The 72,089-nt window shown below is 44.1% G+C and overlaps 1 protein-coding gene across 1 annotated transcript; it reads left to right on the forward strand.

Annotated features, from left to right (window-relative positions):
- Positions 1-17,899: 17,899 nt before the first annotated feature.
- On the forward strand, positions 17,900-35,905 carry LOC126092699 (forkhead box protein E1-like). The gene is made up of 2 exons (XM_049908422.1): positions 17,900-17,989; positions 35,513-35,905. The coding sequence occupies exons 1-2, from the start codon at positions 17,900-17,902 to the stop codon at positions 35,903-35,905; spliced, it is 483 nt and encodes a 160-aa protein (XP_049764379.1).
- Positions 35,906-72,089: the final 36,184 nt, after the last annotated feature.

Below are 72,089 nucleotides of genomic sequence, written 5' to 3' on the forward strand. Positions count from 1 at the left end.
TTGGTATTACACGTGTTTGCAGCTGACATTCGCCAGGCATTCGCCACACCAAAACCTTCGTATCGGATTGTCACAGGGTATAGAGTAATTCATCACTCGAAATATCTCGTTTCCAGTCATCCACTGTCCAGTGGCGTCACCTTTCACACAACTTCAAACGTCGCTGAGACACTGACTACAGAAATGTGTGGCTTATGGGGGCTGCTCGACCGATGGACCTCATTCTTCTTAACTTCAAACGCACAGTCATTGTGCTAGTTGGACTGCTCGTAGCACCCTGGAACTCACTACTCATTCCTTTCGCTGGTTCCATGAAGTTTGTAAAAACTTCCCCCTCAGTGCTCGACAAATGCGGTATGACTGGTCATTGTTTGGCTGTGGTCATTCCTTCGCGTTACCACTTCACGATCGCATCACCAACATTTGTACTGGGCACCTTTAGAAGGGCTGAAATGCCCCCGATGGAATTGTCACTCATGTGACACCCAACACGTGAAGTCACTGAGCTTCCCAGCTGTTACTGCCTCTCTACTCACCACGCTCCCTGCCTCCTTTTATACTTTCGGGCCCGGCTCTTGTGACATCTATTGGTCAGTTCCGCGTTACATTGGGACGCGCGTATTTTTTTGATCAGATAGCATAAGTTCCCGCGTCTGCTTTGAATGTCCGCTCTCCGAATCCCGATAGTAACGATGCTCTCGCGACTACAAAACGTCCCCGTGACGAAACGTGTTCATTTTTGTTGGATATCCCGTATCTATTTTGTTAACGCTACTGCGTAAAAGTCGCAGACTGATGAACAATACACAAGAATAGTCGACACAAGTGTTTTAAAGGCAGTCTCTTTCGTGGATGACTTACATTTGCCTAAGATTCCTCCAGTAATTCAAGTCCGGCATCTGCTTTTCCTGCACTTAGTTTTGTGTGGTCTTTCGGCATTACGTCACCCTAGACAGTTACTCTTAGAAATTGTACGGTTTCCAGTGATCTTTTTCATTTACAGCTTAATCGGACAGTGACCGATCTCTTCGCCTATTTACTTGTCCTAAGTTTTATGTTTCCCCACAATATACTTGTGGCTGGACAACTTGGTGGCTTATGCTCATGTACCGCTTGAATATGACATAGATAGCACCCGAAATCGACCACTAGTGAAAATAAATAATAATTACAGTCGATTGGAAATGCTATCAGTTCAGAAATTTTGTTCCACTATAGTATCTGCCCCGAGAAAAGATTTCTTGCACTCGTAATACTTTCTTCCTAAGTTATTTGTTGTCACTTGCTGTTTCCTTACGTTTCTTCTCTCCCATCAAAGATCAATTTCTTTAATCTGTTACAGCCATATTGTACACCTCCATGCTAAAAAAAATCATTTGGCATTGTTGTGCGTGAGATCCCAAGGTTGGGCTGCATAGTCACACAGTCCCCCGTGAGGATATCTGAGAGTTGCCTTATGTGCATTTTTAACGGAAGCTGAGTGTAATTGATATCCTTATGTGTTTCAATTGTTTGGTATGACGATGATGGAAAGAAGAGAGTGAAACGCTGTGCCAGCACATAGCCTACTCCTCCCCAATAGCACCAAGCGGGCCGCCAAACTTGACGTCTACATCCAGTGTACGTATCACTATCAGCAGTGTCACATGCCCTCACTTGATGGAAGACTGCACAGATGTCTGCGGTTTAATACATGATATTGGCGCTAAGTTTGGTGATCAGGAGCTTTACGTAACCGTCTCTCCTCCCTTACTCACCAAATTCTTGCAGTGAAAATTTCATTCATCACCAGGATTCGAACGGGGGTACCTTCGAGAAGAGCACCACCACACAGGCGTGCCTTTTTTGAACATGAGCTAGAAACAACGAAACTTCGGTTGTGCCTTTCTTGCTTCGAGATGCCTTTTGCCCTGAAGTTGACATTAAACTGGTGTGATCGCTTCTTTTTAGAAACGTAGTCCTCTTAAGTATACATATTTATTGTTTATACCATGCAATATCTTGGATGAAAGCATCGTAGCTACAAACTCGAGTCTTAAATTCTGAGGCGACAGTGGATGGTCAATAATGCGCCGTTCTACATCTTGCACATTCCAAAGTTACGAAATTCACAGCACTTGATTAGATCCAGATGGTGTCTTTCATTTTGTGCTATGGTCTGAAATTTCCTAACTTCGTAAAACAAGCTCCAGATTAAGATTCAACCTTCACTGGGAAAATATCTCACTAGTAGAGCTGTTTAAGTACGATTCACCACGCCTTAAGCCTGCCAGTACTCCTTTCCTACTTAACAAATTCCAGAAAAGCTTATCTGTAATTCGAAAAAAAAAGACTGTTTTCAAGACGATGAAATCCTGACAATTTGTGATAGACTACGGGAGGGAAGGGACAAAAAATAAATAGTAAAATGAAAAGCTGTTTGTATCATGTTCCGAAGGGACATTATGATATCTCTTTATTCCACCAATATTTAAATGCTAATAGCAATTATGAGGTTATGTATGCCATAAAAGCTAGAAAAAGATGAACTACTGAAATTAATTGCAAAATACTTTTACAGAAGAAATTATCAAACATGGAGCACAAGGAAACAAATATAAGGTGGGCGACGTCGAATAAAAAAACAGTCCCGAATTTTAATGATGGTGATGGTGGTGATTATGACTACCATCGTATTTCCTGGCTAACGCACATGAAAAAATATGTAATGTACCGGAGGTTTGAACTCAGACCTGCATTGCTCCTTTTTAGGAATGCTCATTTCATTTAGTACAATAAAAACGTCTGGTGCAAGAAGCGTCAGTTAAACCTATAAATTTGTCACCTACGCAACATTCAGTGCATCAGGTCACGGCGCAATGAGCCGTCCATGCTCCGCCTTTACACCTGTCTTCTTCCCACAGCAGCCATATAAAGGATCGGCGCAAACTAAAGAATGGGCGGCAGACACGGCTGCGTGGTCGTTGTGTTTAGAGCTCGGCGCGGCCCGTTAGCTGAAGAATCATCAGCTCATTGCGGCGCGCGTGGTCGGGCCGCGGGCCGCCAGCAAAGCGACGCAGCCCACGCCGGACGGCACAACGCCAGATAACCAAAAGTGCCGTTAGCAGAGGCCGGAGACTTCAATAAGCGGGTAGACAACGAACTCTTCGCATCGGCGCAGCTGCACCCTATATTGCGGTAAACTGCTTTCCGAACGACTTTCACTCCCGGATTTCCTTCCTGATAGCTATCCTCTGTAAGGAGCATGCCTAAAAAGTCTATCAATAAGAAGACTCTCGCACACCAAAACTCTATACTGAGGACGGAATCACTGTAGTCTCCAGCAGTCAACTAGCCAAATCTTAACGTCACGCTTTAGTAGAAATAAGAATCGATATGGCTCATACTAGTTATCTCCATGGAATGTGGGATTTAAACACCGCTTGCAACCGAATTTAGACAACCTTGTTTCTAACCCTTAGTTATTCTTATAATTTTTGTTGTTACATACGTGCTACACTCAGCAGAATGCTCAGATGTAACACATGAGCGACCAACTAGAACATCGTAATATCCTAACAAAACAGCATATCTCGAAGAAATCATAGTTTTCCTCGGAGAAAACGTTCGAAGTGATCTCCTTTCACCTCCAAAGAGCAACTCGCTGGATCACACTGCCAAAAACATTTTATGACATACATAGATCCAAGCTACGAGAACAAGAAAAGTTAATACTCTCAGTTTCTTAAATGGATACGATGCAAGTGGGAGAGTCCGATATGTACGAGGACCGTTGAACAGGTAATCCAACACTTTTTTTATGAAACCAGGTGGGTTTTGTTCAGGATTCCAATAACTACATTATTCCCCACTCATTTGACAACTAAACCCCATTTTTCAATAAAATCTCCGTTCACTGCGACAGCCTTATGCCACCTTTCTAGAAGGACCTCTGTGCCCGCATGCTACGACACAATTGGTCGGCATCGGCCAACGTCTTGCGGCATCACTAACCTCTATCGTAACGCACGAACAATTCCGCACAGAAGGTCCTTCGTTGTTCTTTATAGCCTTCTGTTAGGCAGCCAGGAAGCTAGCGGGCACACGCCGAATTGGTGGACAGTGTATCGGCACTAACAACAAAGACGTCCATTTCTTTAGCGAGGTGTTTGATTGTGATCCGTAGATTACCTCGAAAGAGAGTGTCCGCGCGCTCTACCACAACACGAGTCACAGCTGTGTGCGGCATGCTGGAGATGGGAAAGGTTTGCGCGACCTTGTTGCAATGATAACTCACTGTGCTGCCGTTCACTGCCAGGTCTGCGTAGACATTCTACAAACGCCTATGAATATCTGTGGCGCTCTTGTTTCCCGTCAAAAGAAATTCAATGGCTCAAATGGCTCTGAGTACTATGGGACTCAACTGCTGAGGTCATTAGTCCCCTAGAACTTAGAACTAGTTAAACCTAACTAACCTAAGGACATCACAAACATCCATGCCCGAGGCAGGATTCGAACCTGCGACCGTAGCGGTCTTGCGGTTCCAGACTGCAGCGCCTTTAACCGCACGGGAAATTCAATGACAGTTCTCTGTTTGGAATGTACCTCCATTACAGATGTAATTTTGAAGGCTACTTATAGCGCCGCCACCTATCGAAATTTGAAGAAACTATAGGAACTGAAGCGGAAATATACCACGATGTCCCACAATAAATTCCGCATTTTTTCAACCGAAATTGGCCGGAAAAGAAAAGTGTTAAACAGCTTATTGAATTCAACTCGTAATTCCGATTAGTTTATTTCAGGCAGCCGGCCGCTGGACCGAGCGGTTCTAGAAAGTTCGGTCCGGAACCGCGCGACTGCTACGGTCGCAGGTTCGAATCCTGCCTCGGGCATGGATGTGTGTGATGTCCTTAGGTTAGTTAGGTTTAAGTAGTTCTAAGTCTAGGGGATTGATGACCTCAGATGTGAAGTCCCATAGTGCTTAGAGCCATTTGAATCTTTTTTTTTTCTTTCATGCAATGAGATGCTGCCAAAACGACTATTTCTCAGGACATGAATGAAAGTATGAACTGACTTAGCGGCAGTCGTGTGTACGGAAATTATTCTAGTTCATAGTTTGCGGCAGTAGGACACGTTACCGCTACAGCAACGATAGGAGAGCTGATAAGTCCAATGCCCATCGAGAGAGTGGTGAGCGATCACAGTGTGTCGACTTTCTCTCGCCTTTTCTCACACACGACGCGCACTCGGGCATGTGGCAGGCGGTGCGCGTCTGTTTTGTGTTGGCCCCCAGCAGCACGGTGCGGCGCGGCCGGCACTGGGCTTTCTACCAGGGAGGCCGTGGGACCGTCTTTCCGGGGGCCCGGACTATTTATGACCCGAGACAAAATTAACGACCAGGGGTCGAGCGAGTCGTGAGTCCCACATCATGGTCACCGGGAGGACGCAGGGAACCAGGGAATCTCGGCGTACCGCACTCACTCACACACACACACACACACACGCACACACACACACACCAGGGCCGCCTCCAGTGGCATTAACCTGCGGTAGGGCGCCAACTTCACTCACTCACGTTTAAAATCGAAAACCAGCCAGTGGTGCATAATGTTTTCTTCCCCAGTCTGTTCTGCACAAGGCCGAAAGTGTCAGATGGAACTGCTTTTGTGTTCGATGTAATCGACACCTCAGCTATCTTCACAAATCTTTCTTTGTCATCAGTCTTCTGACTGCTTTCATGAGAACCGCCACTATTTGCTAACGTGTGCCAAAACCCTTCATCTCGAAGTAGATAATTCGTGGAGAGGTCTTTAAGTATTAGTGGGATATATTCGAATCTCCGTCTTTTTCTGCAAGTTTTACTGCCAATTGTCTCCTCAAATACTATGAACCACTGCCTGATGTTAGCATGAATTTTCACTCTGCTGCAGACTGTCTTGGTTTGAAACTTACTAGCAGATTAAAATTGACGGCCATAGCGGGACTCGAAGCTAGGAGCGGGGGCAAGTGCTCTGCCAGCTGGGCCGTCCAAGCAAGATCCATAACCCGCCTTCAAAGCTCTAAGTACTTCTCCTATCTTTCAAATTTACAGACGTGGAGTTTTGAAGGCAGCTCTTGAATCGTGCTCGGATAGCTCAAGACGTTAGTCTCTCTGGTGTCTTAACAAGCGCCTGTGCTCATTTCCAGTCCTCTAGTTACCTATCACACATTCTTTTCGTTGCCGATTCTACGGAGAACCAAATCATTTCTTATCAGTGCACATCATTTTCAGTATCATTTCGTATTACCACATCTCAAATCCTTTGAGATTTTCTGTCAGTTTCGTAGTTTATTATTAGCTCTTTATTCTGACTCATTCTTCGAAAGTAACTTTTACGAAAATAAGGAAAAGGGAGACTGGAAGGTTGGGGTTTAACGTCTCGTAAAGGAAGACACAGCACAAGCCTGAGTTACGAAGCGTGGGACAGGCAGTAAGCCGTGTCCTTTCTAAAGGAACTGCGCTGGCATTCGCCTTAAGCGATTTAGGAAAACGGCTGGAAATATGTGTCTGGGTTGTGGGAGGGAAATGTGAACCACCTCACAAGTCGACTAATTTAATAGCTGTGTTATACCGTTCTGTCGAAGGCAAGTAAAATCGAAAGTTGATATGTAGAACTTTTGTTTCGGTATGCGGGTAAATGCTGCCCCGTAGGGCAATCAAGTGTCAACTTGATGTGCGTTGAATTTTGTTTATGCTGATTTTTAAAAATAATAGTACAGTCTAAGGAAAAAATACACATCACATTATCCGAATGGGGTATAAATCGGTAGACGTTATGTACATGAAAAGACAAACAAATTATAACAATTTCAGAAAAATTGGATGATTCATTCAAGAGAAAGAGCTTCACAAACGGAGTAGTCAATAAAGCGTTCGTCCGCCTCCGGCCCTTATGCAAGCAATTATTCGACATTGATTGAGAATTATTAGAGGTCCTCCTGATGGACATCGTGCTAAATTATGACCAATTCGGCTTCACATCGTCAGAATCCCGAGATGGTTGGAGGGCCCTGCCCATAATGTTCCACACATTTTTAAATGGGAAGAGATATGGCGACCTTGGTGGCCAAGGTAGGGTTGGCACGTACAGTGTCAAGCAATAGCAGCTGCTATTTGCTGGGAGGCGAAGCGACCATTTGGACGCACTTCAATAACTTTTCTGATGTCTTGACCATCCTTTTATTATTTAGAAAAACACCTTACTTTTCTCGTGATTGAGAACGTTGACGTGTCTCTAGTAAAGAATTTTATATGACTGACGTAACACTGCCTTTGAAAATAAGGGACTGTTGAAACGCATAAGGTGTTTTCGGAAATGATAAAGCAACTCAAATCACTTAATAAAAGCAAGTCTTCTGGTCCAGACCGTATACCAATGATGTTCCTTTCTGAGTATGCTGATGCATTAGCTCCATACTTAACAATCATATACAACCATTCGCTCGACGAAAGATCCGGACCCAAAGACTAGAATGTAGCACAGGTCACACTAATATTCAAGAAAGATAGTAGGATTAATCCACTAAATTACAGGCCCGTATCATTAACGTCGATATGCAGCAAGATTTTAGAACATATATTGTTTTCGAACATTATGAATTACCTCGAAGGAAACGGTCTATTGACACACAGTCAACATGGGTTCAGAAACGTTCCTGTGAAACACAACTAGCTCTTTATTCGCATGAAGTGCTGAGTGCTATTGACAAGGGATTTCAGATCGATTCCGTATTCCTGGATTTCCGGAAGGCTTTTGACACTGTACCACACAAGCAGCTCGTAGTACAATTGCGTGCTTATGGAATATCGTCTCAGTTACGTGACTGGATTTGCGATTTCCTGCCAGAGAGGTAACAGTTCGTAGTAACTGACGGAAAGTCATAGAGTAAATCAAAAGTGTTTTCAGGCGTTCCCCAATGTAGTGTTATAGGATCTTTGCTGTTCCTTATCCATATAGACGATTTGGGAGACAATCTGAGCCGCTGTCTTCGGTTGTTTGCAGATGACGCTGTCGTTTATCGACTAATAAAGTCTTCAGAAGATCAAAACAAACTGCAAAACGATTTAGAAAAAATATCTGAATGGTGCGAAAAGTGGCAGTTGACCCTAAATAACGAAAAGTGTGAGGTCATCCACATGAGTGCTAAAAGGAACTCGTTAAACTTCGGTTACACGATAAATCAGTATAATCTAAAAGCCGTAAATTCAACTAAATAACTAGGTATTATAGTTACGAACAACTTAAATTGGAAAGAACACATAGAAAATTTTGTGGGGAAGGGTAACCAATGGCTGCGTTTTATTGGCAGGACACTTATAAAATGTAACAGACCTACTAAGGAGACTACCTACACGACGCTTGTCCGTCCTCTTTTAAAATACTGCTGCGCGGTTTTGGATGCTTACCAGGTAGGACTGACGGAGTACGTCGAAAAAATTCAGACAAAGGCAGCACGTTTTGTATTATCGCGGAATATGGGAGAGAGTGTCACAGAAATGATACAGGATTTGGGCTGGAAATCATTAAAAGAAAGACGTTTTTCGTTGCGACGGAATCTTCTCACGAAATTCCAATCACCAACTTTCTCCTCAGAATGCGAAAATATTTTGTTGACATCGACTTACATAGGGCGGAACGACCACCACGATAAAATATGGGAAATCAGAGCTAGTACGGAAAGATACAGATGTTCATTCTTTCCGCGCGCTATACGAGATTGGAATAATAGAGAACTGTGAAGGTGGTTCGATGAACGCTCTCCCAGGCACTTAAATATGATTTGCAGAGTATCCATATAGATGTAGATGTACATAACAGTGTGCTCAAAACGTATGGAAAGTTATTAAAGGAGCAAAAACGTTCGTCGTTTGCAGACGGGCATTATCTTATTGAAGTGTAAGGCTAGAATGGTTTTCCATGAAAGGCGACAAAATGGGGCATAGAATATCATCGACATACCACTGTTCTTTAGGGGTGTTGCGGCTGACAACCAAAGGCGTCTGATATGAAAGGAAATGGTTGTCGGGTAGTATTTCGTGCGTCAGACAGGTTGATAGCCCACCGCTGTCTGGGGCGTCTCCAGACATGTCTTAGGCCTGGAATGTCATTGGCTGGAGTACATCTGTCTTCAGTGATGAGTCTCGATCCGAAATGAATCCCAATGGCCGGCGAAGATGTGCCTGGAAACCCCTTTGGTAGTGATCCCTTGCAGCACAGCCGTGTTGTTGTGGTCTTCAGTCCAGAGACTGGTTTGATGCAGCTCTCCATGCTACTCTATTCTGTGCAAGTTTCTTCATCTCCCAGTACTTACTGCAACCTACATACTTCTGAATCTGCTTAATGTATTCATCTCTTGGTCTCCCTATACGATTTTTACCCTCCACGCTGCCCTCCAATACTAAATTTGTGATCCCTTGATGCCTAAGAACATGTCCTACCAACCGGTCCCTTCTTCTTGTCAAGTAGTGGCACGAACTCCTCTTCTCCCCTATTCTATTCAATACCTCCTCATTAGTTACGTGATCTACCCATCTAATCTTCAACATTCTTCTGTAGCACCACATTTCGAAAGCTTCTATTCTCTTCTTGTCCAAACTATTTATCGTCCATGTTTTACTTCCATACAAATACTTTCAGAAACGACTTCCTGACACTTAAATCTATACTCGATGTTAACAAATTCCTCTTCTTCAGAAACGCTTTCCTTGCCATTGCCAGTCTACATTTTATATCCTCTCTACTTCGACCATCATCAGTTATTTTGCTCCCCAAATAGCAAAACTCATTTACTACTTTAAACGTCTCATTTCCTAATCTAATTCCCTCAGCATCACCCGAATTAATTCGACTACATTGCATTATCCTCGTCTTGCTTTTGTTGATGTTCATCTTATATCCTCCTTTCAAGACACTGTCCAATCAGTTCATCTGCTCTTCCAAGTCCTTTGCTGTCTCTGACAGAATTACAATGTCATCGGCGAACCTCAAAGTTTTTGTTTCTTCTCCATGGATTTTAATACCTACTCCCAATTTTTCTTTTGTTTCCTTTACTGCTTGCTCAATATACAGATTGAATAACATCGGGGAGAGCCTACAACCCTGTCTCACTCCCATCCCAACCACTGCTTCCCTTTCATGTCCCTCGAGTATTATAACTGCCATCTGGTTGTAAATAGCTTTTCGCTTCCTGTATTTTACCCCTGCCACCTTTAGAATTTGTAAGAGAGTATTTCAGTCATCATTGTCAAAAGCTTTCTCTAAGTCTACAAATGCTAGAAACGTAGGTTTGCCTTTCCTTACTCTTTCTTCTAAGATAAGTCGTAAGGTCAGTATTGCCTCACGTGTTCCCATATTTCTACGTAATCAGAACTGATCTTCCCCGAGGTCGGCTTCTACCAGTTTTTCCATTCGTCTGTGAAGAATTCGCGTTATTATTCTGCAGCTGTGACTTATTAAACTGATAGTTCGGTAATTTTCACATCTGTCAACACCTGCTTTCTTTAGGATTGGAATTATTATATTCTTCTTGAAGTCTGATGGTATTTCGCCTGTCTCATACATGTTGCTCACCAGATGGTAGAGTTTTGTCATGACTGGCTCTCCCAAGGCCGTCAGTAGTTCTAATGGAATGTTGTCTACTCCTGGGGCCTTGTTTCGACTCAGGTCATTCAGCGCTCTGTCAAACTCTTCATCGTATCTCCCATTTCGTCTTCATCTACATCCCACATCATCTGCAGCATAGCCGTACGTCGCCGATATTCTACGCCCGTTTGTTACGTTAAGGATAAAATATTCAGTTAACCATTTCCTGATGATCAACCTTTTAGGAAAAGAATACGAAATGCTGTAAAGATAGGAACGGAAGAGATGTTGGAAAGGCATGCAGAGAAATTGAGTATTGCATAGACGCTCTATAGGCAACAAACGGAGCACATGTGGAAGTGTACCCACTTGTACCATTCGTTTATGGACCGCGAAGACAACTAGGACTTATACGGAGGCATACTTTTTCCCCTCGCTCTGTTTGTGAGTGGAACAGGAAAGTGAACGAGCAGCAGTGGTACAAGGTAACCTCCGCCATGCACTCTGGCGGCTTGCGGTTTATGTATGGAGATACGGATGTGGAAGCTCGTGTGGAGAGGAAGCTGATTTGACAAGCGGCGTGGGCCTCGGAGTAACGCCGTGGGGGCCGATGCCGGATGCGGGTGAGGACAGGAGAAGAGAGGAGAGGAACGGACGGGAGAAGAGAGGAAGGCGGAGGTGAGCTGAAGACAATCGCGCTGACCCCTGCTGCCGTTCCCACGCCTCCACCGGTACCGCCAGGCCGCGGCGCGCCGCGCTACGGCGGCTCACTGTCGTACGTCCTGCCGGTACACGCTCACCGCGGCCGGGCCGCGCCGTAATTGGCGTCGCTCTAGACGATGGCTATCGCCTCCAACTTTGTCGATGGATGTGACGCGCGCGCGCCTCTCCGCGGCTGTCTCCCGTAATGAAGGCGTGGCGGCAGAGCCCGCCGCTCTGGAGCCTCCTTAGCCCACTCCGGCTCACTGCCTTGCGGATATAAATAAATGACCTTCGAGGTAGAGTGTTGATTCGGGCCTCTCTTTAACTTCAAACAACAGATGGTTATGAAACTTCCTGGCAGATTAAAACTGTGTGCCGGGCCGAGACTCGCACTCGGGACCTTTGCCTTTCGCGGGCAAGTGCTCTACGGCAAAGGTCCCGAGTTCGAGTCTCGGCCCGGCACACAGTTTTAATCTGCCAGGAAGTTTCGTATCAGCGCACACTCCGCTGAAGAGTGAAAATCTCGTTCTGTTAACAGATGGTTATGTTTGACACTACGAGAACACCATAACGGTGAGAACAACAACTTAGGTATACGACAGGTAAATAAATAAATGTCGTGTGACGGGGGCCTCCCGTCGGGTAGACCGCTCGCCTGGTGCAAGTATTTCGATTGGACGCTACTTCGGCGACTTGCGCGTCGATGGGGATGAAATGATGATGATTAGGACAACACAACACCCAGTCCCTGAGCGGAGAAAATCTCCGACCCAGCCGGGAATCGAACCCGGGCCCTCAGGATTGACAGTTTGTCGCGCTGACCACTCAGCTACCAGGGGCGGACAGGTTACGGGTTGCGTAGCCATGGAAAAGCTGGAGGACAATTAAAAGACCCCGAAATGATGTTTTCGTTATTCGATACCCCACATATTGTTTACCACTCAACCACAATACTAGCTGCTAATGGCAAACGGGCGGGTCTGGAGGTATTCAGTGGTGAGCACAGCGTAAGGTTCAAATGGTTCAAATGGCTCTAAGCACTATGGGACTTAACATCTGAGGTCATCAGTCCCCTAGAACTTAGAACTACTTAAACGTAACTAACCTAAGGACATCACACACATCCATGCCCGAGGCAGGATTCGAACCTGTGCCCGTAGCGGTCGTGCGGTTCCAGACTGAAGCGCCTAGAACCGCTCGGCCACACCGGCCGGCACGGCATAAGGTTACGGAGCCTAGTTGAACTGCTTAGTCAACGAGTAACTCGCGAGAGTGCTACATTGCTAGTGCTGTTGATGCAAAGAGAACAATGGCAACGATAAACAAAGTAAACATAACATTATATCTACAGGCACAGTTGCTGCAGTTGACATTTCGTAAGGAAAAAACCCATGGAATTTCACAGAGTGAGAAAGAAGTGACACATGAAAAGTTAACACATCTGCAAGATGAGGCACTAGAATGTGTGATGTCGTACACATTTGGCTATGCGCACAATGCACATAAGGACTACAATGACGACGATAACTGCTTAACAAGTGAAATTGATACTGAAACAGGCGTCGAGGCATGTAGTTTATCATCCTTGTCGGACAGGGAGCCATAAATCCCATCTCCAACGAATTGTAGTAAAGGACAATCATTGTCCAATAAGCGGGTACTAAACATAGTTATATAGGTGGTAGATCATCCGCAGCATAATAAAAAAACAAATATCTACAGATTTTGAATAAGTCCACAGCAACATGACCGGGCAGAGCGAAAGAAAAAATATAGACATTTGAGGGAGGACAAAGCCCACTTGTTACAAACCAGGTGTTTGCGCCTTTCTGCAATACTCGATACAGTTTACAGAAGGTGCATGATAGTGACCTACTACGTGATGCTCACGAAACTGCGCGTGACATACATTACAGTGATACCAAGGGAAGTAAATGATAGTGGCATAACTTCAGTGTTACAGAATTGGAGGACGTGGGACAACGAAGTTTCAGACAAAGCGTCCACTTGACGGTGCTTAGCAAACTGCGGAAACGGCCCAATAATTTGTAGATGAGATGGAAAAAATTATCCGATCGTTCAGTAAGGAATTTCTTTCCTATTCCGGCCACTTGGGTTCTGATGAGGAAATGGATATGAAAGGAATTCTTGAAATTAAAGCTATCAATAGAGCTGTATCAAGATCAATTAACATCAATGCCTTAACGCATTCGTATACAGTTATACCGACTGTTAATATGAATGGTAAATTGGCTGGAGAACTATTTATTGTTCTGCGAGAAGTTGGAAGTGCTCTCCCCCTACGATTGTGTCTCGTGTGGGTGAGCGGGAAAATGAGCATAACAGAACTACAACTATGGTATGAGCACTGCTTTTTGCCAATAGCTGGTCAAAATAACTTGGTTTTCCTTAGTTCCTGGTCTACGTATAAAAATCATATTCCTTTAGAGTAACCTATCGCTCCTGAAAAGTGTGTGACATTGCAGTTCATACCATCTGAAACCACTGGACAAATTCAATTGTTAGATGTTTGCTTTTTCCGTGCCCATAAAACATATTATCGTACTAGCTGCAGGCACGCCTTAAAGGATAGCCAGTTTCACGATGAGCTCCACGACAGACTGCTTCGCATTCGGTTGCATGCCAGCACGTTCCATCTGTTCTCGTCACCCTGTTACAGCAATATGATTCTTTGTGCATTCTTTAAGAGTGGATACCTAGCTGAACGTCCTGTACTATATCTCCTAAGGAGTTTGTCTTCGATCTTGATGGTGCGAACCTTTATGATCACTGTGGTGAGCCATATTTTATTCGGTGCTGAAGGTGCAAGTTCACAGTTAGTTTTGAACATTTCTTGAAGGTCGACGATGTCCATTTCGTGAAGTGTAACATATACACGCCGCAGAAGGTTGATCTCTGCACCTCCCCCCACCCCTCTGACGTTCAAACACTCTGTTATCCTCCTGATGCACACCGTGAATCATTAGCAGATACCTGTCATAATTTTTAACACAATACTTTCAAATGAGCCTTGTTAAAGATTGAACTTGCGACCTCACACTCAATGAGTTCCTTGGAAGCCTGGTCTGACTATAAGAGAATTTTATTTGCCCTTTAAGATGCACACCCTTCACATAACGTTGACAAAGAGCCAAAATTCTCTAAAGGGTCAATAGAAATTATACAAAATGGCGCTAACACGGCGGGGGAAGGGAGGGAAGGGGGTACCAAATTAAACTGAAGATTGTATGGAGGAAACGCAGCAACATTTCCTCTTCTGGAAACCTAGCGAATGCAAGGTTAATGAGACAAACGTTGCGTCGCAGAGCAAGTGAGTTACGAGTCGCTCAGAATACGGACCCTACTACCGAGGCAATCAGCATCAGAAGGCGTCAGGGAGACAAACAGCCCAGCGACTTCCTTCTCTGCCCTGAACTCGTAATCAGAAATCCATATGGTGGCGAGGACTCACTGTTGTTGCCCATGTGAAGAACCAGAATATCGCTTATTTCACGAAAACAGGGGAACACAGCAGGAGCTTCCCACGCTAGACACGCAAACCAGCTGGTTGATACTGGCATGCAGCAGTGTTTCACGGACTGGTCGCCCTCTTCACACCAAGCCCGGGGACAGTGGCGACTGATTCTACTGGTTACTTCAAAAATTTGGAGCGAAAGTAACAGATATTCTCACACTGCTCAGGTGGTGCCGTCTTTGATGTCCGCACAGAAATGGGAAAAATGTCACGCTCAATCATTCTCTTTGGACAGCAGTGGCAACATGGCGGTCTCTGCAATCAGTGCGGACTGACGCCAGCTCTAGCTAACAAATGCACGGAACGGGCAGCGGCCCAGCTTCCGCAAAACCGCTCAGCTCCCCGGGGATGCACGTCCGGTCTAGTGAGATCACTGACCGCTTGCAGCAGACAGAAAAGAACTAAAAACCACCCCGGGAGCGCACCTTCCCAGAGAGGAAAACGCTAATCTTTCCTTCGAAGCCGGCCTGGGTGGCCAAGCGGTTCTAGGCACTACAGTCTGGAACCGCGCGACCGCTACGGTCGCAGGTTCGAATCCTGCCTCGGACGTGGATGTGTGTGATGTCCTTAGGTTAGTTAGGTTTAAGTAGTTCTAAGTTCTAGAGGACTGATGACCTCAGAAGTTAAGTCCCATAGTGCTCAGAGCCATTTGAACCATTAATTCCTTCGAATGCCTAGTATGCACAATAAAATAACCAAGAAATAGTGGCAGCGGCATGTGACAGTGATGTCACAGAGTATTCAACCACGGATTTGATGGACTGCATAATGTTAAAATGCACTCAGTAGAAAGCCACTTTCCGAAACATAAATTATGTGTCAGCTAAGACAGTCCATCCCAAATATATGTTTGCAACGAGTAATACCGGACTAGGGGGGTGGATTTCCTGAAGTAAATAGGTAATTTTTTACGTTGAACTGTGTGAATATCAGCGAATTATCAGTATAATGAGTCATTCAAAATGAATTTTCGCTCTGCAGCAGAGAGCGCGCTTATTAGAATCTTCCGGGCAGATTGAAACGGTGTGCCGGACCGAGCCTGGAAAGTAAGATCTTTACTTCTCGTGGACAAGTGCTCTACTGACTGAGCTATCGAATCACGACTCGTGACCGCTCCTCATTGCTTTACATTGGGTGGAATACGTTCTAGCTTCCAAACTTCACAGAAGTTCTCTTGCAGAATCCCCCAGATGGGCCCAACAACATGCCGAATGGGCCGCTCAGTAATGGCATCACGTTCTCTTCACCGATGAGTGTCGCTTACGTCCTCAACCAGACAATCGTCGGAAACGTGTTTGAAAGCAACCCGGTCAGGCTGAACGCCTCAGACATACTGTCTAGCGAGTGCAGCAAGGTGGAGGTTTCTGATGTTTTTGAGTGGCATTATGTGGAGCCGACGTACGCCTCTGGTGGTCATGGAAGGCGCCGTAATGGTTGTACGATACGTGAATGCCATCCTCTGACCGATAGTGCAACCATATCGGCAGCATATTGGCGAGGCATTTGTCTTCATGGACGACAATTCGCGCCCGTATCGTGCACATCTTGTGTATTACTTCCTTCAGGATAACGACATCGCTCGCCTCGAGTGGCCAGCATGTTCTCCAGAGATGAACGCATCGAACATGCCTGGGATAGATTGAAAAGGGTTGTTTATGGACGACGTGACCCCCCAACCACTCTGAGGGGTCTAGGCCGAATCGCCGTTGAGGAGTGGGACAATCAGACCAACATTAACTTGATGAACTTGCGGATAGTATGCCACGACGAATACAGGCATGCATCAATGCAAGAGGACGTGCTACTAGGTATTAGAGGTATCGGGATGTACAGAAATCTGGACGACAACATGGTACAACATGCACTGTGTGGTTTTCATGAGCAATAAAAAGGGCGGATATGATGTTTACGTTGACGTCTATTCCAATTTTCTGTACAGGTTCCGGAATTCTTGGAACTGAGGTGATGCAAAACTTTTTTTGATGTGTGTAATTTTGTTTGTATTTGTCCCAGCTATTTTTATTCCGGATTCTTCTTCGTCTAACCCTGCATTCCTATAATGTGCTCTGCATGCATGTAAAATAAGTAAGGTGACAGTATGCAGCCTTATGGCACTCCTTTAAGAATCTTTACCCATGTAGTTGCTCTGTTCTGGCTTCTCACCGCAGTTTCTTGGACGGTGAATGTCCTATGGTACTCTCTTCTTTTTGAGTACTTCCCATAATTTATTGTGTTCGACACAGTCAAATGCTTTAGCATAATCAATAAAGAAGAGATACTCATCCTTCTGGAATTCCCTTACCTTTACCAGTCTGCATCGGATGTTGGCAGTTTAATCTCTGGTCCCTCTTTCTTTACGATAACCAGCTTGTCCTTCAGGTACCTCTCGGTCTATATACTGGCGAAGATATAAGTTCTATCGGTGTCATCATGTCCTGTGCCCTCATACTAAGACGAAACTTTAGCAGACACAACAGCGTCAGCACCAAACAGTGGCAGATTGCTTTCACCGTCTCCGTCAGATCGTTTATGTATTACAGATAATAAGAACGGTCCCATTAAAGTCCCCTTGTCTCTGATGAACTCTCTCTGTCCAAGACAACTGTCCAACACAACAGCGTCATCACCAAACTGTGGCAGACTGCTTTCACCGTCAGATCATTTATGCATAATAGAGAATAAGAACTGTCCCGTTAAAATCCCCTTGTCTCTGATAAACTCTCTCTGTCCAAGACAACGTAATGGATTCTAAAAAGTTTTCGAGCCACTTTGATTTCTGAGAACCTATTTCGTATGCTCAGACCCTCGTCAACATTCTGCTCTTCCCGGAAATATAGGAATATGGAATCTATCTTTTGCCCTTCATTCATGGTTCCAAGTTAATAAGCAAGGAAAGCGCAAGCTGAGATCGCACGAGAGATGAGAGGAAGGGGTGGTGGTACGGAAGGGAGGGGGGGGGGGCGTCCTCCACAGGAAGCAGCTGAGAAGAAGTAGTAGCCGCTGCTGAAGTGGTCAGTACGAAAGTTGCCTTGAGGGGGAGGTACGCCACGCAGCCTACATGCAAGAAAGTGGCGTGCCGAGAGCTTCCAGCTACCAGGAACTCGGGGCGGCGGCGGCAGCAACAGCAGCCGGCGTTTGTGCAGGCGAGGCGCGTACCGGCGGATCGACTTACCTACTGACCGAGCGCGGGGCTCAATGAGCGACAGCACGTCTGGTGCGGCGCTGTGACACTGCGGCGCCGGCGGTGCTCGCATCGCTCCGTAACGAAGGCCGCCACTCCTTAAGCGCGACGCGAGCGAAGCCACCAGGATGCAACGACCCCGATTCCGTCCTAGCTCGAAACCACAGAAGGTACTGAGGTTGGACGGTCTGTAGGTATGGAGCGAAATCGACATCTAACTCATCCCAAAGGCGTTCCGTTGGTTCAAGACGTAACTCTGGGGAGTCCAGTCCATTTCAGGAATGTTACTGTCCACAAAACATTGCCCCACAGATGCTGCTTCATGGCAGTATGGATGGTCATGCCAACACTATCAATCATAGTCTCTGTTCCTCTACTGTAAGCAGCAGACAATGCTGTCAAATGTGTTCATATAATTCCGCATTTAGCGGTTTCTTTAGAACAATAACCGGACCACACCCTCACTACGAGAAACACCTACGTAGTTTGACGCCGCCTCATTTGTACTTCATTGTCGGTACTACAAATGGTGGCAGGTAACTTTCTCCATTTATTCGCCAAACCCAATTGTGACACGGATCACTCCGAATCACTCGTTTCCATTCATTCGCTATCCAGTGCCGTAGCTCTTTACACCACAAGTGTCGCTGAGCAGTGACTACACAAATATGTGGCTCTTTAGGAGCCGCTCGACCATTTATCCCATTACTTTTTACTCCCTCTATACACTGCGCTGTAGAGAGCAAAAACTTTGGTAGACGACATAAATTGGAATAACTCCAACAAATAATTGAGAACATAGGTTGCAAGTGCTTCTCTGAGATGAATAGTTTGGCACAAAAGACTATTTGTGGCTGGCCGCATCAAACCAATCAGGTGACCCTTGACTCAAAAAAATGGTTCAAATAGCTCAGAGCACTATGGGACTTAACATTTATGGTCATCAGTCCCCTAGAACTTAGAACTAATTAAACCTAACTAACCTAAGGACATCACGCAACACCCAGTCGTCACGAGGCAGAGAAAATCCCTGACCCCGCCGGGGATCGAACCCGGGATTCACTCAAAAACAATAAAAATAAATAAATGAATAAATGCAGAGTCATTGTGGTAGCTGGCTGCTAGTAGAACTTTGGAACTCGCAGGTGATCCCTTCCGCTGATTTCATTAGACTTTTTTACAATCATTTCCGCAATGTCTGACGGTCCCTGTCTGTCAGATCACCAGGTCTACCTGGTCCAGGCTTAGCTGCAGTTCTTCCTTCACGTTTCCGCTTCACAGTCACATTACGAACAGTCGAACTGGGCAGCTTTAGAAGCATTGAAATGCTACTGATCGATTTTCCATGACGATGTCATCCGCATACAGTTGTATTAAATTTTATTTCCCAGTAAAAAGATAACACAACCAGGTTTCAGCAAAACAGTCCCATCTTAAGGTGCACAGAATATCCATACGAGTCAACTAAAAAGGGGGGATAATGTTATGACGGACTAGTAGCAGCCAAGCGTGGACTGCCAAGATCGGGAAACATGTACTGCTGATGACTGGTGTAGCAGTGTGGTTCGGCACTATCCCTGATGACCACCGTCGGCCATTATGGCAGCAGCCTGGGAAGAGGTCCCGTTCTTCTGTTGTTATGGAAACACTCAGCAGTGTGATTCTTGGTGCCATGCTATCGGCGGGATCAGGTATGACTTCCTGTCACAGCGGGCAGTGATTGAGGGAACTCTTGACGGCACAACGGTACGTCACAGACTTCGTGTGTTGTCATGTGTCACCTCTCATTCGACAGTATCGTGGTACAGCGTTTCAACAGGCAACACCCGTCCAAACATGGCGGGTGATAATGAGCTGCTCCCGTAGCTAGCAGAGTCCCCAACTTTGTCCCCGATGGAACATTTGAGAGACCATCTCAGATGACAACTCCGCCCCAGTGCAAGTAGCAGTACCAAGGTCCAGTTACACCAGCTGTCGGCCTTCTTGCCTCAGAAGAGGATACAACAGCTTTATGACAAAAAAATGGCTCTGAGCACTATGGGACTTAACTTCTGAGGTCATCAGTCCCCTAGAACTTAGAACTACTTAAACCTAACTAACCTAAGAACATCACACACATCCTTGCCCGAGGTAGACTGTAGCGCCTAGAACCGCTCGGCCACTCTGGCCGGCTGCTTTATGACATTTTTCCAATCTAATAAGTGCATGCATCCAGTCCATAGGCGGTGCAATGTCATACTTACAACAGCGCTCATACTATAAAGTTCTTTGTTGATTCGACTCGATTTTGCAATCAATGAAATCACATGCCCCTTTAATGCGTGAAGGTTCAAATCGTTTCCTTCTCATCTTCTGGTTGCTTCCACTGCCTTTTTTTCCGGCGGTCTATAATGGGCATCTTACTCTGCTTTGACGAAATACCATTACTTCGCATTCATGCTATCCGATCGGAGACGTACGGACATGTAATGTCACACTGATTCATCGTAAATGTGTATGATATAACTATTACAAAGTTGAAAGAAACATATTAAAAATTATATATAATTACAGCGGCGGAAAAGCACTGCCACATTTTTTATCACCAATGTTCAACAACCATAAATTGCTCATAATGTCTGCGCTCGGGCAAATGAAAATCCTGCTATTAATTTGTACCTGTACCTAATCACATTTTGAAAAGTCTGTCGTATATATTATGGTGACATAACTATAGCATAATGCTGTGTAATCGCGTGACTGTGGGGATCGGCTCTAATTAATATTCCCTGTGCTTCTGTAATTTTCTATAAATAATTTTTTAGGCTTAAACAATGATTTTTAAGGAAGGCATGATATACGCTTGAAATACGTAACTTACTCGAAAAGTTAAGCAAGCAGTTTCTATGAACTCGCGCTTTTCCCGAGCTTGAGCTCTCTCGAGATTAGATTTATGAAATGAACCCAGAGCCGACTGGTTAACGAAAATGAAAAGGAAAGGAAGACAATCACATGAATGGGGTAAATGTATTGTTAGGCGCTCACGAAAGATCGATATCGATTTACAGATGGACCCTCGGCAATAGCATAAACTCTTGAAAATTGCGGAAACGGAATAAGGCTCTTGACACAGCTGTAGAGCGAATGCATAGGTAGCAATTAAGGAATGCTTTTACTAGTTTCTCGGTTGTCTGCGTCGATGACGGTTTGTATTTGTAAAGCGATATAAATTTACCACTCAGCTGTGTTACAGTATCTACTCCGTAATTCATGGTGTAGTATACTACAATCCATTTTAGAATCAGAGAATTTCATATTCACGCGCCTGTTACCGATGCTTTGACCAGTCGGGAAACTACAAGGTGAAACTCCCTTAAACCACAAAACATGAAACCGTATACAGAGGGATTTCTTAGGGCCGTTAGTTACGACATCATTAGGAGAAGTGGGAACCAAATCACCATTCAAGTTGGTTTGTAGCATCCATGATCACTGAGCGACACCATCAGAATTTTGGAAAAATTGCAACATCCACACATTACCAAAGACAAGAAGAGAAGTGCGGGAACTGTCTCGCAATCCCCTTAACATCCCAAGAATCAATGTAGCTACGAAGAATAATACAGGTGTACAGAAGAACGGAAAAGTAAATTAAGCATCTGTTAGGCGATGGTCAATTTGGCTTTAGTATAGGTAAAGGCTACAGAAAGGCAGTTCTGACATTGCGTTTGATAATGGAAGCAAGATGTAAGAAAAATCAAGACAATTTAATAGGATTAGCCAACATAGGAAGGGCGTTCGACAATGTAAAATTTTGCTTAATGCTTTAAATTCTTAGGAAAATAGGTGTAAGATATAGAGAAAGACGGGTCTTCTACAATATATGCAAGAAGAAACAATAAGGATAGCAGACCAGGAACGAAATGCTCGCATTAAAAAGGGTGTAAGACAAAGACGTAGTCATCTGCCGCTACTATACATCGAAAAAAACAATAATGGGAATAAAAGATATTCTCAGCAGCGGGATCAAAATTCTTGGTTAAAAGTTGTCAATAAAAATCACTGATGACATTGCAAGACTGTTCTGAACACAATACTGCGCTACTAGGCGTGGTCCTGTTGGAGGTAGTAATACGTTGCCTTCCTCCGGTCTTTGAACTGATTTACCCAACCAGTTATAGGAACCCCTACAGTTTAGCGTGGATTTCGAGCCACGGTGCACTCGGAATTTTTCAGCTCAAAAAACATTACCAGAGATTAAATGAGTGAAAATCGACATATAAAGACCTAGGATTGGCTGGGGATCGAACCCGAGTTAACTGGATGAGGACCGAGGCCAATTGTCTACGAAAATCTACTTAAAAAGTTTCGAGCACAAGTATTATATGAAGAAACTAGGGATATTCTTCTACACTCTCGTATCACTTCTGTAGGGAGCTCGAAGGGAAGATTAAAATTATCACAGCGTACAAAGAAGCATTTAATGCCAGGTTATCATTCAAAATGGCCGAAAATTTTGTTCCATTTTTTTGGAAGGTATGTGTGTCTAGAATGTTGGGACGAAAAGGTTTTTTAATCCGTGAGTTACAAAAATTGTTCGAAGCGGTGTCACGGCCACTGTGGGACCCCGGCTCAGGTAGAAAATCTGTCGTGCCGTGCTGCACGTTCACAAAATGATTTCCATTGCAGCGTGCATGCAAACATACTCGCCGTAAAAGCTGACGAACAACGCGTGCAGGCTGCCGAACGCAGCCCAACCAGATCGCCTTTTATCTCCAAGAAGAACGAGGGGATTGCTCTCCAGGAACAATACGAGTTAATCGCAGGATTGGTACACGGTCCTGGAATTGCAGACTAGAAGTAAGCAGCGAAAACACTTTTTCTGGTCAAATTTTGGTCAAATTTTGTAGCAACAAAATTTTTCACCGGCCATATTGGATTAGACATTTTGAATTTTGAAAATCTAACTTCAGATTTGTCTTCAGCGACATCAGAAATATCTAATAACATATAGTTTTTATGCAAATTGAAATAACAATACATAAAAACGTTTTACCTAAACTTTAAACTGGTTTTTCTCGAGAAACGTTTTTCAAGCCTGTGAGCAGCATAAGATAACAAGTGTTCAATCTATCAACTTCTACATTGACCCCCGAAAAGTAAACACTTTACTTGGGAGCTTATAGCTATAATACAATAAATTTGTTAATATTAACTATTTTCTGTAAAGCCGTAAAGAGTGAAAAGAACAAAAATCGGGCTCAAAGTTCGAGTTAGCACCCTATCGTTAAACTTACGGTTATTTTATTGTGGTTAGGTATAAGTTCCCATAAATTTAATGTAGTAGCTACTGATGTTATCCATTTTTGATTTCAGATAACTCCTGAGGGGCTACACTGCATGCAGACTGCCTACTTGAAACTCGCAGGCCCTTTATCAAACCATAATTATGGCCCCATTTTGTTCTTTTGTTTCTTTTTTTGTTTTGAAAATCTAAAATAAAGTTCAAAGTATGATCGATAATGATCCCCAAACAGATCATTTGTCTTCTCATTGTTCCAAAAAATTTCCAAACTTTGCCTATTTTTTGTTCATTTGAATGAGAGCCTGTCCTTAAGAAATCTTTCTTCTCGCGCTCAATACGGCATTGGAATGCGAAGAAAATCATGTGGTGTCGTACTAAGTGCCTACTGGCTTGTACTTCAGCGTAGTTAGCAGAATATGTACGTGGATTATATTTCCTTTATTTCATGTCTATAGTCACAATTTTTTTTTAGCAGACTACCGGTTTCGGTCCGTAATGACCATCCTCAGCTCAGTTTTATAAAAATATGTCCTAATACTGGAGCCATAATGGAATCGTCAAATGTTAAACACAATGCCACTATGGCTCCAGTATATTAACGCATGTTTTTATAGAACAGATCTGAAGATGGTCATTATAGACCGAAACCGGTAATCTGATGACAAAAAATATGTGACCATAAATGTGAAGTAAAGGAAATTTCTTGCATATTTCGAGTCACTGTTCGATTCCCGACCATGTCGCAGCTTACGAATGGACGTAGATGTAGGTAGAAATGGTTTAAGAAAATTTCGGAGTCAGAGGGTGGGGGGATTCAAACCGCACTCTTTCCGAAGACGAGATCAGTATCTCAGCAAGGTGTCAGCCGGTTTGGCACGCTCTCTTGAACTGCGTACGAATCGTAAGTTAAGCAACATGTTCCCCTTCATGACATCTGCCTCAGCGGTATTGATTGGTTGCCAGGCAACCTATAACCGTGTCTGACGTGAGAAGGTTGGGCGTCATCCAGAGCGATCAGAATGTAGCTGTCGGCGTGCGGAGGTCGGGGCTGGGTTGCTGCCAGCTGACGCTTGATGGCTCGGCCTCGAAATTAGCTGTCTGGTCCTGTGCAGACTGCGGCGAACGCCATCAGAAAGATACAGATCGAGTTTGGAACAGTTGTGGTTGTAGTTTCGTCGTGTTTTAGATTACTAAGACTCTTAGTCTGGCTGTTCGGAGAAGAGCGTTCCATTCGGGAATACAGCCAATTTATTAAGATGCCGCTCACAACAGACCGCTCCGTGGACAATGTCACCAATTCATACAGTGAGGCAGTACATCTATCGGTCCAGCTGACCGGTTAGAACTACGGCGGAGAAAATACACTTCTCTGCAAAATGAGATAGATAAAGTGCCATAGCATATTAAGAACTCGACAGAAATGAATGATAGGGCGGGAATATGCTGCCAGGTGTACAGGATGGGCGTGTGGGCAGGCGGTGGGCGTTATGAAATGAATAGGATAATTTTTAGATAAAGGCCATTTATTGGCGAAAGGGTTACATAGGCCTAGGGAGGTGAGGGTGAGCCAGAGTGTAGAGTTTGGCGAAACATAGTTCGCGAAGCTACCGAAAGTTGTTGTCTGCTAAAACTGAGTCCACAGTGCCGCAGCACCGGGAAAAGCGGAAAGGTCTCCACTGCTACAGGGCGCGCATCCGACTCGCGGGTAAGAATACAAGACAGCGGGCCCGGTGACGGGCGGCCGGGTATATTCGACGCACCACGCGGCTTCCTCAGCCCTGATTGGTCAGGACCGAGCAAACCGTGCTGGCGGCATGGAACTTTCCAGAGCGTTGCCAGCTAAGCGACTCCTGGGGCTTCCTGTTACTAGACCGTGGGACGAAAGAATTTACAGGCAGCTAACACTGCCGGCCGTGGCTTGGCCGCAATGGGAAAATGAAGTTACCGTTTGGAGGCTCACGTAATAAAGTAAAATCCGTTATTGTCTGGCTCATCCTTTACACAGGAGTCTCCCAGTCGTGCACCAAAAGCTAGACGTCACATGCCATGAAGTCGGCGTCGAATGGGGCTGGACACGTGATACGAGGCAGTCGAAAGAACGGGAAAAGATACTGTGTGTCAATCAGCGAGCAGTTACGGTGTGCCCTCTGACGGTGTCCTTCATTACAACCTGGCCAGGAGACAACATCTGGAGCCGCGCGGGACAATTTAGGTTAAGTAGTGAGTAAGCTTAGGGACTGATGACCTTAGCAGTTAAATCCCATAAGATTTGACGCACATTTGAACATTTGAACAACATCTGGATGTCTCTATAGGGGGAAGAATCATCGGAAACTGGAAGAAAGACGAAGTGTGACGAGTGTAACCCTAGAGTTTTAGTACTCCTCACAGCATTGCTTCACGTGCGTGGGGTGCGTTCCAAACAATAGGCACTGCTGGCCGAAGGAGAAGACGGTCAACTACAGCCGCAGATGTCAGGCAAAAAAATGGCTCTGAGCACTATGGGACTCAACTGCTGTGGCCATAAGTCCCCTAGAACTTAGAACTACTTAAACCTAACTAACCTAAGGACATCACACACATCCACGCCCGAGGCAGGATTCGAAACTGCGACCGTAGCGGTCGTGCGGTTCCAGACTGTAGCGCCTTTAACCGCTCGGCCACTCCGGCCGGCATGGCAGGCAAGATGGAGCTCACGTCTAACAGAAGATGCAATAACAACCACGTTTAACAGGACTACAAGGCACGAAGTCTAAAGCTCCACAGGGGCACGGCGGCCCCATGTGGCTGCTTAGCCCAGCGACCAGTACTTTGCGTGATATATAGTCACATAAGAGTCCAGCGACCATTTTATGAAATTATAAATTTTAAATGCTGCCTTCATGGTCGCTGGAGAAAAACTTTATTCACTTGATGCTTAGAAAACTCAGTTTTCTTTACACATTTTTAGAATATCAAAGGAAGTAAGGTGCATAATACACCCAGTATGGCGTCGTGTGTGAGTCACCAATTTCATACGAGGGGAATGGACAAAGTACCAGCCACACGGGGTGCAGTAAGCCTAATCAACACTCTTCGCACCTGTTTATCCGTTTCGTTATGTTTAGTAAGCTATGCAGAGCTACATAAGAGCAAAAACTGTCTGCGTGAAAGTATACAATAGTAAAAGAAAAAAATTTTTCAGCAAGCGTGGTTCCGCAAAAGAGACATTCGCGAGATAATGACATATGAATGTCTCTAAACTGGTCGTAGGTTGTGTTCCGAAAATGAACAGCATAGAGACAGAAGTGATGACACTTTCTGCAGGACCTGACCATCATTTTGCAGGACAACGCTCAAGCACATACAGTGCAAGCTGTTACTGATTTGTTTGACTGATGGTGCTGATAAGCGCTATACCTCCTACTGCACTCCCCTGACTTAAGCCTCGTGAGTTCAACTCGATTTCTAAACTGAAGGAAACACTTCACGGCATTCGCTTCAGAACTGCTACAAATTCGTCGGGCAATAGACCGCACCGCTCGAACTGTCAAGAGTATCCTACGACTTCCACATCGCTGGCGACGGGTTATACACAACGCTGGTGACTACTCTGAAGGTCAGTGAAGTTTTGAAACACGTTTCTATTTTGTACGAGCTGTAAATAAATAGTTGCCACTATTAAAGCTCCAACCCTCGAAGTTACAACATTAACAAAATATAACACGTATTGCAGTGTTTACGTCCTGCAGATGGTCTAAACTGTAGACCTAAACCGTCTGTCAGCCAAAATAAACATCTGTTACGATCGAGGTTGTTTTACTGAATTTTAATGTTTTACACCGATCGCTGGTCTCACTCCAATCGAAAGAATACTTCATAAAATTTTAAGCGATCATAATGTTTTGGTTCATCAGTGTACGTCAGCGTAGCATGGTCTGATATTTATGTCACCTAGTCCTCCTGAATACCACAAATGGGCTCGTCGAAGTCCCCATTCGACGGACTGAACACCGTCGACAGTGTCGCACTCCCTTACTCTGCGTAGGTTAATCCAGGATACTACCGCAAATTCTGCTGAGCAGAAACGTTACGTTCCACCGCTCTCTCCTTTGCCGCCAAAATATTGGTTGTGAAAATTTCTTCTGCCACGCAGGCGAGCGTCAGCTAACGTATCTACGGAGGTTTGGTAGATGTCGTAAAACCACACATATTGCAGTATTCTGCATTTTAAGCTGACAAATACTGGGTAAATGCCGCACTGACAATAATTTTTTATTAATATGTATTGTAACGACTTCTCACGCATTAGGAAAAAATGACGAAGCTTCCGCCATATCACGCTGTATCGTGATGTCAGCATAAACTGCTGCATTCTGTGGTAAACGCATCGCAAGTGGTCACATCCAGTATTTAGTAATTTTTCAATACTTGAGTGATGTCATACACAATAAGCTTCCCATGTTCTTCACTGGCGAACACAGTGACAGTTTAGTAGTTCGGATAAGTCATCGATGTTGATATATCTGTGCTGTTTAGAATGCGTGCGAATCTAAACTGCGCAAACATTACGAAAATACGCATATAATATGCAGTACTTTGTTCTCCACTCGTCAGTCTTCTCTGTGGTAGTCACTAAGCGAATACAGAAATAGCACAGGGACATACTTTTTAAAATCTGTGCAGGGTGTACTTTGTAGTGATGTTCCTGATGAAATCTTCCATCACAAAGAGCGCGCTTTGCAATTTTCCGTAAGGAGCTGACCGCGGCAGACAACGTGTCACATGACACATCAAACTGCTAATGTCATTTGTCAAGCTAATGAAAAGCAGTGACGAGTAACTGCGTTACAATAAGGTCAGTACACGACGTCTGTCACATTCAAAACTTATACGAAGGTTCCAAAATAATCACATAGCGTAGGCAGTTCAAAAATAGAGGACACAGTAATACATCAAGACGGTAGGCAGGGATGAAGTTTGTCACCGACACTTTAACATCTATATTGAGGAGCTCATAATAAAATGAAAGAATGAAGTAAATGAAAGTATAAAACTGAAAAGAAACTGTTACCTAAAGCTGTGCTACATGCAGACAACGTAGTCTTAATACAGAATAATGAAGCGAAATTACAACATACCGTGTATAGATTATATGAAGTAAGAAGACAATGCTACAATCTGAAAATATGTACCACTAAAACTGAAGTTGTAGCTCATTACGGAAAACACTAATCCGATCAAAAATTTTTATTGCAGACAAGGCTCTGGAACAAGTTCTGGTTTTACATATTTCGGTTTTGATTTCACTTTGAATAACTGTACAATATAAAAACAATAAATGTCGGCACATAAGAGGAACTGTAAAATCTTAAAGAACAAGGCGAGGAACGACACAAATTAAAGTTCTACGAAACAGTAGCTGTGCCTGCCTAGCTTTATGGCAGTAAACTTTGGAAAAGAGAGAGAAAGAAAGAGAGAAAGCGGAATACAATTGGCTAAAATAAGATTTCTAGCATCTGTGAAAGGTTTCACAAAGAGGGATCTTATAAGAAATAAGAATATACGAGAATGTGAAACATTTAACTTAAACTACGAAATGGAAGAATATAGGGAGAAGTGGAGGCACCGTCGTAAACGTGTGGATGAAGACTGAATTCGAGTGATTGTAAATAACTAGAAGCCCTCACGAAAAATTCAGAATACCGAGAAAAATATGGTCTTAAATTTCAAGTTAGAACAGTCATATTGCCAAAACCTCGAAGTGAAGAAGAAGAAGACACAACATGTGTTAAAATAGGGAAACGACGGCTCTGAAAGCCGCCAGTAGCCAAAATTGTCTATTAGGTTCAAAAATGGTTCAAATGGCTCTGAGCACTATGGGACTTAATATCTCAGGTCATCAGTCCCCTAGAACTTAGTACTACTGAAACCTAACTGACCTAAGGACATCACACACATCCATGCCAGAGGCAGGATTCGGACCTGCGTCCGTAGCGGTCGCGCGGTTCCAGATTGAAGCGCCTAGAACCTCTCGGCCACACCGGCCGGCTGTCTATTGGGAATAGGCAATTATTGCACATTATAGAATGTCAGAGAGACCGCACAAAGACTGTGTGATCGTTGTAGCGAGGTACACGCATTTCATGACTCGTCGTTGAACAATTACTTGGGGGAGCCAGTTTGTATAACGGTATCAGAGAGGAATAAAGAAACAGTAACAGAACATTTTAGGACGCCACGTTTGTTGACCTGAATGCGAGAACGTATGTAGAAAATCGTCATACGCTTGCGAGTGCCACTGGAAAGTTAATGTACTTTCACCGATGATGTGCTACACTGGGCCGGCCGGGGTGGCCGTGCGGTTCTAGGCGCTACAGTCTGGAACCGCGTGACCGCTACGGTCGCAGGTTCGAATCCTCCCTCGGGCATAGATGTGTGTGATGTCCTTAGGTTAGTTAGGTTTAAGTAGTTCTAAGTTCTAGGGGACTGATGACCTTAGAAGTTAAGTCCCATAGTGCTCAGAGCCTTTTGAACCATTTTTTGCTACCCTGGTGGCTCATTGGAAAGCAACTCTAGTAGGTGATTGGTAGAAGGTAGCGTATCGGCTGGCTGTTGCCTGTGCCACTCTGACTGGTAGGCAAACTCTCCTTTGTGGTGTCACCGCCAGACACCACACTTGCTAGGTGGTAGCTTTTAAATCGGCCGCGGTCCGCTAGTATACGACGGACCCGCGTGTCGCCACTGTCAGTGATTGCAGACAGAGCGCCGCCACACGGCAGGTCTAGAGCGACGTCTTAGCACTCGCCCCAGTTGTACAGACGACTTGCTAGCGAAGTTACACTGACAAATACGCTCTCATTTGCCGAGACGATAGTTAGCATAGCTTTCAGCTACGTCATTTGCTACGACCTAGCAAGGCGCCATTTATCCTTTGCTATGTATCTGATGAAGCATGAACCATCTGACCGATGTACATCAATTATGGAATAAAGTTAAGTATTACTTCAACTACGTACTTTATTTGCTACTATATTTTCCGTTAACTGTTCCAGACCTCACGCCAGTCTGCGTGAGCTTGCACGCGTGCATTTCGGCCTCCTCTAGTAACACGGTGTTGGCTCTTCTGCCAACACTACATCCTTGGTGATTGGAAGGCAGTAGCAAATCGGCAACTTGTATCAAGGGGGGTGGTGTTTCCGGGTAGTGGTCGAAACGTCGACTGTTTAGTTGTTTTAGTAGTTACAATGAGGCGGCCCACTACCCGAAATTATTTTATCCAACATTTTAAACGGGTTTGTGCGCCGACGACACAACTTATGCATCACTGCAAAGTACGTAGTAAAGTAAGTTCTATTGCTTCGCATATTAAATTTTCCCTTTTTCACTGAACTTCACTCACAGATTGTATAACGAATTCTCACGTGCCCCTACGAGGGCTGTAGTTACGACTTTTTCTCCATAGCCCCTAACAGAGCAAAGTCTCTGCACCTGAAGAAAATTCGCAAATTCAGCACTAATGTTCCTTTCCTGCAATTTTTCTGAATTTTTTTTTTAAGTTTTAGCTTACTACGAGATATTTCAGAATTTCTGCTATCCTCCCTCCCTTGTTAGGCAAGCCTGTCATCAGTAAAGTTCCTGAAATGTGCCCCTGAACTTTTATCCTTCTCCTGAAATTTCGACAACAGACCTACCATACTGGGACTGTTCTTTGCTGAAATAAGAAAGAATTTGGTTACGCTTTCATTACCGAAACTTATTGATCAATAAACATTGCACCGGGATGGATCTAATATGCAAGCTTTCACCATTCACACTGCCCTTCCTGTCATAACAGAGTATTCTCTGTGAATAAGGGACACAGCAACAAGCAGTTACATTTGCACAATCCACAGAGATACAGGTAAGCCATCTGACATAGCTCAAGTGTGCTATACATTAGATCAGAGGCAAGAACAACAGCAATGGCGCTAGGCATTCATAGACCACTGATTTCTGCAACTCTCCGAGGCGGTAATCATCAATAGTCACATAATGCAAGTTAGATCATAAAACGCAGTGTCATCTGTTGTCAAAAGCGCCGATAAACAACGCGTCACATCGCGTAGCATTTCCTTACCAAGTAAGCTGCATTTTTATCCGGGTATTAGACCCGTATGCAGATGAATCATAGGCCACAGCCGCGGCGATAATTCGTTTACGACGGTCATGTCTGATTTCCTACACCCATCCGTACAGCGCCTCTAATGACACAGTTGTACACTACGTTTCACACAATCATCCTCGTAAGGGGAAACTAGATCATGTAGCGGCATGTTGAGAAGAAAAAGTCGCACCGATAGCTGCATTTCCGTCAACATTCTCAGTAAACAACAGCTTGTAACAGTGTGTTCTCTGTCAGCAATAGGAGAAACTTCCAATAAAAAGAGACGCTTCTAATCCCGTTGTTGCACAACACACTTTAAATTTTAAGTTTTAAAATTTGTGGGATGTACTTTTCAATTTATAAATATTTAGCAGCTCTGCATTTGTTTTTAGCTTGTATTTGGCTTAATGAATATGTATAGTGCATAGGTACGATAATTTTCTCGGTTTAACTTAATCATAGATCCTTGTCCAGCAACTCCGCTCTCGAGCTATAGCGACAGTTTGTAAGCATCGTCATGTGTGTGGCGCTCTCTTGTATTTGCGTAGCTATACTGCTGTCTTTTGAGTTCCCACTATCGAGATCACGTTTCGTGATGGTAACGTGTATCTTTACGCGCGTACGATGGTACGTGCTGTTCACTGTAACGGGTCAATATTTGTGTTATTCTGTATGACTTTTGACGCTCGTATTGTAAAGTCAGAACATAAGTACAAGTGTCCATGAGCTCCCAAATTTAATCTTTTGGCTTCCAGTAGGACAAACATAGGGCATTTCTGACTTGTTACTTACATGTGTTTCCTGCATGTTTACGCCTGAAAATGGCTGCATAAACTGAAGCTAGGTATATATACAACACATGCCAGAATTCCACTGATAGAATTTTGTAGGTTGTTCAGGGATACTGAAACGAATGCAATGATCGTATGGCTTTGATGGCCGGGAGACCCACCTGGGGAAGTTCGGCTGCCCAGTTGCATGTCTTTTAAGTTGGAGCCACATTGGGCGACTTGCGTGTCGATGATGACGATGAAATGACGATGAGGACAACACAGCCCCCTGTCCGGGAGCGGCGAAACTCCGCTACCTGGTCGGAAATCGAATACGGACCCGCTTCATGGCAATCAGACGCGTTGACTACTGAGCAAAGCGGGTGGACTCAGGGCCATTTTCTGAGTATAAGAGACTGATGTTCTGCTAAGGTTCGATTGCATTTCGTTTCATTTCTCATCTCCATTTATCTTTGTGTCTGTACTGCATTGAAAATATCTGCACATTAGTATAAAAGTCAAAGGTCTGCTCTGTGAGTCTTTTCCGGAAGCATACTTGTCCCATTCACCCACAGCACTTGCTGTTGGCAAACAGTAGTTCCGATTGTCTCTTCGCCCTTAGGCTTGAATTCAGTACTGTTCAGTTTTGTTAGTTGAATCTTAACAGTGGCACACAGCAGTGTGATAGCTTTATTGATAGAGTGGGCCAACATGCACCTCCTCTATGGGTTCACTGAATACAATGGAAGAAAAGCACAACGACGCAATGATGACTCATTCCCACAGTGATGGCAACCACGCCACAGTAGTTTCGCATTTGAGGGGTGTTGTATTACTCTCTGTTTCGTTTTGTACGTTTTGGTGACAGCAAATTGTAGGCCTCTTTCATTGTTGTGAAGATATTTTCACAAAATCAGTGGCACTGGAGTAACAAACCAATAAATCGTGGTTAGGTTATGATGTTTCAACGAACCACTGGAGAAAACGGGTGCCTTATACTACTCAAAAATATCCCTGTGTGACGTGACCAACAAGAGATCCTAATAAAATCAGAGCTACGCTGTTGGTGGAAAAATATGACCTTCATTTAAAACCGAGCAGAGTTTGTGAGCCACTGTATGCAACTGTTGACAAACAACTTTTTTTTGTGAGGGTCTAGGTTTTAGTGCGAAGTTGTCCAGTTACCTCGTCTTATGGAGCTGCATACGTCGAAAACACGTATCATCATAACTGCAAATGTTTTCATTTCAGCATATAATGAGCGACGCGAAGTAATGAGAGATTCAGAAATATGGCATCATGAAACTAACAGAAGTTACTGTAATGTAGTTTATTCACAGGGAGCCAGCTTCGGTCAAGCCACGAATTAATACTACAACAGATACTACATCAGGTTAAAGAAAGGGTCGTTGGCGTACAATACGTAACTGATGTCAGTTGCTGCATTTGTTACAAATACGTGTCTGTGTTACATAACACGTTTTTTGTTAGTCAACAAGTAAAAAACTGGACACTCCATTGCAGTGGTATCATGCGCAGGTGACAGATGCTGCAACAGGAACAATTACGTATTTGACACGAAAAAACCGCCTTTAAAAGATAAATTAAAACAATTATCTGTGTCAGTCACTTTTATATTATCCCACGACGTGTTATCTTCAGGTTACATTCCAGCAGATAGAAGCCTGACGGTCGTCATAAATGCAAATTTTCATCTTTAGATGGGAAACGAACACAAGACAACAACAAATGAAACAACTCTATTTTTATATTGTTTCATGTCTGTGAGCCATCTAAAGAGAAGTATATTTATGACTATCATCACGGTTGTTTCTGATGGAATATATTCGCAATGAAATTCTAAATAGACAGGTAGATATAACAAGAAAACAAAAATTTAAAGATCCTCATCAAGATGGAGTGTAAGCCCTGGAAACGCCTCTTGGGATAAAATAAAAGTGGCTGACAGAGACAACTGCTTTATCTTTAATGCCACAAACAGCAGCAATTTCCTGAGCACAGTGCAACATGGCCAATACAAGGTTAAATGGCGATCCTTTAACTTGATCTATGTTGTTAATACGTGATGGTCGGCTGACCGAGCTTGTTGGCTGTGTATAAATAAGTGTGGGCGAGTGGTCAGCATTCAGGGATATGACATGAACGAGCATTCGAAGCAAAAAATATGTCTAATAAACACTGGCTCTAAAATGTTCATCTTAAAAGTTATGAGCACTTATTCATTTTTTATCTCAATATCTTCTGCTGTAAGTTCTTTGCTATCCATCTTTTTAAGGGTAGTAGTATGAACGATAACAAGGAAAAAAGTCCCGTGAACTTCGACTCTAAAGTGCATACCTTAAGAGCTATGAGCACTTGTTCGTCTTCGCTAATGTGAAACACATCTCTTCTGCTGAACAAGAGATCATGGCTCTTAACGTATATATTTTAAAGCTCATAATTACGTAGGCTTCCGTGGCCGGTGTCACGATGATTAAAATTCTTCTGGATGTTGTAGCGCGACATTGTCCTGAGTAGGACCTTTGCAATGAGGTCGAAATATTTGTTTTAAGTTTGTAGTTAAGTTGGCATGCTTTAGAGCGCTTGTTTCCTACCCTTTTTTGCTTCGAGTGACCGTTCCTTTCATAGGTATGGATACTGACCATTCCTTCTGGGACACCCTGTATACACTACAACAACTCTTGGTAGTTTCGTGATGGTGGTCTTTAAATACATTGAAGCTGTACAGCTGTTTACAGAAAATATTTCGGAGATACCAAACTCGTAAATATCGTCGAAGTTCAGATGGCTCTGAGCACTATGGGACTTAATTCTGAGGTCATCAGTCCCCTAGAACTTAGAACTACTTAAACCCAACTAACCTAAGGTCACCACACACATCCACGCCCGAGGCAGGATTCGAACCTGCGACCGTAGCGGTCGCGCGGTTCCAGACTGTAGCGCCTAGAACCGCTCGGCCACTCCGACCGTCTATTCTCGAAGTGAGACGCACTTGACGAGACAGGGAAGACCACGTTCTGACAAGACACGTGACTACACCGAAGATGCAACAAGTGTCAAAACAGTGTGCTCGCACTGGACTCACCTGCGGGGTGACGGCGGCAGGGGAGCTCGGCCGGAGGCGGCGGCGACGGCGAGGAGGCGGCGTGGTCAGCGGGCGGCGCGCGGCGGCATCGGCACGGCACGCCTGCAGACACGGCCTGTCTCGTCTTGACACGACCCTGCGCGGCGACGCACGGACCGCTAACTAGATGCGGCGCGGGCCGGCGTGCCGCTGTTAAAACACCCAGCTTTCCGGCGGCCGCTTCGCTTTCTTTTTTCCCCGTCTGCGGCCCCCACCACCGGCGTGCGTCACGGCCGCCCGCAGCCCGCCACTCGCCACTCGCGCCTACTCCGCTACTCGGCCGGCGGCTGCTGCCGGCTGCCGGCTGCTGGCTGCTACTCCTGCCGGCGACTCGGCCAGAATGCCTAATGCCCGCGCCGCGCCGCACCGTGCCAGTTCTGCGTCCGCCCGGCCTTCAGCCGGCCGTAGACCCGCGACGTGCGTTACGGTTGGCTCGGGGCTCTGTCACGGCCAAGGACCCACCGCCCTCGCCGGCTCCCACGCCTCCGCCGTGCCGATGCATGCGACGCCTCTGACCTTCCGCGATGAGCGTTGCTGTACGGTGCGGTGCAGCCACTGAGGACAGAAAATGTAAACGGCTAAGCAGGAACGGCTAGAGGACAAATGCGACTCTACAGAAGAGTGTACACTGACGAGCCAAAACATTATGACCATCGACCACCGCCCGGCTGAAATCCTCCTGCTGGCGTTGCGGTCACGTGACACGAGAACGTAAGGTAAAGAGGGAGGAGTGGGGAGTCATTACAGCGAAGCTAGGGGCCGCAAACCCGGAAATCCATTAATACACTACTGGCCATTATAATTGCTACACCAAGAAGAATTGCAGATGATAAACGGGTATTCATTGGACAAATATATTATACTAGAACCGACATATGTTACATTTTCACACAATTTGGGTGCATACATCCTGAGAAGTCACTACCCAGAACAACCACCTCTGGGTGTAATAACGGCCTTGATACGCCTGGGCATGCAGTCAAACAGAGCTTGGATGGCGTGTACAGGTACAGCTGCCCATGCAGATTCAACACAATACCACAGTTCATCAAGAGTAGTGACTGGCGTATTGTGACGAGCCAGTTGCTCGGCCACCATTGACCAGATGTTTTCAGTTGGTGAGAGATCTGGAGAATGTGCTGGCCAGGGCAGCAGTCGAACATTTTCTGTATCCAGAAAGGCCCGTACAGGACCTGCAGCATGCGGTCGTGAATTATCCTGCTGAAATGTAGGGTTTCGCAGGGACGAATGAAAGGTAGAGCCCCGGGTGTAACACATTTGAAATGCAATGTCCACTGTTCAAAGTGCCGTCAATGCGAACAAGAGGTGACCGAGACATGTAACCAATGGCACCCCATACCATCACCCCGGGTGATACGCCAATATGGCGATGACGAATACACGCTTCCAATGTGCGTTCACCGCGATGTCGCCAAACACGGATGCGACCATCATGATGCTGTAAACAGAACCCGGATTCATCCGAAAAAATGACGTTTTGTCATTCGTGAACCTAGCTTCGTCGTTGAGTACACCATCGCAAGCTCTCCTGTCGGTGATGCAGCGTCAAGGGTGACCGCAGCCATGGTCTCCGAGCCGATAGTCCATGCAGCTGCAAACGTCGTCGAACTGTTCGTGCAGATGGTTGTTGTCTTGCAAACGTCCCCATCTGTTGACTCAGGGATCGAGACGTGGCTGCACGATCTGTTACTGCCATGCGGATAAGATGCCTGTTATCTCGACTGCTAGTGATACGAGGCCGTTGGGATCCAGCACGGCGTTCCGTATTACCCTCCTGAACCCACCGATTCCATATTCTGCTAATAGTCATTGGATCTCGCGATACGATAAACCACAATCGCGATAGGCTACAATCCGACCTTTATCAATGTCGGAAACGTGGTGGTACGCATTTCTCCTCCTCACAACAACGTTTCACCAGGCAACGCCGGTCAACTACTGTTTGTGTATGAGAAATCGGTTGGGAACTTTCGTCATGTCAGCACGTTGTAGGTGTCGCCTCCGGCTCCAATCTTGAGTGAATGCTCTGAAAAGCTAATCATTTGCATATCGCAGCATCTTCTTCCTGTCGGTTAAATTTCGCGTCTGTAGCACGTCATCTTCGTGGTGTAGCAATTTTAATGGTCAGCAGTGTTAAGCGATTTTGACGAAGAACACATTGTTGTGGCACTGCGGCTGGAAACGAGAACCTGAAACGGCGAAGCTAGTCGCTTGTTGGCGTACTACTGTCGTGAGCACGGATGAAGGATGGTGAAACAGCGAGCAGGCCGTATGGTATTGGATGACCGCGTCTCGTCACGAAACGTAGAGATCGGATAATCCCCCATTGTGTAATGTAGGATTGGCAGCGATCTGTGGCAGATCTGAAAGAGTAAAATGCTAGTGCAGGCACAGATGTTTCAGAGCACACTGTTCAGAGGCGATTGTTAGACATGGAGCTTTACGTCACTCAACCCCCACGTGTAACTGTATTGATCCAGCAACGTTGTCTGTTGTTACTGCAATGGCCAGAGCATCATTGAGTTTTCATCGTGGGTCGATGATTGGGTCCTTACACGCTATCATCCAGGCGAATGGCTGCACGAATCATGGACCGCATCATAGATACAGGCCGGTGAGGGTAGAATTATGCTGTAGGGTACATTCAATTAGGCTTCCATGGGATCTATGGTGGTAATCGAAGGCATCATGACGGCAGTGAACTAAGTGAACATTATTGCTGACCACCTGCATCGCTTCGTGCTACGGCGATAACATCTTCCAACACGAAAACTGTAGGTGTTGCAAGGTTGGAATAGCGGTGCAGTGGTTTGACGGGCATTATAGTGAACTCATAGTGATATCTGGCCAGCAGATAAGTATGATCTGTAACTAATGGAACACACATCGGGTGCCAGCGGTGAGCCCGAAAACCACCATCTCGTAATTTGTGGGAACTGCTTGACCTGTACGTAGACGTCTTGTGCCACATGCTTCTATAATCCTGTAAAGGTCTTGTAGAATCCAGGCCAAGCGGAATCTCTATTGTATTGTGTTTGGAAAGAGGAACAACACGTTATTAAACAGATGGTCATAATGTTTAAGCTTATCAGTGTATAACTAGGGGAATGGTAGATACCATACACAGGAAAGTTCAAGAGGTCTCGGGGGAAAAGAGCTGTGTGAATACCAAGTGCTCAGATGGAAACCCATTCCTAGGCAAAGAAGGAAAAGCTGAAAGGTAGAACGTTATTCAAAGAGGGGTTTACAAGGGAAATGAACTCGAAGGCATTATTATAGAAATATATTTTCGGGAGTATATCGAGAAACTGTGATAGGTCCGTTACTGTTCACAATGTGCTTATACATAAACGATCTAGCAGAGTGGTTCCCAGCCTTTTTAGTTGTGCAGGCCGCCTACTCTGTAAAAAAAAAAAAAAAAAAAAAAAAAACCTTCAGGTCGAGCAAATAAATATACAAGAAAAATATAAACACAGCCTTTTTACTTATGCGGACCATCTATTACGTAAAAAAACGTTATATAGTGTTGCCAACAGTTAAATTGAGCTCCCCACCAGTTTCAAGTGCAAAAACCACCAAAAAACCACTAACAAAAATGCCCTACTCTCATAATCGCTAAATTTTTTTAAGTGTTATGAAAGAAAACAATAAGTATACTGGTAATTAGTTTCTTTATTATTAAGCAATAAAATATAAATCATGAAATGAACATACAATAAATAAATCAGCAATTCAAGGTCAGAAACATATAAAAAGCTCTATACCGACAGCTACTTATTTAAATGAATTCGTCTTCTTCAGATGAATCGTTTTTGTCTCTATCATTATCATTATCGGCGTTTTAAGACTGATACGATTCTTTACGACGTTAATTGGAATTTCATATTTGTTGCAGCATTTTCCTTCCAACCTCAAACCACAGCGTCTTCTTAATACAGCAGTTAAAAGGTGCAGTTAAAAGATTTAACTTCATTCTATTTCTCTGCTTGTTTTTTGTTACATCCATATTGCTAAATAATCTCTCAACATCGGCATTGGAATGAGGCAGTATTGGGAGAGTAATCGCAAAAGTCGCTAATTCCTCAAGTCTGTATTTCCCTTGGGCATCTTTGAAATGCAATACTTCATTCCAAAATTTTTTTGTATCTTTGGTCTGGTTCCAGTTCAGCAAATGGATTTGTCGCCACTGATCATCCACTCTTGCTATAAATTCTACACTTTTATTGAACTGAGCCATCATATCAATTAGATTTTCTTTGTCTTTGTCTTTGTCTTTGTCTTGGTCAACACTTAATCCGGAATTTTTTTTTCACCAACGTCAAATTTTCTGGTAACCTGTTTTATATTTCTTTAATCAGACTTACTGTAAATGTTATGCACCGATTACTCAACATTTCTTCGTCTTCCCGTCGTAATCCCTTTTGTGTCATTTCAATCAACCGCTTTTTCAAAGCGGAATCCCAGATAACATCTTCGATCGAAGAACTCACGAATATTTTGGGTAAAAATATTTTTATTTGCAGGTAAGCAAATAAAGACTTGCATAATTCGCAGTCATGCATACTAGTATACGTGGAGTCGACAGTTTGCGAAAGGTAATTAATCACAGTCATGAAAAAAACATCGAATAAGTCCAGCTGCACCGAACTAAGTCTGTCAGGGTGGTGTGGTCTGTGTCTTTTATTGATTCTGTTTATTTCAATTAATATTGGATATAAAAATGAAATACATGCGCAATTAATCTCGTTCGCATACACAGTGTGCAATAACTCTGCCATCTGACACCTTTCGCGCACTTTAGCTACGGAAAAATGTGTTTTTTGCTGTGACCATTGCTTGTATATTCTTGATACAGCTGATTCTATTGATAACCACCTTGTCTGACACGCTTGAATTATTTTTAACGGTTTCTGTCCATGGTTGATGGTTTTGTCTAGCACCTTATAAAGAGACTGTCTGGAAGAGGAGCGACTAAACTAATCATATGTCTCTTTAATTAAAACTCCAAATTTCTCGGTAAAAATTCTTTTGCAGCATCTGAAACAGCAAGTTGCAAGGAATGGCACAAGCAACGTACTAAAATCTGGTGTGGTACCTCTTCTTTCAGTTTCGTAAATACTTCATTATTTACCCCAGCCATGACAGAGGCATTATCTGTACCACTGCCCATTAAATTTTCTCGGCGCAAATTGAATCGTTGAAGTGCCTTCTTTATAGCAGAGACAATAGTTTCAGCATTACACTCGTGCAGTTCAGCAATGTCAAGGTATGTAGATAATATTTCTTTGTGTAATTTACTGCAATAAAAAATTTAAGTACAGCAGTACCAGTATTTTTATCAGTTAATCAGCTAAATGGTTGATCTTTGCAATCTTGTTTTAGAACGTCAGTGAAATGCAGTGTTAACATGGTTTTTTTTTTTTTTTTTTTTTTTTTGTAACTGAAACGCACTTACTTCGGTGGTTCGTTGCAGCCGGACTTATTCGATATCTTTTTCATGACTGTGATTAATTACCTTTCCCAAATGGTCGACTCCATGTATACTAATATGCATGGCTGTGAATTATGCAAGTCTTGCTTCTTCCTTTTTTCTATTCCCAAACCAGTCGGTGTGGCCGAGCGGTTCTAGGCGCTTCAGTCTCTAACCGCGCGGCAGCTACGGTCGGAGGTCGAATCCTGCCTCGGGCATGGAGGTATGTGATGTCCTGAGGTTAGTTAGGTTTAAGTAGTTCTAAGTTCTAGGGGCCTGATGACCTCAGATGTTAAGTCCCATAGTGCTCAGAGCCATCTGAACCATGTTTTCTATTCCCAATGGGCTCTGACTTAGGCTGCATAGTAACAACGTGCAACAATTTACTTAGTCAAAGAGTGGTCGAAGATGTAAAACCGATCTAATCAATTAAAAAATGTTGCTCACCTTTTTATTTTGTAGATGCTTCTTTGACATCCCATGAGACTTAAAATCTCCATAGTGACTCCTTAAAACTGTCCCACAAAATTTGGACTGACCCGTGTACTTTCAATAACTAGAAGTCAGTCTTTTAAATGTGGGTTTTGAAGCCAAAAATCCCGAAGCTTTTGCGTATATTGCGATTTCGACATTGTATTGTATTGAACTGGGGACCCAGAAACGACGGAGAGGCTTCGTCCCCGCCGTAGCCCTCAGTGGTTCACAAACCCACTCACCCCACTGCCACCCCACACCGAACCCAGGGTTATTGTGCTGTTCGGCCCCCAGTGGAATGTTTGCGTGGTAGTTTAATTATGGTACACGCGTACGTGGAGACAGTGTTTGCGCAGCAATCGCCTACTAGTGTAACTGAGGCGGAATAGGGAGAACCAGCCCGCATTCGCCAAGGCAGATGGAAAACCACCTTGAAAACCATCCACAGACTGGCCGGCACACCGGACCTCGACATTAATCCGCTGGGCGGATTCGTGCCGGGGACCGGCAGCCTTCCCACCCGGAAAACAAAGCGTTAGAGCGCACGCCTAACCGAGCGTGTTGGTTTCGGCATAGTTTACACATATGAAGTCGTGAAATAATACCATACACTGAGAATCACAATTGTATAGTGTACACTACGAACACCGGCAGTCGAGTTACTTTTTCTACGCATCTGACGTGACCCACTCTGCGTGAGCCAACAAGCGCTTAATGGTTATTCAAAGCGACAATGAAATAAGTGAGCACCAATTGTTTGAAACCGGTTGCTGCACTCCCTGCCTCTGTGCAAGCTGCCTTCGCTCGTGAAATGAACTATAGCTAGGTGCGACTAAATACTGTCCATTCTACAGGGAATCCCCACATGTAATCTATCGAGTGTGATGGTTCGTTTCATGTCACATTGTAATGCTCAGTGTTGTCTTCGCAGTAAAATTTAAATACTCCTGAAATCAAATACACTAGAAATAACATATTTCGAAACATATAAATAGCTTAGTGGTTGAGAGATCGCATTTTCAGTAACTGAAACTGAATTCTACTAAACCATTATAAAATCCATCAGCCACTAGAAGCAATATTTCGACACTAAATGGAGGGTAGAAACCACCAGTTTTAGTGGAAAATCCACTAAGTTGTCGATACGTCCTTACAGGTCGAGCAAATAAATATACAAGAAAAATATAAACACACTTATTATATATATACAGGGTGAGTCACCTAACGTTACCGCTGGATATATTTCGTAAACCACATCAAATACTGACGAATCGATTCCACAGACCGAACGTGAGGAGAGGGGCTAGTGTAATTGGTTAATACAAACCATAAAAAAATGCACGGAAGTTTGTTTCTTAACACAAACCTACGTTTGTTTAAATGGAACCCCGTTAGTTTTGTTAGCACATCTGAACATATAAGTAAACACGTAATCAGGGCCGTTTGTTACATTGTAAAACGTTGATTACATCCGGAGATATTGTAACCTAAAGTTGACGCTTGAGTACCACTCCTCCGCTGTTCGATCGTGTGTATCGGAGAGCACCGAATTACGTAGGGATCCAAAGGGAACGGTGATGGACCTTAGGTACAGAAACGACTGGAACAGCACATTACGTCCACATGCTAACACCTTTTTATTGGTCTTTTTCACTGACGCACATGTACATTACCATGAGGGGTGAGGTACACGTACACATGTGGTTTCCGTTTTCAATTACGGAGTGGAATTGAGTGTGTCCCGACATGTCAGGCCAATAGATGTTCAATGTGGTGGCCATCATTTGCTGCACACAATTGCAATCTCTGGCGTAATGAATATCGTACACGCCGCAGTACACCTGGTGTAATGTCGCCGCAGGCTGCCACAACACGTTGTTTCATATACTCTGGGGTTGTAGGCACATCACGGTACACATTCTCCTTTAAAATACCCCGCAGAAAGAAGTCCAGAGGTGTAAGATCAGGAGAACGGGCTGGCCAATTTATGCGTCCTCCACGTCCTATGAAACGCCCGTCGAAGTGTACCTCACCCCTCATGGTAATGTACATGTGCGTCAGTGAAAAAGACCAATAAAAAGGCGTTAGCATGTGGACGTAATGTGCTGTTCCAGTCTCTTCTGTACCTAAGGTCCATCACCGTTCCCTTTGGATCCCTACGTAATTCGGTGCTCTCCGATACACACGATCGAACAGCGGAGGAGTGGTACTCAAGCGTCAACTTTAGGTTACAATATCTCCGGATGTAATTAACATTTTACAGTGCAACAAACGGCACTGATTACGTATTTGTTTATATGTTCAGATGTGCTAACACAACTAACGGGGTTCCATTTAAAAAAAACGTAGGTTTGTGTTAAAAAAACATACTTCCGTGCATTTTTAATGGTTTGTATTAACCAATTATTCTAGTCCCTCTCCTTACGTTCGGTCTGTGGAATCGATTCGTCAGTATTTGATGTGGTTTACGAAATATATCCAGCGGTAACGTTAGGTGACTCACCCTATATATATATATATATATATATATATATATATATATATGTGTGTGTGTGTGTGTGTGTGTGTGTGTGTGTGTGTCAGTAGACCTAATTAGTGTAACGTCGATTACTATTCGTTTATTAAGGGCTGATCTGGCTGTTTATATACTTTCCGGGATGCGAGGTCGTGGTCCAAGAACTTTTCTGTTCCTTACGTTTCGTCCAGGACTGCGCTGGACGTCTTCAGAGGCGCTGCTCCGCTGAGTCTTGTTAGGTCTGTGAGATTCCAGATCTCGGCGATAGTGCTGTTGTTCTTTAGTTGTTTTATAACCTCCTCTACCTCTGTGACTGTGCGCGGCTTCGAGTCTGGGTTTGGTAGCATTTTCGTGAAGTGTTGAGGAGTTTACCGAAGTAGTCTTTAAGAATATCGCAATTTTTTTCAGTGTTTCTTTCTAGAAATCCATTTGTTTTTCTGAATCAGATAGTTGGAGGCTGATAACCCATTATGCTTTCCCTGAATATTCTGTTGAAATTTCTCTTGTTATTTTTCTTGACGTCTTCCTCGATTTCATTAAATCTATTTTTGTCGTACGCCTTTTCACTTCTGAAAAACATTTATACTTTTTTTGTAAAGAAAAGTTTTTTATTATATTCACTTAGCAGTCACAACTAGATGAAAATTCAAAATTGAGTGATTAAACTTTAAAAGAACTCAATGGAATTTTTGACATTGTTTGTCACCCACGAGAGAATTAATATCGGGATCAAACCTCGTTACTTTTAGCATCAAATCAGTATCTACAGTCAATCTATTCCTGTACTACTTTTTTTAAAAAGAGCAGATGGGAAAGCTCGTTCACATAGTATGTCGAAAAGCCCATCTATCGTCTCAGGGAGTGGTAATTCAGCAGTGCGTCCAGGGAGGGTACACTACCTAAAGCTGTCGATACGCAATTCTGTGGTCACATATCCAAATATCGGTTTCCTGCTGTCACCCAAGTCACTCCATGCAAACGCCGAAATGATAGCTTCCTTCCCTTCCAGTAATGAGAAATCCAAGCAAAACTCTGTCTCTCACAACCTTACCCGTGGACGGGACTTAAAACACCTGCCGTCCTTCCTTCAGTCTATGTCAGGATATTAAATGAGCAAAATTCAAGCAAGTAGTTCTTGTGAACAGTAGTGTCATAGAAACTGCGTATTCGACAAATTGCGATGAGATTGTGACGTATTATGTGTTTACGCCGTGAGCAGCCAGCGAAACCAGCGCGGCAGCCCTGTAACGCAACCTGTAGCGGTGTACAGTTCCAGCCGCTAGCTGGAACACGACAATGGTAATGTTCAAAATTGAAAAAAAAAAAATACTGCCATGCATTTCAACTCTTATTTCATACTGTACTCGCTGACCTTGACGAATGACGGGTGACACCGCTAAAGCTTCCGATAACTTTTATCTTGGAGTCTCGAGCAGTGCTCACGGCCCATTGTCAAGCTGCCTAGGGCCCAGAAGTGGACCGCGGAGCGTAGGCTGGAAACAGCTGGTCTAGTAAAATGCGTCCGAACCTCTCTAAGGTTATTCGCAGATGATGCGATTGTCTGTTAAAAGGTAGCTACGCCAGAATAGAATGTCCGCCGCTCGTGGTCTCGCGGTAGCGTTCTCGCTTCCCGAGCAAGGGGTCCCGGGTTCGATTCCCGGCGGGGTCAGGGATTTTCACCTGCCTCGAGATGACTGGGTGTTTGTGTTGTCCTCATCCTTTCATCATCATCCAGGAAAGTGGCGAAATTGGACTGAGCAAAGATTGGGTAATTGTACGGGCGCTGATAACCACGCAGTTGAGGGCCCCACAAACCAAACATCACCCACGCCAGAATAGAGTACGAATTTTCAGAATGACCTGCAGTCCTGATGAATGGTGGAAGGACTGGCACTAGTTCAAAAATGGCGCTGAGCACTATGGGACTTAACTTCTGAGGTCATCAGTCCCTTAGAACTTAGAACTACTTAAACCTAACTAACCTAAGGACAACACACACATCCATGCCCGAGGCAGGATTCGAACCTGCGACTGTAGCGGTCGCGCGGTTCCAGACTGTAGTGCCTAGAACCGCTCGGCCACTTGATCATGAACGTAAATAAATGCAAGTTATTGTGCATACACTTCTATGCAGCTACACTACAGTTGACAAATTATTGGAGACGGTAGTTATCGTAAAATATCTAGGAGTAGCTATCCGGAGCTATCTTAAATAGAATAATAGTAGGAAAATATAATAATAGCAGTAGAATAATAGTAATAATAACAATAATAGAATAGTGGAATAATAGTAAGAAAGGTAGATTCCAGACAGAGCAATAGAAAGAATCTTAAGGAAATGTATTCATTTACTAAAAAAGTAGCTCACGAGGCGTTTAGTTGACCCATTCTTGAGTACTGTTTATCTATCTGGAACCCTTAACTGGGATGACTCATGGAAGAATTAGAGAAGATCCGATGAAGAGCGGCGCGTTTCTTCACGGGGTCGTTTAGTACGCGAAAGGGCGTTGCGGAGGTGCTCAACGAACTCCAGTGGTAGACGGTACAGGAGAGGCGATGTGTGTCACGGACAGGTTTGCTATTGAAAGCTCTTGAAAGTACGGGAAGGTTGGGATAGCAGTTACTTCTGTAAGAAAATGAAACAGCTACAGCAGTCCTTACATTGTCATTTATTGTGTAGCTACCAGTTTGGACACTTCAGTGCACCATCTTCAGGCCTTCGTTGATGCTGAAGGGGTTATCACCATCCATATACACGATGCGTCAGTGGCCAACATTTGGTTTATGCAGACTACATGTAACCGTGATGTCATCTCTCCAACCATCAACTAGAACAAAACCGGTTAATTTTTGCATCAAATCACTATCTACACTCCTGGAAATGGAAAAAAGAACACATTGACACCGGTGTGTCAGACCCACCATACTTGCTCCGGACACTGCGAGAGGGCTGTACAAGCAATGATCACACGCACGGCACAGCGGACACACCAGGAACCGCGGTGTTGGCCGTCGAATGGCGCTAGCTGCGCAGCATTTGTGCACCGCCGCCGTCAGTGTCAGCCAGTTTGCCGTGGCATACGGAGCTCCATCGCAGTCTTTAACACTGGTAGCATGCCGCGACAGCGTGGACGTGAACCGTATGTGCAGTTGACGGACTTTGAGCGAGGGCGTATAGTGGGCATGCGGGAGGCCGGGTGGACGTACCGCCGAATTGCTCAACACGTGGGGCGTGAGGTCTCCACAGTACATCGATGTTGTCGCCAGCGGTCGGCGGAAGGTGCACGTGCCCGTCGACCTGGGACCGGACCGCAGCGACGCACGGATGCACGCCAAGACCGTAGGATCCTACGCAGTGCCGTAGGGGACCGCACCGCCACTTCCCAGCAAATTAGGGACACTGTTGCTCCTGGGGTATCGGCGAGGACCATTCGCAACCGTCTCCATGAAGCTGGGCTACGGTCCCGCACACCGTTAGGCCGTCTTCCGCTCACGCCCCAACATCGTGCAGCCCGCCTCCAGTGGTGTCGCGACAGGCGTGAATGGAGGGACGAATGGAGACGTGTCGTCTTCAGCGATGAGAGTCGCTTCTGCCTTGGTGCCAATGATGGTCGTATGCGTGTTTGGCGCCGTGCAGGTGAGCGCCACAATCAGGACTGCATACGACCGAGGCACACAGGGCCAACACCCGGCATCATGGATTTGGGGACAGATCTCCTACACTGGCCGTACACCACTGGTGATCGTCGAGGGGACACTGAATAGTGCACGGTACATCCAAACCGTCATCGAACCCATCGTTCTACCATTCCTAGACCGGCAAGGGAACTTGCTGTTCCAACAGGACAATGCACGTCCGCATGTATCCCGTGCCACCCAACGTGCTCTAGAAGGTGTAAGTCAACTACCCTGGCCAGCAAGATCTCCGGATCTGTCCCCCATTGAGCATGTTTGGGACTGGATGAAGCGTCGTCTCACGCGGTCTGCACGTCCAGCGCGAACGCTGGTCCAACTGAGGCGCCAGGTGGAAATGACATGGCAAGCCGTTCCACAGGACTACATCCAGCATCTCTACGATCGTCTCCATGGGAGAATAGCAGCCTGCATTGCTGCGAAAGGTGGATATACACTGTACTAGTGCCGACATTGTGCATGCTCTGTTGCCTGTGTCTATGTGCCTGTGGTTCTGTCAGTGTGATCACGTGATGTATCTGACCCCAGGAATGTGTCAATAAAGTTTCCGCTTCCTGGGACAATGAATTCACGGTGTTCTTATTTCAATTTCCAGGAGTGTACATTCAGTCTATTCCTACACTTTAAAAAAAAAATGCCGTTGGAAATGCTCGTTCACATAATACGTCGATAAGCCCATCGATCGTCTCAGTGAATAGTAATTCGCAATATGTCCACGGGGACCGTGTGAATTGGTACACAGCCTAAAGTCCTCGAGTAGTAGTTCTCTGGTCGCCCATCAAGACATCGGTTTTCTGCAATCACCCAAGTCACTCCATGCAAATGCCGCGATGGTTGCTTCCTTCCCCTCCAGTAATAAGAATGAGTTGATTGTTGATGGTTACAGAGTGCCTGCGTAAACCAGTTGTTGGCCACTAATGCAGCGTTATAACCCCTTCAGTATCAACTGAGGCCTGAAGATGGTGCACTGAAGCACCGAAACTGGCAGCTACACAATAAATGACATCATAAGGACGGGTGTAGGTGTTTCATTTTCTTACAATAGCGAACGACCGTAGTCCGCCAGCCCCCCTGGAATAAGGATGGACGTAAATAAACTTGTTACTTCCTTCCACAGACGTCACGCAAAATGACCACAGGTATAAAATTCGAGAAATTAAAACTAATACAGAGACTTCCCATGTCCCATTCGCGAATGGAACAGCAAACTGGGGACCAGTTCTTGGCAGCAGAAGTATCATCCGCCAGATACGGTCAGGTGGCTTGCTGAATATTGTTGTAGACGTAGCTGAATGAGGAAGTAGATGAAGATGAGTATAACACCTCAATTACAGAAACCCTAATAAACAACCCATGTTGTAAAAGAAGTAGGAAAATTAGTCATCTTGACAGTGACGGTAGCTACTAACGACAAAATTTATACTTGTGATAATTTGATCAACAGGAATGTCGTGTGAATAATAATATTTATCATGAAATGGAGACTGAATGAAAGAATATGGTAGAATATGCAACAAAAACATCAAAGAAGGAATTGCAAAATAATTAATAGCGAACGTTAAAGCCCAGATGGTAAATTGAGCAAAGGTAACATTTACCATAGAAGAGAGTGGCAGCCGCATCGAAAAGGAAGTTCGATGGGACTCGGAAATGGAAATGTTAGCTTCAGTTGCTATCTAGTCGCTCTCTAGTACTATTGCGATAGTAGCATGCATGTAAGCGCTATTAGATTGTTTTAAGGTAATCGGAAGTTTGAAAGTTTTGCGATATAGACTGAAGTATTTTTCAGAAGGCATACTAAAGCAAATTGGTCTTTACCGAGTAAGATGACGGGATACGGAGATTCGCGACGAAGTTAAATCGTGTGAGGTGTGTGATGGGACTTAGCCTTCGTCATACTGAATAAGCATGAACATTCAAGGACACTGAGAAAGAATGATCGCCGACAGAAAAACAATTATTTGTCTCGAGTAGGTAACAGACAAACGCAAACACGAAGAACATACAATTGCGCCGAGTTGTCAGAAGCTGTCGTCAACGACAGGATTACTGATGCAAAGGGAAGCAATTCCCTGAGTGAGAAATCGGTGTGCGTGCTCAGCGTAGGGACAATTAATTACAAGGAACAATAAAATTGGATTCAAACTTTAATTCTTCGTGTCACCTACGTAATTCAATAGACATTATCATGTGTATTAGTGACAATTAATTGACTATTAGAATTTATGAAGCGAAAAGTGATTTCATGGCTATTTGACGGTGAACAGTCATCGATTTGTCCCAAGATTACGACGCATTCTGAACATTGCTTAAATATATGTTATCTCTGGAATTACATCGTATAGTTATTGAACACGCGACGTAGCGACGTCTTGACGAAGGAATAACAATTCATTAGCTTACATCCTCGCAATTCCATAATGTGGCCACGACATGGGTGATGAATTGAAGATTCAAGACTTTATATTATTAATATTCAACATCCATTATCTAACCGGGAATAATAAAAAGAAGAACTACAGTTAGCCAGTTCGTGCAAGCTGAAAAGTCTGTCGCGGACTCACAACAAAAGAAAACCAAGGGAGGAGTTCGTGTTTTTTTCTACTAGTTACAGGGTGGCGTTGTCGTGAACGACGGACGCCGTTCCACGTCATACCGACTGGGACAACCATCGCCACCGAGTCGTGTCAACTCTAAGGAGGCGCAGACGCCACATGAGGTAGGAGATGTGAGAGTGCGAGAAGAACTTGACGGAGTTCTGAAAGACCTAAGCTGAAACATGGCTTGTGCAGTAGACAACAGTCAGTCAGAGGTGCTGACTTCCTTGGGAGACTCAGCCATGACAAACTAATTCCACCTGGTTTGGAAGATATTTGAGACAGAGAAAAGAGCATAAGATCTTAAGAAGAATACAGTAATTCCAATTCCAAAGAAATAGGCACTGACAGATCTGAATATTACCGAACCAACACGTTAGATGGTCGTGTTCTTGTGGTTAGAGTTGCTGACTCTTAATCATGATTCGATTCAAGGTCAGATTGGGGACTTTCTCAATGCGGGACTGGGTTTGCATATTGTAGTGATCTTCATCAACGCGCAAGTCGCTGAAGTACAGTGAAATAAAAAGAAAAGCACCAGGCGGCCAAACTCCTTAGTAAGCCAAAGATGCCATACGCACATTTCATTTTTTACACAAGTCATGGTTGCAAAATATAGACACATACTATTTAGAGAAGAACGGAAAAACTGGTAGAAGCCAACCTCAGGGAACATCAGATTGGGTTTCACAGAAATGTAGGAACACACAAGGCAGTACTGACGCTACCACTTACCCTCGAAAATTTGTGAAAAAAAAAGGCAAACCAATTTTTGTATTACTATAGACTTAGAGAAAGCTTTTGACAGTGTTGACTGGAGCACACTCTCTGAAATTTTGATGTACAGATACCAGAAGGCAGTTTTAAGAATCGGAGTGCATGAAACGGAAACAGTGATCGATAAGGGGGAGAGACACGATTGAGGATTATACTCGATTTTATTCAGTCTGTACATTGAGTAAGCAGCAAGGAAAACCAAAGATAAGACAGGAAAAAGAATTGAAGCTCTGGAGGAGCAAATAAAAACTCTGAGGTCTGCTGATGGCTTCGTAATTCTGTCAGAGACAGCAAAGGACTTGGATTTGCAGTTGAACGTAATGGGCAGTGTGCTGAGGATATAAAATGAACATTAACCAAAGCAAAACAGTTGAAATGAAATGTAGTCAAATTAAATTGGGGGCTGCTGAGGGAGTTAGATTAGGAATTAGACAGATGGCAGTAAGAATTTGGAGCGAGGACGATGGCGTGCCGGGGTAATCCGTGCAGTTCTGTAAACCGCTGTGACACTGTGGCATAAGGGCTACAACACCTGCCTAGGGTTCCGTTCCCCCGCCCTTGAAAAAAAATTTTCACTCTCCGCTTCAGTCCATGTACGTAAAACCAAATCCTTATGAGACCAGTAAACTCTCTGAAACTGTGCCATTTTATTGGAAATGAGACGCTAAAACTAGTAGATGAGTTTTGCTATTCAGACAGTAAAATAACTGATGATGGCCGAAGGAGAGAGAATATAAAATGTAAACTGAGATGGCAAGAAGACCGCTACTGAAGAAGAGAAATTTAGTAACGTCGAATATAAATTTAAGTGTAAAGAAGATTTTTCTGAATGCATGTGTCTGGAGTGTAATCTTATACGGAAGCGAAACGTGGACAATAAGCGGTTCAGAGAAGAGGAGAATGGAAGCTTTTAAAGTATCGTATTACAGAAGAAGCTGAAGATTAGATTGATATATCGCGTAACTAACGTGAAGGTACTGAATAGAACTGGGAAGAAAAAAATTGTTTGTGATAACTTGACTAAAAAGAGGGATCGATTGATAGCACGTATTCTGAGACGTCAAGGAATCGTTAATTTGATACTGAAGGGAAGCGCGGGAGGGAAAAATTACAGAGGGAGACGAAGAGATGAGTTCAGTAAGCAAGTTGGATGTGGATTGCCGTACTTATTTGGAGTCTTGCACATAATGGAGTAACATGGATAGCTGCATAAAACCAGTCTTCGGACTGAAAACCGGGAAAACAAACGTTACTTTCAATTTGATTCACAGATTCCACAATTTCTTACCCGAGATCCGTTCTAAAATCACTTGGAGGTAGAGAGTGAGGTCGGTGTCCAGTCCCTAGGTGTGTGGTCTATAGAACTTCTGAAAACTCGCTAAGACACAGAGTGCAGATAGCCTTCAAACACAAATAGGTATTTAGGAGCTACTTAACACCACCACCCATCTCAGAAAGAGGTAGTGCTCAACTTTCTGTCTTCATGCCTTCTGCATCGGCAACAATAACAGCTTGCAATCTGTTTCTGATTTATTTAGGAGGACAATGAAGGGTAACTGCTACAGACAGGGCCTTCAAATGAAATGTGATGAACCAGCCTTCTGAGACTGCCTGCGTTCGATGGCAGCGATTACTTCCCCACGTACGTCGCCGATAGGGGGCCAGGTGGGAGCACACAGGTTTGAGGTGCGCTTACAAACCGCCTAGAAGCGGTGTTTGTCCGGACTGTCAAACGAGCCTGAAGGTGGTTTTTCTGGCAGAGTACTCTAGCATGGCAATATATGTTGTGTACCAGCTATGTGGAATGGGATATGTGATTAGCAGCGCTAGTGAATTTACGTGAACGTGTTGCAGTGTACCTTCTGTAGCGACAAGTGACCAAGGCTGTTGGTTCGGCCGTGTTCGGAGTCCGTGCATTTGTACGGAAGTAAATATCGCAGTCTGCTTAATTAGGGTGGCCAAGCCGATGTACTGCAGAAAAGGTGCTATTCGGCGGACTTTACGACACTGTATTGATTTCATCTTGGCTTCAGGATAGATGGTAGTCATTTCAATTGTACTCCACAGTACGATAGATGATGATGAGCAGCTCTCCTTACATACTGATAGAATGTAAGTATCAAACTTGTTGGCACCAGGAATGTTTTGGTGGCTCCCGTTTGAGTATTCATATCAAATGGTAGCTAATGGTATTATTTTGGATGTTTTAAAGATTTTTGGTGTTTTTAAATGTTAAGCAAAGGGTGCTTAATCTTGGTAGGCCTTTGCAGTTGTTAAGTGAATACCTTTTATTTAAATCGAATTTCCTGTTGTACGATTACAAATACGAAATATGAATTGATTTCACTGAACTTCCAATGTTTAAGCTTGTTACACGTTTGTTGTTCTCAAGTGAATTACTGTTACCTAAATCTACACTACAGTTTATGGTACGGCGTAAATATGATTTCTGTTGCACGATCATAAACATGAAACGTTCATTGATTTAATTGGTCTTCCTGCTGTCTTGCTAGTGTTATTTAAAATTCATAAGGTTTTGAAGTTTCTTTCTTTGTTAAATAAGTATCAAAGTTACCTCGTGCACGGCGTGGGTTTGGTGTAAGTGTTTTACGATTGTTTGCGTGTGAGACATGATGAACAGGAATGCTTCAAAAGTATCTACAATAAGGGAATATATATCTTTATAAATTTTACACGACAGGCCTTTTTCGGCTAATTGCCATTATCAAGTGACGTGTAGCATGGAAGTGAGTACCACATTGCATTTATAGTAATTTTTTTCTGCCATGTCTTGGTGAGAATATTTTTCGTAGTTATAAAATGTAAAAATACGTTTTTGTCAGATATTTTGACAGTTCAATTTTGACGTTTCTTTACTAGTAAAGTGCCAGATTTTTGACAATTCAATTCTTTACTAGTAAAGAACTGTCAAAATTGAACTATCAAAGTATCTAACAAAAACTTATTTTTACATTTTATAACTACAAAAGGTAGTATTCTTATCAAGACATGGTAGAAAAAATTTACTGTAGATACAGTATGGATGTCACTTACAGCAAGACGTCACTTGATAATGACAATAAGCCGAAATAAGCCTGTCATGCAAAACATTTAAAGAAATGGTTTGGGTGTTAAATTTCTGTTTGTTCTGTTTTAGATAGCCAGATGGTTACTGTTTTTCAATGATATTTGCCAAAGGGCGGCCGCTGTTGACGTCATCTTGGCACTGGGGCATTTTGCACCCTTATGTAAGGAAGGAAATATACAAATCTGAAATTTAATTTTTTACATACATGTGAATGTGGACTGATTATTAACTGTATTATAACTCTGTAATATAGAGTATAATTTGTTATACTTATGGCATCCGTACTATGGTCCTGGCAGTTCTTAATTTCAACAATTTGTCCTCTTTTTTTAATTGTTTAATCAAGTGTCTCTGAAATGTTGAGCAGTTGTTAATTAATTTTACTTGTATGGTTTAAGTTTAAAGAGTTATTTTATTTTATTTCTCGGGAAACATAGCTCAAGCGGGGGCAGAGGGGGGCGGATTTCATCTTCTACCTGCAACTTCTTCTACGTCTGAGTATAGTACATATATCGCTCACATTTCGTCCTCTACCCTTTCTCCTTCCATCTCTTCCTCCTCCTTCTCCTTCCATCTCCTTCTTCTTCTTCTTCTTCTTCTTCTTCTTCTTCCTCCCCCATCTCGCTATCTTATCCTTTCTCCTTTCCCAGTCCATCTCCTCCTCCCCCAAATCTCTCCATCACCGCTTCCCCACCTCTGTTTATCTCTTCCTCCCCCTGTTTCTGCCCATATCTTCCTCTCCACCTCTCTTTGTCCTTATCACTCTCTCCTGTCTCTGTCCATTTCCTTCTCTTCTTCCTCCTCCTCCTCCCTCTCTCCGTCCTTCTCACCTCATTCTCTATGCTCAATCATCCCCATAGCCCTGAGATTCATTACATTAGTCCTACACAACATGCTTCTGATGCATGGCAGCCTATACGTCAGACTTTAACAAACCTACACACACAAACAAAGAAAATATGTTAAGTGGACATGTGTCCAGAAACACTTACTTTCCATGTTAGAGCTCATTTTATTACTTCTCCTCAAATCACATTAATCATGGAATGGAAACACACAGCAACAGAACGTACCAGCGTGACTTCAAACACTTTGTTACAGGAAATGTTCAAAATGTCCTCCGTTAGCGAGGATACATGCATCCACCCTCCGTCGCATGGAATCCCTGATGCGCTGATGCGGCCCTGGAGAATGGCGTATTGTATCACAGCCGTCCACAGTACGAGCACGAAGAGTCTCTACGTTTGGTACTGGGGTTGCGTAGACAAGAGCTTTCAAATGCCCCCATAAATGAAAGTCAAGAGGGTTGAGGTCAGGAGAGCGTGGAGGCCATGGAATTTGTCCGCCTCTACCAATCCATCGGTCACCGAATCTGTTGTTGAGAAGCGTACGAACACTTCGACTAAAATGTGCAGGAGCTCCATCGTGCATGAACCACATGTTGTGTCGTACTTGTAAAGGCACATGTTCTAGCAGCACAGGTAGAGTATCCCGTATGAAATCATGATAAAGTGCTCCATTGAGCGTAGGTGGAGGAACATGGGGCCCAATCAAGACGTCACCAACAATGCCTGCCCACACGTTCACAGAAAATCTGTGTTGATGACGTGATTGCACAATTGCGTGCGGATTCTCGTCAGCCCACACATGTTGATTGTGAAAACTTACAATTTGATCACGTTGGAATGAAGTCTCATCCGTAAACAGAACATTTGCACTGAAATGAGGATTGACACATTGTTGGTTGAACCATTCGCAGAAGTGTACTCATGGAGGCCAATCAGCTGCTGATAGTGCCTGCACACGCTGTACATGGTACGGAAACAACTGGTTCTCTTTGGTGCAATGCAAATTCCTAAACTGTGGAGGAAAGCTCGGGTTATTGTGTTACTAAAACCAGGGAAAGACCCAGCTGAAGCTAAAAATTTCCGGCCTGTCTCACTGCTTTGTCATTTATTCAAAGTGATGGAGCGAATGATCCTCAGACGCATAGCTGATTATGTGGACAAAGCCCTCATTAACGAACAAGCTGGATTTCGACCAGGAAAATCATGCTGTGGCCAAATCCTTAATCTCACACAGTACATCGAAGACGGCTATCAGAGAGGAGAAGTAACTGGGGTCGCATTCCTGGATCTCAGTGCTGCATATGACACAGTTAACCATAAGTTGCTTACCCAGAAAGTGTATAATGTCACTAAGGACCCTTTCTATGTTCGTGCAATGCATGTTACAGAACAGACGCTACTATGTAGCCTCAATCTAAAAACAGCCGATGGAGGACACAGAAAAATGGAATTGCACAGGGTAGTGTCTTGGCTCCAATATTATTTAACATCTATACCAATGATCTTCCCATCAGCCACCAGACACGAATATTCATATATGCTGATGATGCAGCAGTGGCCACACAGGATAAAACCTTTGAACAAGTGGAGGAGAATCGCACAGGAGCCTTAACAGAACTTGCTGCCTATTACGACGGCAATAATCTCAACTCAAACCCTAGTAAATCTCAAGTATCCGCCTTCCATCTTAGGAACAAACAAGCCAAATGGAAACTCCGAGTCATGTGGCAAGGGGAAGAGCTGAAACATACAAACAGCCCAAAATACCTTGGAGTAACATTGGACAGAGCACTTACTTTTAAGCAGCACTGTCACAACACTAAAAAAAAGGTCTGTGCCAGGAACAACATACTGCGGAAGCTAACAGGTTCATCGTGGGGAGCTCAACCACACGTTTTGCGCACCACGGGTCTGGTGCTGAGTATCTCAGCAGCGGAATATGCGGCGCCAGTTTGGAGGAACTCTGCTCACACTAAGCAAGTTGACGTCGCCGTAAACGAAACTGTACGTATTGCCACAGGATGCCTCAAACCAACTCCCACAGACATTTATCCCATCACAGGCATAGCACCACCCACTATCCGCAGACAAGTAGCCCCCGGAGATCGAAAGATCAAAACAAAAGAATGATCCTCGACACCCGATGCGTATGCACCGAAAACAACGTGTCCGGCTGAAATCCCGCAGGAGTTTCATTGAAACTACTGAAGAGCTCGCCACCAAGCCCGTCGCAAGGCGGCTATCTCTTTGGGAAAAAATGGTGCCACACTCCACAATGGAACTACTTGAGGAGGGATCTGCAGGATTTCAACTACCTTTTACAACTTGGAGGCCATTAAACCGGCTGCGCACTGGAGTAACTGGGTGCAAATCAAACCTATTTAAATGGGGTTACACTGATAGCGATGGGTGTGAATGCGGAGCAATACAGGACTTTGACCACCTACTGATTTGCCCAGATATGTCTATAACATGCACTAAAGATGATATTTTGAAAGTCAATGACAAAGCAAACTACGTTGCTAATTACTGGGAAGGGAAGATATAACTGGTGCATCCGGATACCGAAGAAGAAGAAGAACTGGTTCTCCCGTAGCACTCTCCATACAGTGACGTGGAGAATGTTACCTTGTACAGCAGCAACTTCTCTGATGCTGACATTAGGGTTATCGTCGACTGCACGAAGAATTGCCTCGTCCACTGCAGGTGTCCTCGTCGTTCTAGGTCTTCCCCAGTCGCGACTCATAGGCTGGAAAGTTCCGTGCTCCCTAAGACGCCGATCAATTGCTTTCGAACGTCTTTCTGTCGGAACACCTTCGTTCTGGAAGTCTGTCTCGATACAAACGTACCGCGCCACGGCTATAATCCATACATCAAGTGGGCATCTGCCAACTCCGCATTTGTAAACATTGCACTGACTGCAAAACCACGTTCGTGATTAACACTAACCTGTTGATGCTACGTACTGATGTTCTTGATGCTAGTACTGTAGAGAAATGAGTCGTATGTCAACACAAGCACCGAAGTCAACATTACCTTCCTTCAATTGGGCCAATTGGCGGTGAATCGATTAAGTACAGTACATGCTGACGAAACTAAAATGAGCTCTAACATGAAAATTAAGCGTTTACGGACACATGTCCACATAACATCTTTTCTTTATTTGTGTGCGAGGAATGTTTCTTGAAAGTTTGGCCGTACCTTTCTGTAACACCCTGTATATGTATGATTACGCTACTACGCAGGATGCGGAACCGCCTCCTCACTTCAGGTTCCCACTCTCTTCTAGAGTTACTTACTGCAGCAGCAGAATTCTACAGAAAATTGGTACACAGATCACATTTTTCATTCATAACAGTCCGACAGAAAATGAACGGAACAGATGAGCTCCACTCAAGTGGAGGCTATGAAATAACTTGTCGCTGTAGCAAAGAGTATATGGGCGAAACGGGAAGGACAGTAAAAAAAAAGTGTTACAGAGCACTGACGCTACACATGGTTAAAACAACGTGTGTAACGGTACATCGGGAAAACTGTTGCCGAGACATTGACTTCTACAACGAACGTGTGCTACACAGGGTAACATTTATAGACGGAAAGTCCGAGAAACGACTGAGGTTGCCAAGAATGAACATAACTTCGAAGCTGTAGCGGTCCAGCTTTGTGGTTCTCCGTCATCAAGGACGTAAATACGCGGCCAAGGTTCTCGAGGAGTAAAAGCAACTACAAGAATTCCACCTTTTCACCATTACAATAATATTTAGATAAACATTCCCCCTCTCTCATTCTCCCTGTATCAAATTTTTCTATCCAACGACGATGCGACACCATTATTAGTCAGAGGAATTTTACCCAATCAACCTATTTCTCTGCAGTAAGTGTAGGAAACTCCCTTTCATAAGGGAACGCGACAGTGTTCAGCTAACGGCAAACAGCAGACGATACTGGAGAAAATTCCACCTGAGGGGTTGAAACGTCGATCGCGTGGAACGAAGTGAAGAGGAACAACCTAGATGATTTTAACTTCAATTTTTTTCATGCTGTCCTCCATATTCCCGAGAACAAACAGTCTACTACTATTCTCGGCGATTCCCAAAAACTACACTCCTGGAAATTGAAATAAGAACACCGTGAATTCATTGTCCCAGGAAGGGGAAACTTTATTGACACATTCCTGGGGTCAGATACATCACATGATCACACTGACAGAACCACAGGCACATAGACACAGGCAACAGAGCATGCACAATGTCGGCACTAGTACAGTGTATATCCACCCTTCGCAGCAATGCAGGCTGCTATTCTCCCATGGAGACGATCGTAGAGATGCTGGATGTAGTCCTGTGGAACGGCTTGCCATGCCATTTCCACCTGGCGCCTCAGTTGGACCAGCGTTCGTTCTGGACGTGCAGACCGCGTGAGACGACGCTTCATCCAGTCCCAAACATGCTCAATGGGGGGACAGATCCGGAGATCTTGCTGGCCAGGATAGTTGACTTACACCTTCTAGAGCACGTTGGGTGGCACGGGATACATGCGGACGTGCATTGTCCTGTTGGAACAGCAAGTTCCCTTGCCGGTCTAGGAATGGTAGAACGATGGGTTCGATGACGGTTTGGATGTACCGTGCACTATTCAGTGTCCCCTCGACGATCACCAGTGGTGTACGGCCAGTGTAGGAGATCGCTCCCCACACCATGATGCCGGGTGTTGGCCCTGTGTGCCTCGGTCGTATGCAGTCCTGATTGTGGCGCTCACCTGCACGGCGCCAAACACGCATACGACCATCATTGGCACCAAGGCAGAAGCGACTCTCATCGCTGAAGACGACACGTCTCCATTCGTCCCTCCATTCACGCCTGTCGCGACACCACTGGAGGCGGGCTGCACGATGTTGGGGCGTGAGCGGAAGACGGCCTAACGGTGTGCGGGACCGTAGCCCAGCTTCATGGAGACGGTTGCGAATGGTCCTCGCCGATACCCCAGGAGCAACAGTGTCCCTAATTTGCTGGGAAGTGGCGGTGCGGTCCCCTACGGCACTGCTTAGGATCCTACGGTCTTGGCGTGCATCCGTGCGTCGCTACGGTCCGGTCCCAGGTCGACGGGCACGTGCACCTTCCGCCGACCACTGGCGACAACATCGATGTACTGTGGAGACCTCACGCCCCACGTGTTGAGCAATTCGGCGGTACGTCCACCCGGCCTCCCGCATGCCCACTATACGCCCTCGCTCAAAGTCCGTCAACTGCACATACGGTTCACGTCCACGCTGTCGCGGCATGCTACCAGTGTTAAAGACTGCGATGGAGCTCCGTATGCCACGGCAAACTGGCTGACACTGACGGCGGCGGTGCACAAATGCTGCGCAGCTAGCGCCATTCGACGGCCAACACCGCGGTTCCTGGTGTGTCCGCTGTGCCGTGCGTGTGATCATTGCTTGTACAGCCCTCTCGCAGTGTCCGGAGCAAGTATGGTGGGTCTGACACACCGGTGTCAATGTGTTCTTTTTTCCATTTCCAGGAGTGTATATTACACATGGCGAAGAAACGTTTTCTTGTTCTGCAGCCTTTGACTGAGCTCAGAGTATCACCCAAACTCAACGTTAATCTGCATCTACATCTACATCTACATATAAAACTATACTAGCAATCCACCTCACGGTTCTGTGGAGGGTACTTTGTGTACCAGTCTCACTTTCCCTGTTTCCTGTTCCAGTCGTGAATCTTCTGGCTTAAAATCGAATTTTATTGTTAAGCCCGAGTGTGAGCTCGAATTTCTCTAATTTTACCTTCATTTTCCCGAGATGTGCGTAAGAGGAAGCAATCTATTGGTTGATCTTTTAGGAAAGTACGCTCTCGTAATTTTAACAGTGAAACGCATCTTGATGCAGAACGGCTTGCTTGTAGCGCCTGCTACTTGACTTGGGTGAGCACTTCCGCAACCCCACATTCTGAGAAGAGTCGAGGCCTTTCAACCACTTAGCAACTACTGTCCTATCTCTTTCCATCGATGCTCACGACTGTAGCACTTGAACATTCGACCAGCTTCGCATTTTTTCAGATAGTCATTCACAGGCTCTGCGTAACAATAACCTGCCCTTTGTCACAGTCGCATATCTCAGTGTATTTCCCCATTTGCAGCCCATATCTTGACTAGGACGATCCCCCGTCCGTGTGTGCTCTGCTTACATATTTTTGTTACCGCGACACGTTCCCGCAACACCACGTCGCGGTTGGCAGTGGTCATAATGTTTTGGCTTATCAGTGTGTGTGTGTGTTTGTATTTTTTGTTGAATATTTTAGATTTATTTTAGTATGTAATCTCTATTCAGAGAGTATCAATTACGTTCACATGCACAAACTCTTGACACGTTACCCAGTCTCTGACGACAGGGTATGAGGATGAAATGTATTCTCTAAATGGTGATTAATTATTAAAATAAATGTACAGTGGTGCTCGAAAAAGTTACAGAAATGAATGATAAATTACTTAACTCGCTATTAGCACATAATTACAAGTTACCATGATCAAAAGAATACACGAATAGTGCTCTTTTTGGAGGCAGAGACGTAACATACATAGGTGTGTGACCTGTTTTCGTTTGATGGAGCACATATATTATCTCATGGTGAAGGTGGCATAAACAAGGTTTCAACCATTATGTTGGCATTTCACCAATTTTTTATCTTTTTTTCTGAAGCATCGGCTTCCCCCCCCCCCCCCCCCCCCCATACATCGCTCTTCATTTTAAGGAGCACAATTGCAGTTGTACATACTGCTTCAGTAAATGTTCGTCTTAAACCCTACACGGTCTTACAAAACATAGCTTAATTCGAGGTCATTTGACCCCATGACTCGGGCATTTTCACCCTTTCACTGTTGCTTTACAACAGCAAGATGGTGCGCTTACTTTCGTGCTAAGTCGCGACTAGTCTGACACTCTTGCATGCATCAGTAACAGAGCGTGAGCCAACTAGTCCAAAGCAACACCAATGCGATCGTTATCACACTCGTCATATTTGTGAAACTGCATTGGGGAGGAAGGGAGCCAATACATTACTGAGGGAAAAGTAGTGCCTTAATTTCTAATGTATGCAACTCTCAAAATTAGATTCGTACTCCCTGCATTTATGATCGGTAGCATCACATCGGTCGCACGATCTGCCCACAGGTGTACAAAGCAAGCTTACAGAAAGTGACGGATAGTCACAAAAGCACTTTAAGCTACAAAATGAAAGTAGTGGTGTTTACACAAATCTCTGTACATCCAGCACAATAGAATAAAACATGTGTACATATTTGTACTATTTAACACCACGGATTTATATAGAACATGCAAAAAGATCAAAACTAGACATTATACAATCATGAGCTAAGCTGATCAAAGCTTGTCATTTTTATTTATTTATTTTTTTAAATATACTGTAATGCACTGGTTTCTTATGTTGAGGCATACAGTAAGTCATCTTCATATGAGCTTGTAGACCTCCGTTGTTTCTGCAGATCTTTGTATCTCGCTTTATAACAGTCCACTCTGCTGGTATGCAGCACGTTTTCATTATTGACCACGTTTTCGATTTTTTGTAATCTTGTACGTTACTTTTATGCTTAGGACAATGAAGTTTTTTACTGCTTCATTATGGTGTGATTTGGTGTTCCTATTGTCAGCTACCACTTTATAGTCAGTTGTATTTTTAGACCCAAATTGACATATTCTCTTGTGGAAAATTCGGTACTTTTTGGTTGCATGTTATGAGCATGATCAGTATTCGGATAGTTTATCAGAGTTTTAGCATTGCCCTTACTTCTCCCTATAACTTATGGGGAACAGTAAGATGTTCTTACTAGATACACGTTTACGTGTTCATGGAGTTTAATGTCGACCTGAGTTTGGTTATAAATTTATGAGTTTATGGGCTACCATTGTGAGACATATTCGGCTTGAAACTCTATACATATTTGGCCTGGCACTAGCACTTTCTTCCATTGCCTTGGGCTACTCCGTTACTGGCCATGCTTTGGGTGGGATTGTCCACTCCACGAGTACTTTATAACATGGTTCCAGGAAATAAACTCTTATTCGCTCACAATCGGTGCTCCTTTAGTGGACTTCAGCTTTGATGATATGGTGGTCGTGGCACATTCACTTACTTTTAATCTTTTTCCATATCGACGTTACCTACCGCGACACAACCTGCTATATCTTATTATTTAGGTGGGTCGTCATTTATAGATAAGGCGTTAAGGTATCGCCTTCCATTCCCAGGGCAATAGTTGACATTGTCGGCTGAAAACTTGGAGGTCTCCCCTTGGTTAAGTAGAATTTGAGATCCTTTTTTGTCCCTTTTACTGTGGTAGTACCGATGTTTTAAGTGATATAAGGAAGGCCAAATCACATCTTATTTCGATTTGCTGTGTAGCTTAGACCCACAAGGTATTTGTGAATATTCTTAGCGTGCTCTTTGTATTCTGTTTTTCTCTTAATATGCAGTCAAGCTACATTTTTCGCGTCAAGCCGCATTTTTGATTCCGTGACAACTAATTACTCTGAAGAACCAAAGAAACTGGTACACCTGACTTATATCGTGTAGGGCCCCGGCGAGAACGCAGAAGTGAGTGCGCCAACACGATGTGGCATGGACTCAACTATTGTCTGAGGTATTGCTGGAGGAAACTAACACCATGAATCCTGCAGGGCCGTCCATAAATCCATAGGAATACGAGGGCGTCGAGATCTCTTCTCCACAGCACGTTGCAAGGTATCCCAGTTATGCTCAGTAATGTTCATGTCTGGGGAGTTTCGTGGCCAACGGGGGTGTTTAAACTCAGTGTTCCTAGAGCCACTCTGAAGCAATTCTGGACCTGTGGGGTGTCGCATTGTCCTGCTGGAATTGCCCAAGTCCGTCGGAATGCACAATGGACATGAATGGATGCAGACGATCAGTCAGGATGCTTACGTACGTGTCACCTGTCAGACTCGTATCTGGAGGTATCAGGGGTCCCATATCACTCCAACTGCACACGCCCCACAACATTACAGAGCCCCCACCAGCTTGAAACGTCCCCTGCTGACATGCAGGGTACATGGATTCCTGAGGTCGTCTCCATACACGCATACGTCCATACAAGATACATTTTGAAACCAGACTCGTCCGACGAGGCAACATGTTTCCAGTCATCAACAGTGCAATGTGGGTGTTGACGGGCCTAGGCGAGGCGTGAAGATATTATGCCGTCATCAAGGGTACACGAGTGTACCTTCGGCTTCGGAAGCCGATATCGATGATGTTTCGTTGAATGGTTCGCATGCTGACACTTGTTGATTGCCCAGCATTGAAATCTGCAGCAACTTGCGGGAGACTTGCGCTACTGTCAAGTTGAATGATTCTCTTCAGTCGTCGGTGGTCCCGTTCTGGCAGGTTCTTTCTTCGACTGCAGCGATGCCGGAGATTTGATGTTTTACCGGATTTCTGATATTCACGGTACACTCGTGAAATGGTCGTAAGGAAAAATCCCCACTTCATTGCTACCGAGGAGGTGCTGAGTCCGATCACTCGTGCGCCGACTACAACACCACGTTCAAACTCACTTAAATCTTGATAACCGGCAATTGTAGCAGCAGTAAGCGATCTAACAACTGCGCCAGACACTTGTGGTCTTATATAGGTGTTGCCGACCGCAGCGCCGTATTCTGCCTGTTTACATACTGTTTCTCTATATTTGAATACGCGTGCCTAAACCAGTTTCATTGGCGCTACAGTGTGTGTAACCAGTTGTGACAGTACCTAGGCCGTAAATATGCATATTATTGTACATCATAGTTTACAGGGCGATATTTTACTTTAAATGAAGATAGGTCCTGATGTGTACTAGGGGTTTCCTCATCTATAATAATTATACAGGTTCAAATCGTTCAAATGGCTCTGAGCACTATGGGACTTCTGAGGTCATCAGTCCCCTAGAACTTAGAACTACGTAAACCTAACTAACCTAAGGTCTTTACACACACATCCATGCCCAAGGCAGGATTCGAACCTGCGACCGTAGCGGTTGCGCGGCTCCAGACTGTAGCGCCTACTACTGAATTATACAGGATTTTATATATATAAAAAAGGAACAAATAGCAAGCTTTGTTCATTGGGGCTCCTGATTGTATAGCGTCTAATTCTGATCTTTTTAATGTTTTTGCAAAATCTGTTGTAAATCCGTGGTCTTAAATAGTTTTATGACTAATAAATTTGTACACTTGTTTTATTCTGCTGTGCTGGATGTAATCAGAGATTTGTGTCAACGCCACCACTTTCATTTTGTAGCTTAAAGTGCTTTACTCTTCACTTTCTGTAAGCTTGCTTTATACTTCTTGATATAAACTACATGCATACTCTTTTATTATGTGGCGTAGTGGAATGCCGAAAGTGATAGTCAAAATAAAATATAATAACATCTGAGTTACATGACTGTTGGCGAATTTCATTGACATAGACGGTTCCAGTTGATGTGCTCGCATCCTAACTGGCCAGATGTCCGCTCCCGGTAGCTGACTGGTCAGCGCGACAGAATGTCACTCTTAAGGGCCCAGGTTCGATTCCCGGCTAGGTCGCAGTTTTTCTCCGCTCAGTGAGTGGGTGTTGCGTTGTCCTAATCATCATCGTTTCATCCCCATCGACGCACATGTCGCCGAAGTGGCGTCAGATTGAAAGACTTGCACCCTTCTAAGGGTCTACCCGACGGGAGGCCCTAATCACACGACATTTACATTTTTAACTGGCCAGATCTGAACCCGATGGGACACATCTAGGCTGTGACAACGTGGCGTCAGAGTTCATCGCCCCCCCCTCCCCGAAATGTACGGAAATCAGATGACTTTTACGTGCGAATGTGATCCCAACGCCCATGAGCACCTATCAAGGCCTCATTGCTTTCATGGCTCGTCACGTCGCCGCTGTTATCCGTGCCAACTATTACAGCAAATCTGTGGTGCATCAGCATGTCATGTACAAATTTCACTGGTTATACTTCGCGAGTGTGATGCACAATGTATTTCCCCACATGTCTGGCAATCTGCCATTACATATAGTTACCAAAATTAATTTGCAAACGTGTCAACAAATGAACGCCACAACACTGAAGTGTTTGGAAAGCAGTCCAGTATGCTAATATTATCATATAGTATTTAGATGGGAGCCTCTACTATTTTGACAGCACTTTGAACCCCATCAATGTCATACAAGTCGATGCTGTTCGCAATTGCAGGTGAGGCACCTCTCATCCTGTGTCTAGGAGAAAGAGTTGACAAACTCTGCATGCAGTATTCATCATGTTACATACACAGAAGCTCTACCACGTAAGCAGATACAGAGCCAGTCAAGACGCAAAACACTAGCAAGCTTCAAGATTTCAGGAATAGACAACAACATCACAAACCAGTTTTTGTCACATGACAGCAGTAACTACTCTGTTATTAACTGCTTTCAAATAGTAAATCTATCACTCTTTGTTTTGCACTAGCAATTTGTCCTGCAATAACAACATTCACCAAACTGGATTACATCTGATTGACATTTCACAGGATCATAACTACAGCTACTAACACGATACTAACCTGGTTTCTCTTACCACATGTTCCTTCAATATTTTAAGCTCATTCACACATCTCCATCACAGTGTTTCACTGTTGTGAAGTAGACTTGTCTTGTGTACACCTGGATCAGCACAAATATATCACCTGGTATTGTACTGAAAACGGAACTATGTCCATCATAACTACTATCTCACACGACTCTCATTCACCCACCCATGCCCTAGTAACGACCTACACTGGTGTGTTTGAAAGTATGCAATATGAAAGCTGTTTTAATCGTTCACGAGGCTACTGTGTCTCTTCTTGCAGTCACTATTGTCTTCTGGCGTCATTGGATGCAAAGGACCATGCTTGGTCTCTATGGAGTTAATAATTTACATGGTCACAGCCTGTGTCTTCTTGTGGTGTACTTGACGTGTGAGTTAAAAGTTGCCTTGCATATGTGCACTCAGACATTAAATCGATTAGTAGCGTAAAAAAGTACCACTGCAAGAGTAATGCAGTTTGTGTTAGCACTGAAGACAGTTTCGCAAAAAATATTCGCTTGTTTTGAGAGTCTTGAAGACCTGCTACCTGCTCCAATCAGGCTATTGGGCTATTAGGCTATTAGGCAGGTCGTCATAATGTTCTGACCGATGAGTGTATGATGGAGACTGCGTCAGTTTGTGCGCTGTGTGACAGTTATATTATTCTTGAAAAACCAAGTTTGCCAAGATCGCTAGCAGTTCTTTTTATTACTACGTTTCGATAGATCTGTCATCGTAGGATGCTGTAACACTGAACTGTACATGCTTGTTACAATCGCTATGTGACTCATTATTGTGTAAAGCGCGTACAACTAATAATGTTAAAAGATCCGATAGTGACAGCCTAGATCTGTCGAAACCGGTCACAGTAATAAAGAGAATTGTTAACGATCTTGGAAAACTCGATTCTTCAAATATGATGTAGTTTGTGTCTATACGAAGCTTTTTAGTGTAGTACACACATCTGAAGGTGGCAACTACTTGCCGAAACCTGTAATGTGAATATTTTTATCTTTATCAGCGACCGTGAAGTAATAAATTATTAAACAAATAATTTGGTTTAGTATTCATCACCTCGATTCGGCCCCTTCATCCAGATTACCGTGAAAATTCATCCAGAATTTTTTTCAGTATTCTCGGTAACCGTGTGTTCTTCTGTCTCCTACATCTTCAAGGTGATTATACACTGGACATTCCCGTATTGCCGAGTTCGCAGGGCTGCACGTATACATTCCTGTCTGCGCTAACACTGGCACCATATCATCAAATCCTGACTGGTTCGCTAAAGCACCACATATGAATACCCTGGAAAAGATGTGGGGCTGTTTGGAACAGCGAGAAAGTGGTGTATACTGTTGTTGTGGTGGTGATGGTCTGCGCTGGAACTGCGATTTCTGTTTCCATGTTCCATTTGTATTTTTCTAGTATTAAATAAGTATATTGCAACATTATAAACAGTGAGCATAAGCAGTTTTCTGCAATGTATTCTGAAATTCACTGCAAAACTCGGCTTTGTAACAGTAAATAAACATTTACAACATGATTTCACTTTGTCGGGCATGAAGTTCACCACATCTGAGAAAATTGTGAACGTGAATGTGAACTGCTGAGTCCTATTGTGGTCTTAAGACTGCCAGGAAGAGAGTGAGTAACTGTCAACGTTCAGTGATAGTGTTGTTCTCATCAGAATCTACAGCAAACCAACACCGACAACAATATTCAGGTATACATGCCAACGTCGCAAGCCGAAGATCAGAGATAGAGAAAGCATATCAGGACACTGAACGGGTAATTCAGTAAGTGAAGTGAAACGAAAATCTATTAGTCATGGGGACTGATGAGACACACTTGAAGTTCTCTGAGGCTATAGATACTGTGATAAGGAATAGCTCGGTAGGGAACTCTGCTCAAAATATCTCTGAAAAAGCAATCACAGAAGTTGAAAAGGAAACAGTGGGTACAAGGAATGCAACTGCAAAGAAACCATGGATAACAGATGAAATACTTCAGATCTGCGAAGAAAGGAAGTGCAGAAATGTTCTGGGATATTTAGGGCCGTCGGTAGTGGCCGAGCGGTTCTAGGCGCTTCAGTCTGCAACCAGGCGGCCGCTACGGTCGCAGGTTCGAATTCTGCCTCGGGCATGGATGTGTGTGATGTCCTTAGGTTAGTTAGGTTTAAGTAGTTCTAAGTTCTAGGGGACTGATGACCTCAGATGTTAAGTCCCATAGTGCTCAGAGCCATTTGAACCATTTGATATTTAGGAAAACAAAAATATAAATAGGAAGTGCAGGCAAGCTAAGGTGAAATGGCTGCAGGAGAAATGTGAAGATATCAAGAAAGAAATGAATGTCGGAACGACGGACTCAGCATACAGAAAATTTATAACAACCTTCCGTGAAATTGAAATCAAAAGTAGTAACATTGAGAGTACAGAGGAAATTCCACTGTTAAAAAGGAGAGAGCGGACAGTTGGAAAGCGTACACTGAATGCCTCTACAAGGTAAAAGACTTGTCTGATGAAGTAACAGAAGAAGAAACAAGGGTCGACAAGAAGAGATAAGTAATGTAATATTAGAATCAGAATTTAAAAGAGCTTTGCAGGACTTAAGATCAAATAAGGCAGAAGGGGATGGATAACATTTCATCGAAATTTCTAAAATCATTGGGGGGAAGTGGCCACGAGTATCCACTTTGGTGTGTGGAATGTTTGAAACTGGCGATATACCATCAGACCTTCAGAAAAACATCATTCACGCAATTCCGAAGATACCAAGAGTCGACGAGTGCGAGAATTATCGCAAATCAGATTAGCAGCTCAGGCATCCAAGTTGCCGAAAAGAATAATATAAATAAGAACAGAAAGGAAGATTTAGGCTCTGTTAAATGACGATCAGTTTAGCTTTAGGAAAGACAAAGGCACCAGAGACGCAGTTCTGGGATTGCAGCTGAAGCGAGAGTGAAAAAAAGCCGATACACGTCCATAGGATTTGTCGACCTGGAAAAACGTGCGACAAGATAAAGTAGAGCAAGATGTTCAAAATTCTGAGGAAAATAGTGGTAAGCTACAGGTAAAGACGGATATGTACAAGAACCAAGAGGGAATAGTAAGACTGGAGGCTCAATCATGAAGTTCTCGGATTGCGAAGGGTATCAGGGGAGGATACAGCCTTTCACCCCTACTGTTCAATCTACATCGAAGAAGCAGAGCCGGCCGGAGTGGCCGAGCGCTTCTCGGCGCTACAGTCTGGAACCGCGTGACTGCTACGGTCGCAGGTTCGAATCCTGCCTCGGGCATGGATTTGTGTGATGTCCTTAGGTTAGTTAGGTTTAAGTAGTTCTAAGTTCTAGGGGACTGATGACCTCAGAAGTTAAGTCCCATAGTGCTCAGATCCATTTTTTGAAGAAGCAGAGAGGGATATCGAAGAAAGCTTCAAGAGTGTGATTAAAATTCAGGGTGAAAAGATATTAATGAGAAGATTCGGTGATGAAACTGTCTTCCTCAGTGAAAGTGAAGAAGAATTACAGGATGTGTTGGTTGGTTGGTTTGGGGAAGGAGAGCAGACAGCGTGGTCATCGGTCTCATCGGATTAGGGAAGGATGGAGAAGGAAGTCGGCCGTGCCCTTTCAGAGGAACCATCCCGGCATTGGCCTGGAGTGATTTAGGGAAATCACGGAAAACCTAAATCAGGATGGCCGGACGCGGGATTGAACCGTCGTCCTCCCGAATGCGAGTCAGGATGTGTTGTATGGAATAAACAGAGAATATGGGTTGAGAGTAAGTCCAAGAAAGATGAAAGTAAGTACAGAAATTAGCACAGTGCGAAACTTAACATCCGAACTGGGGATAACCAAGGAGAAGAAGTTAGGGAAATTTGCTACCTTGGAAGAAAAGTAACCCATGACGGACGGAGAAAGGGCGGCATAAAAAGCAGAGTAGTACTGGGAGAATATGGACTTGGTAGTAGCAACGAGAGAGGGAAAAGACTAATTCAGTTCTGCAATAAATATCAGAAATAGCGAATACTCTGTTCAAGAATCACAACAGGAGGAGTGTACTTGGAAAAGGCCGGGAGATATGAGACGATTTCAGTTAGATTACATCATAGTCAGGCAGAGATTCCGAAATCAGATACGAGATTGTACGGCTTACCTAGGAGCAGTTATATAGACACAGATCACAATGTTGAAATGATGAAGAGTACGCTAAGCGAAATATGCTAGTATCAAACATAGATCTTAATTTGAGGAAGAAATTTCTGCAAATGTACGTTTGGAGCACAGCATTGTAAGTTACCGGAACAGAAGAGAATCGAAACCTTTCTGAATTTTGATAATTAGATGGACTGATAAGGAAAGGAATGACGAGGTTCTCTGCAGTACTGGCAAGGTAAGGAACATATGGGAAACACCGAAAAGGAGAAGGGACAGGACGGTAGGACATATTCTGTTAAAACATCAGGGAATAACTTTCACGGTTCTAGAAGGAGCTGTAGAGAGCAAAAACTGTAGATGAAGATTGCTACTCTGAGGTGAAAAGGTTGGCACATGAGAGGAATTTGGGGTTGGTCGCGTCAAACCAAAATGTGCCGGATAACTGACCAATATAAATAGAATTTTCAACGATCACAAATGTCTCGATGCGCCCAAAATGTCGTTCTTTCCATATCAGAACTTTGTCCTCTTTAATTTAAACCTCAGAGAGCGTGTATGATTTCGGACAGAAGAATTACCTCGTTTAGAAAGTCAGCGCTCTTAGAGTTACATTAAATACGACTGACTTCTAACAGTTTTAGAATTACCGGTAGTACCTTTTTTAGCCGCATGGCAACTCTGAGTTAAGGAAGGAATCTAATGCGTCAGGTATACCACGGCTGGTAAACCACTATTTAGGCCTTTAACACGAAAAAAAAAATTTTTAGCGGAGGGCTGAGCGGAGAGTGGAAGGAATTAACAATGAAGAAATTTTTGAGAGATTAGATAACATTTTGGAGTTCTGGTTCAAGAAGCATGTAATCAGTATTTGTGTTTAGGGGATGGGGACGTGCAGGTAGTTACCGTGCAATGTTCCATTACTACCTCTCGATAAAATAAAAGAAACTGAAAAGAATACAAGCGTCTGTGGACGTCACGATGCACACCGGTTGTCTTAGGCACTATCTTATTCCATGTGGCACCCATCTTCCTGGTCGTGTTTTCATGCTACGATAGCATAACGACGCAAAATTACGTTTAGAGAAATCTGATGAACTGTTGTTGATGAGCGTGGCTTATTCAAGGAAGAGACCATCTGGCAATCTACTTGGACTACTTTGGGATAGATGTGCGTGCCAAGTGCAGGCTACTGGGCCGAAGCACTTTTAGCAGTAATTCCGTAGAATGAGGATAAATTAGAAACTTGAGGAACAATTTATCAACAGCATGTGTCGTTATTTCATACTAATTTCAGGATTGCAGAGTTTACGTATGTAAGTTTATGAAGCGTTCGTTTCAATAAAATCTCCTCGGGTTACTAAGCACGCAAACTACCGGGTGTCCACGACATTTATAAAAATATAATCGCTGCTCCCATCTTCTGAAGAAGTGCCCGTTGATCTGGCGTACTTTACGTATAGACTGTCTTAGGAGTTAGCTGCCAGTGACGTTTGTCGTCGA

This window comes from Schistocerca cancellata, chromosome 7, assembly GCF_023864275.1.
Source record: "Schistocerca cancellata isolate TAMUIC-IGC-003103 chromosome 7, iqSchCanc2.1, whole genome shotgun sequence".
Taxonomy (NCBI): Eukaryota; Metazoa; Arthropoda; class Insecta; order Orthoptera; family Acrididae; genus Schistocerca; species Schistocerca cancellata.

Bases quoted from the DNA above. Each gene is read 5' to 3' on its own strand.
- LOC126092699 (XM_049908422.1), top strand. From the start codon at position 17,900: ATGCAAGAAAGTGGCGTGCCGAGAGCTTCCAGCTACCAGGAACTCGGG. The intron at 17,990-35,512 runs GCGCGTACCGGC...TAAAACACCCAG, and splicing joins CCGGCGTTTGTGCAGGCGAG to CTTTCCGGCGGCCGCTTCGC.